This window comes from Pelobates fuscus, chromosome 11 (genome assembly GCF_036172605.1).
Source record: "Pelobates fuscus isolate aPelFus1 chromosome 11, aPelFus1.pri, whole genome shotgun sequence".
NCBI lineage: Eukaryota > Metazoa > Chordata > Amphibia > Anura > Pelobatidae > Pelobates > Pelobates fuscus.
The window spans coordinates 106,238,779-106,310,867 of NC_086327.1; positions in this window are offsets into that span (position 1 = coordinate 106,238,779).

Sequence of the window (72,089 nt, forward strand, 5' to 3'; positions counted from 1 at the left end):
ATAAATAAACAGCACATAGTGAAGTAAATAAAGGTATTTAAAAAATCTGTGCTAATAGACATGCACTCACAGAAATGTGTGAAATTCTTTGCCTTGGGGTGCCTCCCCTTCTTGACCACCTGTTCGCCAATGGTATGGTCCAGTGTCAGCAAAGTGCTGAATAAATTCCTTGCATTCATTTTAAATGATTTATTGCGTATACATTAACATAAAAAAACTAATACAAAAATATATAATATATTAAAATTGGTCCAACACATTTCCTCCACCGTAGTGGACTTCCTCAGGGACACAGTGAAATATGAATAAAATACAAATGCAAACGATAACCTATGGTGAACATGCAGCCTGAATATCCCTCCTTCCCAATATCCTTGAACAGGGCTATTCCCCAGAAGTCATTGGAAGCCCAGTGAGCGTTTTCCCTTACTCCCCTTTCCATAGACTTGATGGTCCTTTCTGGGTTCCACATATTGTTCCAGCTGATCTTCATTGGGCTAAATCATTTAGTTTTCCCAGAATGCCGATATGCCTTCCAACGCCATCTTGAAATGCATTCCACCACTGTCTTCCTGTCTTTGCGATTACCTGATCAGATAGTTCAGGTTCCCATGGGTTCCAGCGGGTTATTCAGGTTCCCATAATACTGTTCACTACTTGAAAAGAAAAATATTGAGCCATCTCTAATCCATTCACACATGGGTTTAAAAGATATTCATTATACATCCATATATAATACATTAATATATGAAATGTTGTAAGGTGTCAAATCCTTTGTTTCATGAAATTTGGTCACTGGTTATGAATGACACACAGGGTGCCTTTGCATGGCAGAGGATATTGTTGACCCAAATCGTCCAGATCGGGAGATCACAAGATCTGACCAGCTGGCCCAGAATTCCCCAGCACCCAGACACCAAGAGAGCCTGTGATGTTCACCTCCAGTAGGTTCAGAACAGCTGCTTTTCAGTGAGTCAGAGCTTTGGAACAGAGTGAGGGGATCTGCACCATAGAAGGTGCAGACTGCAAGTTCACCACCGGACCACCAGGGATTAAAGAGAATCCATGCCCCCTTCCATGGCTAAAGGTAGGAAAGAGGGAAAGGGACAAAAAAATAAGCTTATAAAAAGTTTATTATAGTAAGGAGCCCTCCTTGCACACATTCACACACAACATTCATATGACAATACAGAGAGCCCCTGTCAGGGTACCTGTTGTCTCTACCTCAGAGGAGGTGAGATACTGAGAATTCCGTCCTCTCAGAGGAACTGACTCACTCGTTCCTCGCGGTCATTTCGGCCGTTTACACGCCGGACGCCTCTGATCTGCCCCCTTTTATGACGCGGCTCTAGTAGCTGACGTCATGACGATTAGCCGTTCCGACCTGTCAATCAGTCCTGTGCTCGAATCAGGACGGCGTGATCATCTATTTGGAACCAGGGTATATAATGAGGTTTTGTGTATTGGTTCATTGCCCTGTCGTGGTTCTAGCTAGTCTAGTCACTCAGCGCTCTTACCTCTGTTTTACTCTTTGGTTCTGATCCGGCTTGTTTATTCTACTCTGCTTACCTCTGTTACCCTTTTGACCCGGCTTGTCTCTCGTTTACCTGCTCTCTCCGTCCCTCGACCTCGGCTTGTCTCTAGACCATTCTTTGCTTACTCCTTACGTTAGTCCGGCCATTCTAAGGTCCGGTATACGTACCTACCACCTGTTTGTACTCTGCGTGTTGGATCCCTGTCCCGATCCTGACATTACGACAGGGCCATGGATCCTGCAGGTAAAAACACTCAGGTCGGTTCTCCTGACTCTAGATTTGAGGCTATGGATCATAGAATGGACCAGATGGCTCTAGCATTGCAAGCCTTACTATCTCGTTCTAGTAACCAATCAGAAGAGATGCGTACTGCTTCCGTCTCCCCTGCAAGTTCAGGCCTAGAGGTAGCCACAGTAGGTGCTTCATCTCGTATAACTCCCCCTGTACGTTATGGTGGCTCTCCGGATACGTGTCGAGGTTTTTTAAACCAGATAGGTATTCATTTCGAATTACAACCCCGCTCCTATCCTACAGATAGGGCGAAAGTTGGATTTATAATCACACTACTCATTGATAAAGCTTTGAGATGGGCTAACCCTTTGTGGGAGAATGATAATCCGTTAGTCTATAATTATAATGCCTTTGTTACTGCTTTTAGAAGGACTTTTGATCCTCCAGGTAGAAAGGTTAATGCTGCTAGACTACTGTTACGTCTTAGACAACATAACCAAACCCTTGTTGATTATGCCTTAGAGTTCAGATCCCTGGCAGCAGAAGTCAGGTGGAATGAACAGGTTACATGGACGTATTTCTAAACGGACTATCAGACCAAATTCTAGATGAGGTTGCCACAAGAGAGCTCCCTGAAAATTTGGAAGATTTAATTTCTTTTATTTCACGAATTGATGAACGGTTAAGACAGAGACAGAACACTCGAGATAGAACCCGTAGACCTTCCTTTAGACTAGCTCCCACATTTCAAGGTCCTGAATCTACAACTTTAGCGCTTCCAGAACCTATGCAGATAGGCAATACTCGTCTCTCAGAGGAGGAGAAACAGTACAGGAGAAAGGAGGGGTTGTGCATGTATTGTGGAGCAAGAGGTCACCTACGCCTAAATTGTCCTAACCGCCCGGGAAACGCTCGCACCTAAGTTCCTCCAGAGGACAGGCCTTGGGTGTTTCTATCTTGTCCTCTATACATGACTATAAAGATCATAGGCTTCTACTACCTGTTTCTTTAGTTTGGGAGAAGGGAGTACTTAATACCATGGCGTTGATAGACTCCGGAGCTGCTGAAAGCTACATTGACTGAACCTTTGTCACTAAACACTCTATCCCATCCCAGCTAAGGGATACACCCTTGGCCGTTGAGGCCATAGATGGTAGACCATTATCTGAACCTGTTATTTCTCATGAGACCTTACCTGTTAACTTAACTGTTGGTATCCTACACGAGGAGGGTATATCCCTTATGCTCATTTCATCTCCTTCTGTTCCAATAGTCTTAGGGTATCCTTGGCTTAAGAAACATAACCCCATTATCGATTGGGAATTGGGTGAAATAATCTCTTGGGGCCAGGGTTGCCGAGACAGGTGCTTACAGAAGGTCTCACCGGTTTGCGTAGTTGACACACTGGTTAATTCTACCCAGTCTACTGACTTACAAATACCACCCCTATACCTGGATTTAAGGGCAGTCTTTGACAAGAAGAATGCTGACACTCTACCTTCACACAGGTCCTTTGACTGCAAGATCAGACTCTTGCCCGGTACCATGCCTCCGAGGGGCACGGTATATCCTTTATCTACTAAGGAGAACCTAGTCTTAGAGGAGTATATTCGTGAGAACCTGGACAAGGGATTCATTAGGAGATCCTCCTCTCCTGCCGGGGCCGGGTTCTTTTTTGTGAATAAGAAAGATGGTACATTAAGGCCTTGTATTGATTATCGGGGATTGAATAAAATAACTATTAGAAATGCCTATCCGATTCCTTTGATTACTGAGCTCTTTGATCGTTTAAAGGGTTCCAAAATTTTCACCAAGTTAGATCTCAGAGGGGCGTATAACTTGGTGAGAATCCAACAGGGAGACGAATGGAAAACAGCTTTCAATACCCGTTACGGGCACTATGAGTACACGGTAATGCCTTTTGGTCTCTGTAATGCTCCAGCAGTATTTCAGGATCCGATTAATGAGGTTCTTAGGGAGTTTCAACATGATTGCGTTATTGTATACCTAGATGATATACTTATACATTCTAGTGAGATTGAGACTCATCACAGACAAGTCAGAAGGGTATTGCGCAAACTTCTACAACATGGATTATACTGCAAATTGGAGAAGTGTAGTTTTGACCAGTCTCAGATAAACTTCCTTGGGTACGTTATCTCTGGGGACGGGTTTAAGATGGGTCCGGTTAAACTCCAGTCTATTTTAGATTGGCCTTTGCCCAGGGGACTCAAGGCCATTCAGAGGTTTATTGGATTCTCTAATTATTATAGGCGCTTCATTAAAGGTTACTCGTCTATTATTGCGCCTATTACCAATACGACTAGACAAGGGGCTGACACTAAGACTTGGTCTACTGAAGCTCTCGTTGCTTTCAAAACACTCAAGGATCGTTTCTCTTCAGCACCGATTTTGGTTCACCCTGACACGTCCTTGCCTTTTCTACTTGAGGTAGACGCCTCGGAGACAGGTATAGGTGCTATCTTGTCTCAAAGATTAGGTGTGGATAAACCATTACATCCATGTGGTTTTTTTTCCAAAAAATTGTCTGGGCCTGAAAGCAGATATGACATTGGTGACAGGGAACTATTAGCGGTTATTATGGCCTTAAAGGAGTGGAGACACTTATTGGAGGGGACCTTGCACCCTGTTACTATTCTAACAGATCACAAAAACTTGTCTTATATTGGGGAAGCCAAGCACTTGTCCGCCAGGCAAGCTCGTTGGTCCTTATTTCTCACTCATTTCAATTATGTGCTCACCTATAGACCTGGTTCTAAGAACTCTAAGGCCGATGCTTTGTCTCGCCAACATGAACCCTCTACTATATCTGAGGCGGTTTTGTCATCTGTAGTTCCCAAGTGCAATATTATCGCCAACACGAATCTCAGGATACACTCTCCGTTGCTTGCCGAGATCATGAAAGTACAGCATCTGGCCCCCAGACAGGTTCCCGGGGCAAGGCACTTCGTTCCTCCTGAACTTCAACCGGAACTGCTGCAATGCTTTCACAACAGCAAAGTGGCTGGGCATCCTGGCATACGCAAGACGTGTTCCTTGATTTCTAAAGATTTCTGGTGGCCTTCGTTACGTAAGGATATTAAGGATTTCGTCGGGGCATGTGAGGTCTGTATGAAGACTAAACAAACTCATACGCTTCCTTGTGGGCTCTTGCACCCCTTGGAGATCCCCGAGAGACCATGGTCTTGTCTGGCTATGGATTTCATTGTCGATTTACCTATTTCTAAAAAACAGACTGTTATTCTCACGGTGGTTGACAGGTTTACTAAGATGGCTCATTTCGTACCATTACCTAAACTTCCGTCTTCTCCCGAATTGGCTGAGATATTCGCAAGAGAGATTTTTCGTTTACATGGTATACCCTCCGAAATTGTCTCTGATAGAGGTTCCCAATTTGTTTCCCGTTTTTGGAAGTCCTTTTGTTCTCAATTGGGTATCAAACTGAATTTCTCTACTGCATATCATCCCCAGTCTAACGGAGCTGCTGAACGCACCAACCAAAAGATTGAACAATATTTGCGTTGTTTTGTTTCCGAACACCAGGACGATTGGGTCGGTCTGATTCCTTGGGCGGAGTTTGCACACAACAATCTCGTTTGTGACTCTACTCGTTCTAGCCCCTTCTTCATGAACTATGGCTTTCATCATCCTATTCTTCCCTCGGTTTCCCCTTCCCAAGGCGTACCGTCGGTTGATGTCCATGTTGCCAATTTGAAGAAGTTGTGGGATCAGACTCGACAAATTCTCCTTCATAATTCCACGTTGTTCAAACGACACGCAGACAAGCGCAGAAGGGCGGCTCCGGTTTTTATTCCGGGGGATAGGGTGTGGTTGAGTACCAGAAATATTCGCTTGAAGGTTCCCTCTATGAAATTTGCGCCTCGTTTCATTGGTCCTTACAAGGTTCTGACTCAAATTAATCCCGTTGCGTATCGCCTTGCTCTTCCACCTGGCTTGCGCATTCCCAACTCCTTTCATGTTTCCTTGTTGAAGCCTCTAGTTTGTAACAGGTTTTCCTCCGCTGTACCCTCCCCTCGCTCTGTTCAGGTTGAGGGCCAGGAGGAGTATGAGATCAACTCCATCCTCGATTCTCGAATTTCTCGGGGGAGGTTACAATATCTTGTGGACTGGAAAGGATATGGTCCGGAAGAGAGGTCTTGGGTGGTTCAGGAGGAGGTGCATGCTCCTCGCCTCCGCAGGGCTTTTCATTCCCGGTTTCCGTCTCGTCCCGGTCCCTTCTGCCCGGTGGGCGTTTCTGAGAGGGGGGTACTGTCAGGGTACCTGTTGTCTCTACCTCAGAGGAGGTGAGATACTGAGAATTCCGTCCTCTCAGAGGAACTGACTCACTCGTTCCTCGCGGTCATTTCGGCCGTTTACACGCCGGACGCCTCTGATCCGCCCCCTTTTATGACGCGGCTCTAGTAGCTGACGTCATGACGATTAGCCGTTCCGACCTGTCAATCAGTCCTGTGCTCGAATCAGGACCCGTCGGGGGCGTGATCATCTATTTGGAACCAGGGTATATAATGAGGTTTTGTGTATTGGTTCATTGCCCTGTCGTGGTTCTAGCTAGTCTAGTCACTCAGCGCTCTTACCTCTGTTTTACTCTTTGGTTCTGATCCGGCTTGTTTATTCTACTCTGCTTACCTCTGTTACCCTTTTGACCCGGCTTGTCTCTCGTTTACCTGCTCTCTCGTTCCCTCGACCTCGGCTTGTCTCTAGACCATTCTTTGCTTACTCCTTACGTTAGTCCGGCCATTCTAAGGTCCGGTATACGTACCTACCACCTGTTTGTACTCTGCGTGTTGGATCCCTGTCCCGATCCTGACAGCCCCCCCACAACACCACAGACATCCCACATATACACACATGCCACCACAGATGCACACAAAGCACCACAGACAGCCACAACCACACCCCCAATATCTACAAGCAACCCACAGACACATACTTAACATCACAGATAGCCCACTTATACACGCAATACCACAAGTAGCCATCACACACAACACCACAGATAACCCCTCATACCACACACACACACACAAATATTATAAGCAACCCACATACACACACAACACACACAAAACCCCATGCAGTCCACAACATACATACCATAGATAGCACACACACAAAACCTCAGACAGTCCATACACATACACAAATGCAGTACCACACGCATAATACCAAAGACAGCCACACACATACAGATCACAAAACAGGGCACCCACATACATACCACAAACAATCCTCTCACACATTCAACTACTCAAAGAGCTTCTGCCACACACGCATGCTCACAACACCACAAACAGCTCATATTCACACACAAACCCCTGCAAGCCAACCCTTCCACACACAATACCACAAACGACAATGCATACATAACACTACACACAACTGAAATATACACTCACATAACACCCCAAACATAGCGCATCATTGCTGCTATATCACTGTATTATGTATTGGCGTTATGATTTCCTCTTCTTTCTCATTTATGTTAACCCAGAATCCCATATAGGGCGACTTAAAAGGGAAGTGTATTATTATTCGTCTGTTAACCTGTGTGTTCTGTGAAAGGTTACTTTTCACTATTTACAACTTGCTATTGTAGTTTATACATAAAAGTTATTTTAGAAAACGTGAGCTGCCGTCCTAAGATACTTCAGTATCTAAATTTTACTTTGGCATAGCACTATCAAATGGTTGCTTATCTCTGTCCTATAGTATCATAAAAAATGTGATCCATAAGTATCTGCGGTACCAAAGCTGCCCATCACTACCTTACGTTCCATGAAAAAAGAGCCTCAAATCAGTCTAATTGGCCAGATCATAAAGTCATGTTTAGTAGAAAACTGCTCGTCATGATGTCATAACTTTAGTCTACATTGGACTGTGATTACATGCTTACAATGTCGCACTGCTATTTCCTAATATTGTAAGATTTCATTTAAACCGTTAAAATCCATTACATCTCCCAGCTTAGTGACCTATAAAAACAAATATGTTACAATGTACCAAATGAATTTGACTACCTAGAAGGCATTTATTTTTCTGATGTAAATATTCATTTATTCCGGTCCAATCCTATTTTCCACCGGGCTTCATGATTTTTTGTTTGGTTTGTTTAACATTTTCGCTTTTCCGCAGCAACTTCTATAATGGCATCCTACATCGTTTATTCAGATTGATGGCCTCAGGATACTGAGTAATTTGGGAAAAACCATGAGAAAGCAGCCTACACAATAAAAGGTTACTGGAATTTATATTTGCTTATTAATGGTTTAAATCATAGAGAAGTAAACAGAATTTTTAAATTATGAGTATAATGAGATTTCTAGTTTGTTAATCTTGTTTAACATGAGCAGCACACAGTGACACTATAATATAATAGACATCTTTTCAACGGGCAGGGGTTTACAGAAATTACAAATCAATTTAAAGGGACACTATAGTCACCAAAACAACTTTAGCTTAATGAAGCAGTTTTGGTGTATAGATCTTGCCACTGCAGTCACGCTGCTCAATTCTCTGCCATTTAGGATTGAAATCACTTTGTTTATACACCCTAGTCACACCTCCCTGCATGTGACTTGCACAGCCTTCTTAAACACTTCCTGTAAAGAGTCATCTAATAGTTATCCTTCCTTTATTGCTAATTCTGTTTAATTTAGATATTCTTATCTCCTGCACTGTTAATAGTTTGCTACACCTTGCAGGAGCCTCCTGTATGTAATTAAAGTTCAATTTACAGAACAGGAGATAAAATCTTTGTTACATCTGATTGAAAGTGAAACTAGTTTTTTTTTTTTTTTTTACATGCAGTCTGTGTCAGTCAGAGCCAGGGGAGGTGTGGCTAGGGCTGCATAATCAGAAACAAAGTGATTTAACTCCTAAATGGCAGAGAATTGAGCAGTGAAAATTAAGAGGCAAGATCCATACACTAAAACGCACAGTAGAGTCTATTCAGATTAGATTTTAAAGTGAAATCAGATGGAATGATGACAAGACATAATTTGCATGACTTGATATGATAATATGACATAACGTAACGTAGGTCTCATTCATAGAATGACATTATATAAAACAGAATCATGTAATGACATAACTCGGAACAATCGCTAAATTGCATTGCAATAATGATAACTAACTGCAACAATGAGGTCTCAAAGGATCATATACAGGAGGCACAATGCGATCCACAGTGAAAGGTAAAGAGGAGCACCGTTAATTGGCAGTGACAAAGGCTGACTACGAAAATAATGGAACACAATACATTATGTTAGATAGAGAGACAAACAGACATACTTGCATATACACATAAACACATGGATTTTATATAAGAGTAAAATATTTTTTTCAGTAATTATATTTATTATTTATATTTATTAATTTTAGTAGTTATTACAAGTATAACATCTCACACAGACAAAACATAAACAAAAGGAACTAGAAACAGATTATAACATCAAGTATAGTCAAATTCTTACAACAAGCTTTGGACTAAGTGATCGGGCAGTGAGACACCGTAGTGATAAAATCAATAAAACACTGTTAAAGTTAGTAGAGGGAAAATGATGAGATGAAGAAGGGGAAAAAAAAAGAAAGAAAAAATTAGTCCATCCCAAACTGATGGCAAATGAGTCTCAACAACTTGATTTAAAAAATAGATTAATTTTGATATTCCTTCTCATCAAGATGCGTGGATGGTCTGTTAGCTCATGGCTAGTCTAGTTGTAATGTGGCAATATACATTTTGCATTATTAATATAGTTGAGGAAGAGCTGGTCTCCATGCAATGTGGAGAGAAATGGTTTAAACTGCTCCTAAAAAGTTTGTCCAATGAATGGGTCCCTGAGACCTACATAAGCATATAAAAAACCCTCTAAGTTACATAACTACCAGAAGTGCCCTGCAGATGTCCCACGATAACCATTTTGGCACAGTTTGACACTTTGGCTGAGTCCCGGGGCATAAGCACCACATCTGGCCTTCTCCGGCAGTAAAAGCTGGACATATCTATAGGGTAAGCAATGGCCAATGTAGGACCTCACTCATTGGTTGAGAGTGCTTGGTTGATGCTCTCAGCTAGCGAGTATGGTTCTACGTGGCCCCGTGTCACTCTGAAGAAGATAAAAAGGCATGTAGGATGTGAGGTCACTAATGTCTAGCTTGACACAGGTAAGTTTTCAAAACATTCCAAGACAGCTTCACTACTTACCACGGTACAGAACCAGGGTTCTTCTGGCGCCATAACCACTACAGCATGCTGTAATGATTATGGTGCTTGGTGTGTTCCCTTAATACAATGATGTCGGAACTTGGCCTTTAGGTTCAGTTTTACAGTTTAGCTAATTGGACCACAGTTTCACAAACTGGTTGTCAATTCTTTAAAATGTACTAATTAAAAACATGAATACTAAAGTTATCTGCAAATAAACTCACTATTCTTAAACAAATAACACCTCTCTTGCCAAGTAGGTGCTTGTTTCGAAGCCTTAAAGCACAGAGAGCCGTGAAGCCTTAACATGGCAATCATTCTGACAGAAAATCAGCAACTATGTTGTTTTCGCGTGCGTTCTATTCTGAAGCAGCAATCCTTCTCCTTGTTATTTCATTAATCCAGAGAAAGAAACATAATGTCAAATCACATTTTTCTCAGTGACTGACAGAACCCGTAATACTTAATGCGTTTGGAACAATCTTTATCTCAGTCGTAAGCCTAGAAAGTCTTGGAAAAGAACAATGCAGTTCCTGTCAGCATCTGGGGGAAAATGTGATTTATATAGATATTTCCCATTCGGTATGAATGCAATAAGCAGCTCAAATGATGAGCATTGAAGCCCTCTATTGAGCTCGGCGGAATGTGAGTGATCTGCTTTATTTCTATTATGCTGTTGGCTAGAAAGTGGTCCTAATCTATCTGAAACTAGTTTTGCTTTTGCTGAGAGTGGTTTATGGCGTTGCTGATACAGCTGTTGATGGCTCTTGCTGCAGGTCATAAATTACACCTAATGTTGCTGACGTGCATTCTGATGCAGAGGAAGAGCTTACTGACTGCGCTGTTAAAGTCCGATTTCTTCAGCAGAAGTGACTTAATCACCCTCTCAGACATTTTGATAGATCTATCGGATTTCTGTGTGTAATGTGATACAGCTAGCTAGCAAGTAGAAAAACGGGCAGATCGGCAGGATCCAAAATGCCGAAGCGTTAAAAATTATTATTTTATGGACTTAGATATTCATACATGTTTTGAGAGGTTTTAATATATCAAGATATTTTAAGAACGGTTCTCTGGAACACCTACAGGGTTATCTGCTATAGAGTTAATTCATGGGATTTTAACGTGAATTCACAGTATATTTCAAATCATAAGACAAAATAGACAAACTGCAATCATTCCCTGTTTCAGTTTGAACGTCATCCTTTAGTGATTAACTCTGGGTGTGTTTTCATTGTTATGAAATCCATATTTTACACCTCTACCTAATGATTAAATGGGCAATCTAAGCACCATAACAACAGCAAGCTAGGTGTGATTTCTTAAATTGTGCAGCACATATAATGTAAGATATTGTAAAACTACAACTCCCATGATGCTTTGCATGACTTTAGAATGCCTTTAGAACGACAAAACAGCATGGAAATTGCAGTTCTGCAACATCTGGGGATCTACCTTTTGGGCACCCCTGGTGTATATGGTGCCAGGAGTCCAAGCTGAATTCTGTCCAAAGTTGGACAAAATTAGTATTGCTAAAGCAGACAGAAAGGTGTGAGAAGATCGCTAGGTCACGTAGAGCAGGAACAACAACGTAAGATTAAAACCATCTGCTTATTCTTAACCGCAGGATGACACAAGGGGACTCCTAGAGCACTAACCGTTACAGCAAACTCTAGTAGTTATGGTGCCTAGAATGCCCTTTTAAATACCAGCAACGTGACTCTGACAATAATAACGGAGTTAGTTAATAGCCATTCTGTTTCATGTATTAGATTGCTTGTATTGTATACTAAACAATGACTTGACAATGAAAGTCTTAGACCAAGTTTACCAAACTGGAATCGAATCTGAGATGGAATAGCAGTCTGAGATGGAATCTCAGATGGAAGAGCAGTAAAATGTCCCAGTTTGGCCATTTTGTCCATTAATTTTGCCCTTTCCAATTGGCTGTTTAGCCCAAAAGCCCCTATGTTTCTAGTATTTCATGATTGCTCCTTTCTAGGTACGTCATATTAACTGTAATAGATTCATGAAATAAGAGAGTAAGAGTTACCCTAGGGGTGTCCTATTTGTTTTAATGCAGCCTTATATTTTAAGTCCTTTCTTATGATTATAACTGAGTACTTATATTCTACTTTGTTTAAACCACAGTAAGACTGTAGCCTTAGGATAAACAAACTACAAACCAACAATGCAGTGTATCGATAATACACAGTGGTTAATTAAAAACAAAAAAAAACTGTAGTAAACCAAAAATGGATTTTCAAATGTTAGGCAAAATTAGCTGAAAAAATATTTCTACTTCTATTATCACAGTTTGACTTAAAGGGCTACTAAAAGCACTCAGACCACTTAAACTCAGTGAAGGGTTTAGACTTGAGTCAAACGAGGCATGGCTTATAACATACATGCGCACTAGACTCCCAATGTTTCCTTTATGGGGAATCATTGGATTGGCTCGTGAATTTAGGGAGGCCTAAATAGCGTTATGATTCATAGGGTTCCTTAAATTAGCCTACATTTTGCAATTTGTTTGTTAGTACACAATAATTCAGTGTTTAGTTAAAAAAAAAAAAAATCCCACTCTCAGAAAAAGTTAAATTACATTTCAAAACAAGAACCGAAGATTAATTATTTGGTAAATATATATATAGCTCCCCTGTCTTCATTCATTCATTGAATACATCTTGGCAAAATGCTGCTAAGGGGCGTCTTCTCTCCCTTTGTCATTATCTACTGAAATCACCCTCTGATGATAAATACAGTGAGATATAAACATCAATTATTTTAGTGATGATCAAAGTGTTGCATTTACTGGCACTTATGTGTAATCACACATTGTAACGTGTGAACACAATTAGCGAGTGCAGTTATCTGGGAAAAAATGAAGTCTGCTACAAAAAGCAGAGTATTGGCTCTATTCTGTTTTTATTTTGGTAGTTGTATTTCCTTCTTATACCGTGTAATATGTATTAGAGCTGTAGGCAGAGGCGGCTCTAGACTTTATGAGGCCTTAGGCGAAACTCAAACATAAGGCCCCACTAACAAAAAAGTGTCACATATACACATTGATGCACAGTTTACCTGTGTATGTGCCTGAGAGTGTGTCTGACAGAGTATCCTTGTGTGTGAATGTATGTCTCTGTGAGCATGTTTGCGTTTTTGTCTGAGACCCTATGTGTATGGGGTAGCTGCTTAAAGTGTGTTGTGTGTCGGGGGGGTGGGGGGGTGATGGTGAGAAGGAGAGGCGGGTGATGGTGAGAGGGGGTGATGGTGACAGGGAGGTGATGGTGTGGGGGTGATGGTAATGTGAGAGAGGTGATGGTAATGTGAGAGTGAGGGGGGGTAATGTGAGAGTGAGGGGGTAATGTGAGAGTGAGGGGGGAAATGTGAGAAGGAGGGTGGTAATGTGAAAAGGAGGGGGGTTAATGTGAGAAGGAGGGGGGGTAATGTGAGAAGGAGGGGGTGTGATGTGAGAAGGAGGGGGGGTTGATGGTGAGGGGGGTTATTGGTGAGGGTGGTGGGGGGTGATGGTGAGGTTGGTGGGGGATGGTGATGCTGAGGATGGTGGCGGATGGTGAGGCTGAGGGTGGTGAGGCTGAGGGTGGTGGGGGGGTGGTGAGGCTGAGGGTGGTGGGGATGGTGATGCTGATGGTGGTGGGGGATGGTGATGCTGAGGGTGGTGGGAGGTGGTGAGCTGAGGGTGGTGGGGGGTGGTGATGCTGAGGGTGGTGGGGGGGTGGTGAGGCTGAGGGTGGTGGAGGGTGATGCTGAGGGTGGTGGGGGTGATGCTGAGGGTGGTGGGGGTGGTGAGGCTGAGGGTGGTGGGGGGTGATGCTGAGGGTGGTGGGGGTGGTGATGCTGAGGGTTGTGGAGGGGGGTGATGCTGAGGGTGGTGGGGGTGATGCTGAGGGTGGGGGTGAGGCTGAGGGTCTTGTGGGGGTAGTGAGGCTAAGGGTGGTTGGGGGTGGTGAGGCTGAGGGTGGTGTGGGGGGTGGTGAGGCTGAGGGTGGTGTGGGGGGTTGTGAGGCTAAGGGTGGTGTTGGGGGTGGTGAGGCTGAGGGTGGTGTGGTGGGTAGTGAGGCTGAGGGTGGTTGGGGTGGTGATGCTGAGGGTGGTGTGGGGGGTAGTGAGGCTGAGGGTGGTGTGGGGGGGGTAGTGAGGATGAGGTTGGTGTGGGGGGTAGTGAGGCTGAGGGTGGTGGGGGTGGTGAGGCTGAGGGTGGTGGGGGTGATGATGAGGGTGGTGTGGGGGTAGTGAGGCTGAGGGTGGTGGGGGTGATGCTGAGGGTGGTGTTGGGGTAGTGAGGCTGAGGGTGGTTAGGGGTGGTGATGCTGAGAGTGGTGTGGGGGTAGTGAGGCTGAGGGTGGTTAGGGGTGGTGATGCTGAGGGTGGTGTAGGGGGGGTAGTGAGGCTGAGGGTGTTTGGGGTGGTGAAGCTGGGAGTGGTGGGGGTGAGGATGAGGGTGGTGGGGGTGGTGAGGGTGGTTGGGGGTGGTGATGCTGAGGGTGGTGGGGTGGTGATGCTGAGGGTGGTGAGGGGAATGAGACTGATGGTAGTGGGGGATGATGCAGAGGGAGGTTGGGGGTGGTGATGCTGAGGGTGGTGGGGGGTGAAACTGAGGGTAGTGGGCGGTGAGGCTGAGGGTGGTGTGGCGGGTAGTGAGGCTGAGGGTGGTGTGGTGGGTAGTGAGGCTGAGGGTGGTTGGGGTGGTGATGCTGAGGGTGGTGTGGGGGGTAGTGAGGCTGAGGGTGGTGTGGGGGGGTAGTGAGGATGAGGTTGGTGTGGGGGGTAGTGAGGCTGAGGGTGGTGGGGGTGGTGAGGCTGAGGGTGGTGGGGGTGATGATGAGGGTGGTGTGGGGGTAGTGATGCTGAGGGTGGTGGGGGTGATGCTGAGGGTGGTGTGGGGGTAGTGAGGCTGAGGGTGGTTAGGGGTGGTGATGCTGAGAGTGGTGTGGGGGTAGTGAGGCTGAGGGTGGTTAGGGGTGGTGATGCTGAGGGTGGTGTAGGGGGGGTAGTGAGGCTGAGGGTGGTTGGGGGTGGTGAAGCTGGGAGTGGTGGGGGTGAGGATGAGGGTGGTGGGGGTGGTGAGGGTGGTTGGGGGTGGTGATGCTGAGGGTGGTGGGGTGGTGATGCTGAGGGTGGTGAGGGGAATGAGACTGAGGGTAGTGGGGGGTGATGCAGAGGGAGGTTGGGGGTGGTGATGCTGAGGGTTGTGGGGGGTGAAACTGAGGGTAGTGGGCGGTGAGGCTGAGGGTGGTGTGGCGGGTAGTGAGGCTGAGGGTGGTGTGGGGGGGTAGTGAGGCTGGGGGTGGTTGGAGGGTGAGACTGAGGGTAGTGGGGGGGTGAGGCTGAGTCTGCCCACAGGTGGTTTTGGCGGCCGCGAGGCCCCGGCCAGCGCGAGGCCTTAGGCGGCCGCCTAAACCGCCTTATTAGAGAGCCGCCTCTGGCTGTAGGAGTAGACTGCAGACAGTTGCAACAGAATCATGTATTTAGAAAGACTACATGTACCGTATAATATTTAATATTTTGGTGAGTTATACTTACCTGATATTTTTCTTTGCTGGTGCCACCATTATTTCAGTTGCCGATGCTTCATCTCCGAGGAATGATGGAGTCTTGCATCTATGGAGGATCCTCAATAAGCCAACTCAAGCAATGTGGTGGGATGGCTGTGGGAAGTGGCACAACTTGTTGGTGGGACTTCACCTTTTTTGTCAAATTTTGCCATGTTCAGCCTTGAATAACAATGCATTTGGATCCAGAAGTATAAAGCTGCAGCCTACACAGTTCAGGGGGAAGAATAAGGTATATTTAATTATGGTCCAGGAGACAAACCGAAAAGATATGATGTTTCGGCCGTGAGGCCTTAATCATGTATCAATACATTTGGATTTCATTGAAAGCTACTGTGATGATAGAGAACCTTTAAAGGTAACTCAGATTTTACAAATGTTTCACGGCAAAGATCATGACCCTGTAAAAACACATGTTTTAAGATAATTGTGTATATTTTCTTAACAAGGATGATTTGACAACAATTTGAGCCTTCGGGCAAAATCAGAATCCCGACTGAAGATAGGAATCAAAAAGGAAATGGAAATATTAGCAATTAGAACTTGACATTTTTATTGGAAGAGATTTAACTTAAACGGAGAATCCTTCCAGAATCATTTTTGGAAGATGTTAAGATGATATAATTCCCCTTTAACCTTAGACCTCCCCCTCCTCGTCTTCATAGGAACGAAGGGGATAGAGATTGACAATCTGCTTCTTAAAGTCCCTTAACATGATCAATGGAGACAAAGGCCTAAGGGATCAATTGCTTTCTTACCAACTTTAAGTCCCGATACATCAGGGAAACCAAATCTGTACAAACACATCAATACCACTTGGGATCATTAGAGAAAGTCTAGCTCATATAATCTATAGTATTGACATATCCCTTCCACCTTTAACTCTGTCTGTCTGCTAGCCACACAATTTGCCTTCATATACATTGGGTCTTCTCTTCATATCCTCCAGTAAACAATGTATTTTCTTCATATTATCTGTAATAAACTAAATCCAACAGTACAATGCAATCATCTTAGATATCGAATATTACCAGAACCAGACATAACTCCCAGTGCAAAATTAGTCACATTATCCGATCACAGTGTAAATTATTAGTAAAGGGATCCTATAGTGTCAGGAAAACAAAGCCTTTATCCTGGCACTACAGGGTTAATAGGTCCCCCCCCTCCCTTGTGCCCCCCCCTCCTGCAGGGCTGAAGGGGTTAAAACCCATTAGACCTTCCCATAGGAAAGCATTATTCACTGCTTTACTATGGGGAATATCTGATGCTGGAGGTCCGTGACGACGTAGAGCGTCAGATAACGGACCAAAAGTCAGTTTGGATTCCAGAAGCTCTCTAGTTGCTGTCTGTTAGTTTCTCTGGAACTGTAATGTTTAACATTGAAGCACTAAGTACAAAAGGGTCACAGCACCCCGACTACTTCAATTAGCTGAAGTGGTCTGGGTGCCTACAGTGTCCCTTTAAGAGTCAACCTTAAATTTTGCCTAGGACCATTCTATTTTAATGTATGGCTTTTATCCTGGTAAATAGAATTTAAGCTTCTATACTGTTAAATAGAATTTAAATTAACCGTAAAGTTGTGGTATACTTTGTTAGTGCATAGTATTTTTTATGTTTGTTGATATGTTTTTTGGTTAGCTGTAGTGATGTCCCGAACGGTTCGCTGGCGAATAGTTCCTGGCGAACATAGCTTGTTCGCGTTTGCCACGGACGGCGAACATATGCGATGTTCGGTCCGCCCCCTATTCGTCATCATTGAGGAAACTTTGACCCTGTACCTTACAGTCAGCAGACACATTCCAGCCAATCAGCAGACCCTCCCTCCCAGACCCTCCCACCTCCTGGACAGCACCCATTTTAGATTCATTCTGAAGCTACATTCTTAGTGCTTTTTAGGGCCTGCCATGGCACAGTGTCACACCAGTGCAACTCATATCTGGTAGTGTACATTTAAAAAAAAATAAAATACAATTTTGACTGTAATAAATTGAATAGCAGTTAGTTGTCTGCCAGCGTGTGTGTCAGGCTCACAGCGTATACTCTGCCAACTTCTGCCAGTGCACAGTGCCACTCATATCTGTTGTCACAGTAGCTTGCACGCATAGTACCACTAATCGAAAAAAAAATGACAGGCAGAGGCAGGCCACCCCGCAGGGGCCGTCGTGGTCGTGGTGCTGTGATTCCCTTTGGCCCTAGAATAATGCCCAGTGTTCAGAGGCCACGTACCCTGAACTCGAAAAGTTCTGAGGACATAGTTGACTGGCTAACACAGGACACCCAATCTTCTACAGCTTCCACTCGGAACCTTGACACACCATCCTCCACCAGCTTAGCTTCGGGCACCTCTCAAGTTACCACTCGCCCGCCTGCCGCCACCACCAACACTAGCACCACAGCCGCTTCACTTTATCTGTCAGAGGAGTTATTTACACATCAGTTGGTAGAAATGAGTGATGCGCAAGCATTATTGCCAGAGGATGTAGATAACAGGGATATGTCTCAGTCAGGCAGCATTACACACATGGACGTACGGTGTGATGATGATGATGTTGTACCCACTGCTGCTTCCTTTGCTGAGTTGTCAGATACAAGTGAAGCGGTTGATGATGACGATGCGTCCGTGGATGTCACGTGGGTGCCCGCTACAAGAGAAGAAGAACAGGGGGAAAGTTCAGATGGGGAGACAGAGGGGAGGAGGAGACGAGTTGGAAGCAGGGGGAGGTCGTCGCAAGGAGCTAGTGGCACAGTCATACAGCATGCATCGGCACCCAGGGTCAGCCAGACAGCACGCCAATCAACACATGCTGTTGCCACCACCAGAATGCCGTCATTGCAGAGCTCAGTAGTGTGGCATTTTTTTTGTGTGTCTACCTCTGACAACAGCGATGCCATTTGCAACCTGTGCCAAAAGAAACTGAGTCGTGGGAAGTCCAACACCCACCTAGGTACAACTGCTTTGCGAAGGCACATGATCGCACATCACAAACGCCTATGGGATCAACACATGAGTACAAGCAGCACACAAACTCAAAGCTGCCATCCTCCTCCTGGTCCAGCATCTTCAGCCACGTCAACCACTGCTGTCCTCCTTGCCCCCTCTCAACCATCCGCCACTCCGTCTCTCGCCTTGAGCAGTTCCTGCTCATCTGCCCACAGTCTGGTGTCTGTCAAGGACATGTTTGAGCGTAAGAAGCCAATGTCACAAAGTCACCCCCTTGCCCCGCATCTGACAGCTGTCTTGTCTGAACTCTTAGCCCACCAGCTTTTACCATACAAGCTGGTGGAGTCTGAGGCGTTCAAAAAATTTGTAGCTATTGGGACACCGCAGTGGAAGGTACCCGGCCGAAATTTCTTTGCACAAAAGGCAATCCCCAACCTGTACTCGATTGTGCAAAAGGAAGTAATGGCATGTCTGGCACACAGTGTTGGGGCAAGAGTCCATCTGACCACTGATACCTGGTCTGCAAAGCATGGTCAGGGCAGGTATATCACCTACACTGCGCATTGGGTAAACCTGCTGACGGCTGCCAAGCATGGAATGCGTGGCTCTGCAGAGGAGTTGGTGACACCGCCACGACTTGCAGGCAGGCCCGCTGCCACCTCCTCTACTCCTCCTACTCCATCCTCTTCCATAACCTCCTCGGCTGAGTCCTCTTCTGCTGCTGCGTCTTGCTCCACATCAACGGCACCCCCCAGCTCCCCAGGTACTATTCCACATCCCGGATACGGAAGTGTCACGCCGTCTTGGGGTTGACTTGCCTGAAAGCAGAGAGTCACACCGGACCAGCACTCCTGTCCGCCCTGAACGCACAGGTAAATCAGCGGCTGACTCCGCACCAACTGGAGATCAGCAAAGTGGTTTGTGACAACGGAAGAAATTTTTGGCGGCATTGAATTTGGGCAAGTTGACACATGTGCCGTGCATGGCACATGTGTGTAATCTGATCGTACAACGCTTTGTGCTTAAGTACCCAGGCTTACAGGATGTCCTGAAGCAGGCCAGGAAGGTGTGTGGTCATTTCAAGCGTTCCTACACGGCCATGGCGCACTTTTCAGATATCCAGCAGCGAAACAACATGCCAGTGAGGCGCTTGATTTGCGACAGCCCGACACGTTGGAATTCAACACTCCTAATGTTCGACCGCCTGCTCCAACAAGAAAAAGCCGTTAACGACTATTTGTATGACCGGGGTGCTAGGACAGCTTCTGCGGAGCTAGGATTTTTTTGCCACGTTACTGGATGCTCATGCGCAATGCCTGTAGGCTCATGCATCCTTCTGAGGAGGTGACAAACCTAGTCAGTCGCACCAAAGGCACCATCAGCAACATCATACCATTTGTTTTCCTCCTGGAGCGTGCCCTGCGAAGAGTGCTGGATCAGGCCGTAGTTGAGCGTGAAGAGGAAGAGGAAGAGTTGTGGTACCATCACCACCAGAAACAGCCTTATCAGCATCGCTTGCTGGACCTGCGGCAACGCTGGAAGAGGATTGTGAGGAAGAGGAGTCAGAGGAGGAATGTGGCTTTGAAGAGGAGGAGGAAGACCAACCACAACAGGCATCCCAGGGTGCTCGTTGTCACCTATCTGGTACCCGTGTTGTTGTACGTGGCTGGGGGGAAGAACATACCTTCAGTGAGATCACTGAGGACGAGGAACGGGACATGAGTAGCTCGGCATCCAACCTTGTGCACATGGGGTCTTTCATGCTGTTGTGCCTGTTGAGGGACCCTCGTATAAAAAAGCTGAAGGAGAACGACCTGTACTGGGTGTCCACGCTACTAGACCCCCGGTATAAGCAGAAAGTGCCTGAAATTTTACCAAATTACCGCAAGTTGGAAAGGATGCAGCAGTTCCAAAATAAATTAACACAAATTAACACAAGGTAGAGGGAACACCTTGTTGGTGAACTTCTGCTCACCCTTGAGAAGAGAGCGCTTATTACCCTTTTCCAAAATAAATTAAAAAGTATGCTTTACACAGTGTATAAGGGTGATGTCACAGCACAACGGGAATCTAACAAGGGAAGAGGTGAAAGTAATCCTCCTCCTCCCACGACCACGCCGGCAAGGACAGGACGCTTTACAGATGTGTTGTTGATGGAGGACATGCGGAGCTTTTTAAGTTCTACGCATCGCCACAGCCCTTCAGGGTCCACCCTCAGAGAACGACTCGACCGACAGATAGCAGACTACCTTGCCTTAACTGCAGATATCGACACTCTGAGGAGCGATGAACCCCTTGACTACTGGGTGTGCAGGCTTGACCTGTGGCCTGAGCTATCCCAATTTGCGATAGAACTTCTGGCCTGCCCCGCTTCAAGTGTCCTGTCAGAAAGGACCTTCAGTGCAGCAGGAGGTATTGTCACTGAGGAGAGAAGTCACCTAGGTCAAAAAAGTCTAGATTACCTCACCTTTATTAAGATGAATGAGGGATGGATCCCGAAGGGACTGACAGTGGGCAATACATTCGACTAAAAAAGGCCTGATGAGGGGGACTACTTAAAACACCACTCCAATCTGGTGGCACATTAGATTACACGTGCAGTGCCCCAAATTTGAAGTAGGAGGAGCAACTAATAGGAATAGTACTACTTAACACACCTTATAATAACGCAGAGAGAGGCAACGCAGAGAGAGGAGTCTGAAGAAGAGGAGTCAGAGGAGGAAGGTGGCTTTGAGGAGGTGGAAGACCAAACACCGCAGGCGTCCCAAGGGGCTTGTTGTCACCTTTCGGGGACCCTTGGTGTTGTACGTGGCTGGGTGGAGGAAGAGACCTTCAATGACATCAGTGAGGACAAGGAACGGGACATGGCTAGCTTGGTATTCAACCTTGTGCAAATAGGGAGTTTGCGGTTGTGCAAATGGACTGTTTGCGGTGCGTTAAACCGGGAGTTTGGTCTGTCACTGTGAAGCGGGTGTAACCCTTACCCTACCTGATCGATACAACATCATACCTGATGTTTTAAAGCACGTTATTCCAAACAATTTAGGAATGTTAGGTGATTTATGCCCTTTATGGATTAAAACCAGACTCTGCATCAACTATTTAATTTTCCATGGGAGTTTTGCCATGGATCCCCCTCCGGCATGCCACAGTCCAGGTGTTAGTCCCCTTGAAACAACTTTTCCATCACTATTGTGGCCAGAAAGAGTCCCTGTGGGTTTTAAAATTCGCCTGCCCATTCAAGTCTATGGCGGTTTGGCCGGATTCGCCCGTTCGCGAACATTTGCGGAAATTCGCGTTCGCTGTTCGCGAACGGAAAATTTTAGGTTTGCGACATCACTAGTTAGCTGTTAAAATGAATCTATCTTTGTTAGTTGTTATAGGAACACTTACATGAACACACCCAGTAAAGCCCATGGTAGAAACTAAAATAAATATAATAATCTAAGTAAATATGCTTCACTTATTTGAATGCATTGGCATTTCAAATGAGCTAAATACTCTCCAATGGAGGTAACTATAAAAATGGCACCATAGAAGCAGAACTTTTATTATAATTGACAGCTGTCTACCTTAAAGTTTGATACAACTGATTTGGAATAACCAGATTTCCAGACAGACAGTTGCTGATTCTCTCATATTATCATAGTATTTTGCATTTGTCTTTCCATAATCCATACATGCATTCGCATATGAATGCCTTCAGATGGTACCTGATAATTTTTGATAATCTGAGGATATTCTGATGTTAGTGATCACACTGTCCGGATAATTTGTTGTCATAAATTAGTGTAATAGAAGAAGCAACATCTGAAAACACCTGGAGGTTTCTTATGAAAACAGTGCATAAGTAAAGACTACTTTTCGGCCCTACAGCGAGTCTTTGTCAAGTCAGGCATGAAAAAAAGCTCACTGTAGGGCCAAAACTTTTTTTTCACTGCTTCACTTCAAATAAAGTCTGCCTTCATAAGAAACCTCCAGTTGTGCCCACATATTGATTTTTCCTCTGAATTCGCTGGGATTATGGCCCTCCTAATTTGAAGCACCATGGTGGGATTAGCCCTTTTTGGTGTGTGTGTTACCTGTGGCGAAACCAACCTCGCCACTGGGCCCTGGAGAAGCCTGTTTGCTAGCCTCCTACCTGCTGACTATGGCCCCTGGGTTATTTGGGGCATATTGTACTTTATATTGCTGCTACTGGCCCTTTAAAATCAGCGATGGACATATTGGGACTTTTGGGACTACTGTCCCTTTAAGACTGTGGAGCATATTCCAGTATACTGCCTTTAATATTACATATGTATTTATGTGTTGAGTTTAACCTGGGATATGTATGCAGCATTCAACTGATTGTTCGGTAGAATCACTCCATTCATTATATTGAGTGAAACTACCGAACAACCAGACCACCCAGGAATAAGTGTGCCTCCAATTACAGTTTGCAACAATGTTGCAAACGGGTAATTGACAATCAGTGTAATGTATTCTTTGTCCTCTGGGTGGCCGCCATTCGGGAAACAAACACGTGGCGGCGGCCATCTTAAACTACCGAACAGCGGTGTTTTGCCGTTGAGTGTCTGGAACTAAAATCGGACACTTGACTAGGCAAACACCGCTGAGACCTCCATACTTCCAGAAATTCGTATAGAAACTACCGAATGACCCGCCGTTCGGTAGAAAGAACCCCACAAACAAGGGAATTCATTCAAACCCTCTCCAGGCTCTATAACACAGGCAATTCGTCTGTTTTCATTCCCTTGTTTGTGACCGACCGCAGGGCCAAAATGCATGGAACTGTTTTCGGATACTTTACCCATGCGGTCAGTCAAATCTTTGGAACCCCATATCTCACGAACCGTTCATCCGAATGACTTGAATTTTGAATATGTTGTCCCCCTGAATAAGGGCTATCCAGCGATGCTGGATTTAAAGGTGTACCCCCGGGTTTTGGGGTACATCCAGAACTTGGCTGAAAAGGTGTACCGGATAATTGGGTTTAATGTTATCTGAGGGGAGGGGATGTGTGGGCTGAACCATGTATGTGATTGGATATTTTATGCCTCCCCCTGGGTGTGGACTGTATGTGTATTATTGTAATAAAAGCCGGGCTGGATGAGCCAGTCCAGAGTTCCTGTTTTACCCTCAAGTGATGTGTCGTCTCATTATTGGGGGAAGGATTTACTGTATGCTGTTCCAGTTGACTGCTAGGAGTACAAGCCTATTCGTATGGTTCCTATTCAATGGTCTACAGCATTCATATGCTTGGGAGAATTTAAAAGGTTTCTCGGATTCGGTGATTGTGGTGTCTGCCAGAGTGCTTGGAGTCCTCAGGAAGCACTAGGAGCATCCATTAACGGAGGTACCAAGTCGGGGTGCCAGGTGATCCGTTACATTGGTGGCAAGCGGTGGGATGGCGTCCTAGTGTGAGGTAAAGCAGCTCGGAGACACAGTTCGTTTGGATTACAAAGGGAGGACAACGCTAGTACCCGTACAGCGTCCCTATCCACAAAAGAAGCAACTGCAGCAGAGCAAGCATGGCGCCTGGCTACACTCAGGAGCGGTTGGACAGAGAGATTGCCATACGGCTGGCTTTCTTTGGACCCAACCCCTCTGAGAAAATTGTGCAGTTCATAAGGGAATCAACGGCAGATTTCCTGCAGCGCCTAGCAGATTTAAACAAAAAGGGAGCTGAAGGGGCCGTCCTTCCTCCCCAGCGGCAGTTTACGGTTCAGGGAGAGGAACCTGTTATCCCCTCTCCCCAGCGGCTGAAGGTGTGTAAGGGAGAGGAGTTTGTTACCCCCTCTCCCCACCGACAACCTAACCCACCAAGGGGAGACAGTAAACCCCTCACCAGCGCAGATGGGACCGTGGTCTCTGCGCCCTGCCTACAGGGAGTACAGAGGGTCAGCCCTGCTCCCCAGCTGCTGAAAGTGTGTAAGGGAGAGGAGTTTGTTACCCCCTCTCCCCAGCGGCAGCTTAGCGCACCAAGGGGAGACAGTAAGCCCCACACCAGCGCAGATGGGACCGTGGTCTCTGCGCCCAAGTTACCGGGAGCTGAAGGGGCCGTCCTCCCTCCCCAGCGGCAGTGTGATTTGTTGGGAATTGGGAGCCCAGTCTCCATTCCCCAGCGGCAGTGTGAATTGCAGGGAAATGGGAGCCCAGTCTCCATTCCCCAGCGGCAGGCTGAGTTACAGGGGGCAGAGGTAGTTGGTCCTACCCCCCAGCAGCAGAGTGATATGCCGGGAAGGCAGTGTGAAGTGCAGGGAGAGGAGAGCAGCGTCCTCCCTCCCAGCGGAAGGCTGAGTTACAGGGGGCAGAGGTAGTTGGTCCTACCCCCCAGCAGCAGCGTGATTTTTTGGGAATAGAGAGCCCAGTCTCTATTCCCCAGCAGCAGGACACTGAATTGGGAGGAGAGACAGTCGGTCTCCCTCCACAAAGACTGAAAGTAGGCATGGGAGAGGAGATTGTTACCTCCTCTCCCCAGCGGCAGATCATCAATGGGCAGAGTGTTCTAATGGGAGAGGAGATTGTTACCACCTCTCCCCAGCGGCGGATCATCAATGGGCAGAGTGTTCTAATGGGAGAGGAGCTGGTTACCACCTCTCCCCAGCGGCAGCTTAATGTACCAGGGGGAGACTGTAAGCCCCACACCTGTACAGATGGGACCGTGGTCTCTGCACTTCCAGCACAGGGGGTAGGGACGGTCGGTCCTGCCCCCCCACAACAGGGCTGTTTAGCCAAAGGGGAGACAGTCTGTCTCCAGCAGCAGAGCTGTGTAACTAAAGGGGAGACAGTCGGTCTCCAGCCGCAGAGCTGTGTAACTCAAGGGGAGACAGTCGGTCTCCAGCAGCAGAGCGGTGTAACTCAAGGGGAGACAGTCGGTCTCCAGCAGCAGAGCTGCGCAGCTAAAGGGGAGACAGTCGGTCTCCAGCAACCAGGCTCCAACCAGACTACACCTGTAGTAGTGCTGGCACCAGGGCAGAGTACCGCTGGTCTCTGCCCACTCAGCAACCCACCAAAACAGCCTACCAGTCCCCCACACAGCCGGGGTGAGGCACCTGGACCTGGACAAGTTTTTCCATTACTCAGGTGTAGTAACCATTTATTGTGGGTGGGCTGTACTGCTGTTTCTGTTTTGTGGGTGGGCTGCTGGACTAACAAGGGCACTGACCGGCAAGAGGTCAGGTACCCTGTTAGTCTGTTTGGAAAAGGGGAGAAATGTGGCGAAACCAACCTCGCCACTGGGCCCTGGAGAAGCCTGTTTGCTAGCCTCCTACCTGCTGACTATGGCCCCTGGGTTATTTGGGGCATATTGTACTTTATATTGCTGCTACTGGCCCTTTAAAATCAGCGATGGACATATTGGGACTTTTGGGACTACTGTCCCTTTAAGACTGTGGAGCATATTCCAGTATACTGCCTTTAATATTACATATGTATTTATGTGTTGAGTTTAACCTGGGATATGTATGCAGCATTCAACTGATTGTTCGGTAGAATCACTCCATTCATTATATTGAGTGAAACTACCGAACAACCAGACCACCCAGGAATAAGTGTGCCTCCAATTACAGTTTGCAACAATGTTGCAAACGGGTAATTGACAATCAGTGTAATGTATTCTTTGTCCTCTGGGTGGCCGCCATTCGGGAAACAAACACGTGGCGGCGGCCATCTTAAACTACCGAACAGCGGTGTTTTGCCGTTGAGTGTCTGGAACTAAAATCGGACACTTGACTAGGCAAACACCGCTGAGACCTCCATACTTCCAGAAATTCGTATAGAAACTACCGAATGACCCGCCGTTCGGTAGAAAGAACCCCACAAACAAGGGAATTCATTCAAACCCTCTCCAGGCTCTATAACACAGGCAATTCGTCTGTTTTCATTCCCTTGTTTGTGACCGACCGCAGGGCCAAAATGCATGGAACTGTTTTCGGATACTTTACCCATGCGGTCAGTCAAATCTTTGGAACCCCATATCTCACGAACCGTTCATCCGAATGACTTGAATTTTGAATATGTTGTCCCCCTGAATAAGGGCTATCCAGCGATGCTGGATTTAAAGGTGTACCCCCGGGTTTTGGGGTACATCCAGAACTTGGCTGAAAAGGTGTACCGGATAATTGGGTTTAATGTTATCTGAGGGGAGGGGATGTGTGGGCTGAACCATGTATGTGATTGGATATTTTATGCCTCCCCCTGGGTGTGGACTGTATGTGTATTATTGTAATAAAAGCCGGGCTGGATGAGCCAGTCCAGAGTTCCTGTTTTACCCTCAAGTGATGTGTCGTCTCATTATTGGGGGAAGGATTTACTGTATGCTGTTCCAGTTGACTGCTAGGAGTACAAGCCTATTCGTATGGTTCCTATTCAATGGTCTACAGCATTCATATGCTTGGGAGAATTTAAAAGGTTTCTCGGATTCGGTGATTGTGGTGTCTGCCAGAGTGCTTGGAGTCCTCAGGAAGCACTAGGAGCATCCATTAACGGAGGTACCAAGTCGGGGTGCCAGGTGATCCGTTACATTACCGTCTCCCATTTGTGAATAAATTAGTAAAACGTCAGGCCAAAACATCAGTAGTAATAAAAATAAATAAAAAATCTTGGTATATTTATTGTATAGTTATGGGTTCCCGAAAGGGAAGATTTGCTAAGGTTCTCTGTGTCTTCACTTATCAAACTTACCGGAGAATGTGTTGTATTATGTATGTAGTTGGATATTGGATACATATAACACGTGAGAAGGATATTGCTTTCTGGATTTAATAGCAGAGGGCTTAGTACACTAGTATAAATAATAAATGTATTTCATCTGAAAGACCCCTTTGTGCCTTGGTGAAAAATGTGTACTTTTATTTAATCCTTGTTGCCGTCTCAGTTAGTACTATTATCAAGACAAGGAAGTAGATCAACATAAAAATTGTTAGATCTCCTAAAAAGTTGCTATAGAAACTACAGTAATGGTTTATGATAAATAAAATACATCATGCTATTATTTTATAGCACATAGAAAAAGGGAAAAATCAGAGGGATCTATGTTAAATGATAAGCGTGTAAGGAGGGGTGAGTCGAGGGTCACCCACACCTGTGTGCAGGAGTATTCCATGGCGTTTATGGATTTAGCTAGTTTTCTCATTTCTTTCCAAAGCTCATTTCCCTCCCTTTACATATCTGCTCCTTTTACACACACCACCCCTTTCACAATAAAGAGTATCATCGGAAACATAGGATTTAATTTAAAGGCACACTCCAGACCCCTACAGCAATTTAGCTTGCTGAAAAGCTTTACGTTTGAAGAGTGTGTCCTCGTTTTTCATTTTGCAAAAAGTGCAGATTTCAATAGGAATTGACACTTTTATAAATTAACAGGGTCACACCCCTTTGGCTTTCAAGCAGTCAACAGGTCAAATTACTTCCTGGTTTGGTTAGCTCAGTGGAGCTAAACTCAATTGTCCAGAGCACATGTCTTGCAAAAACATCTCATTGAGCTGCATATATTTAATTAAATGTAAAACTAGTGAAAAGGGTGAATGTTTCTTAAAACCAATCTATTTGGGCTTTGATGTTTCAACAGATATTTTAAGGTGTAGACCTTCTGCATTTTACTGCCAAGTCTTTCATAAATCTATAATTTTACACATAATCAGGCTTATTTACTACAGGGAGAATTTAAAGGGAATTTGAATTCAGATATGCATACGTTTCAGCCACACTGGCCTTAAATTAGAAATTTACTTGGAATTCTCACTTTATAAAATATACCCTGAATTATGTCATCTGTCTGTTTCCATTAGACAAACTTTCTATTTTTATTTATTTTTTCGTACCAATAATATTATTTTCTTCTCTAGTAAATATTATTGACTTATAAAGCCAAGAATAATAGCCTAGCTATCACGGTGAATCAATCAAGTGGGTCAAGTTAAATTGCACATTTTAGACCTATAAAGCCTAATAAAAAAATAGATTTGGAAGATTTGTTTTTCAGTTTGGCATTTCTTTTTTAACCTAAAATTTTAAATTCTCTTTGGAATTGCAATTTCCACTTACGGTAAGTGAATAACCCTCCAAGTGTGTCCGAGTGTTTTTTATTTTATGCATGAAATGGCATGAAAAATGTTTCTGAATTTGAAAATGTATTTCAACGCTTATACATTTCCCTGCAGTCTATCAGCACTACAAATGCAAGAATAAAATCATAGAACTGCTTAGTAAATGTAGGCCTTTGTCTTTGCTTGCCATCAGCAAGACATTGCAGATATACCAATTACTCTCCAAGCTCTAACCCATTTAGCCCATCTAGTCATAATGGAATTTAACATTATAATCTGGACACTGACAGATTGGGTATAGAACACTACCCTTCAGCTACAAATGAATTAAGAATATATTATCTCCCTCTGTCTAACTCTCTCCACAACCTGACATTCAATGCCATACAGTTTAAAAATTGTAACAATCACATCCAAAATAGATATTTTAGTTAGTAAGACTAGAGATAATTACTGACTTCTGGAACTGCTGAATATGGTACTTAACCCCGTAAGGACACATGACGTGTGTGACACGTCATGATTCCCTTTTATTCCAGAAGTTTGGTCCTTAAGGGGTTAAAGGAACACTATAGTCACCTAAATTACTCTAGCTAAATAAAGCAGTTTTAGTGTATAGATCATTCCCCATGCAATTTCACTGCTCAATTCACTGTCATTTAGGAGTTAAATTCCTTTGTTTCTGTTTATGCAGCCCTAGCCACACCTCCCCTGGCTATGATTGACAGAGCCTGCATGAAAAAAAAAAATGGTTTCACTTTCAAACAGATGTAATTTACCTTAAATAATTGTATCTCAATCTCTAAATTGAACTTGAATCACATACAGGAGGCTCTTGCAGGGTCTAGCAAGCTATTAACATAGCAGGGGATAAGAAAATCTTAATTAAACAGAACTTGCAATAAAGAAAGCCTAAATAGGGCTCTCTTTACAGGAAGTGTTTATGGAAGGCTGTGCAAGTCACATGCAGGGAGGTGTGACTAGGGTTCATAAACAAAGGGATTTAACTCCTAAATGGCAGAGGATTGAACAGTGAGGCTGCTGGGGCATGTTCTATACACCAAAACTGCTTCATTAAGCTAAAGTTGTTCAGGTGACTATAGTGTCCCTTGGAGCAGGGCCGCCATCAGGGGGTGACAACCGTGACAGTTGTCACGGGCCCGGCGGCCCTGGGGGGCCCGGACTGCTCTGGCAGTCCTGGGCCCCACTTTCCCTCCCTGCACACATAGATCGCGAATATCGCGATCTATGTGTGCAGCCGCGGGCCCCCGGCTCCCTGTTACCGCAGAGGGGGCCCAGGCCTCCAGCCTCTTCTCTTCTCCTCCCTGCTAATAACTCTCGCGAGACCCGGTTGCCATGGCAACGCTCCGCGGGTCTCGCGAGAGTTATTGGTGGAGAGAAGAGGAGAAGCTGGAGGCCTGGGCCCCCTCTGCGGTAACAGGGAGCCGGGGGGCCCCACCATGCCACCGGACCACCGGGGATGGAATCTCCCCCCTCCCTAGACACAGGTAAGCAGGGAGGGGGGAGAAACAATTTAATTAATTACATTTTTATTTTTTATTTTTTTTAAATAATGTTAAAATGACCCCCCCTCTCCCTCCTCATTGCAAATTTACACACACACACTACATACACTGACACAACACACACACACACTACATACACTAACACACACTACATACACTGACACAACACACACACTGCACATACCAACACAACACACACTGCATGCACTGACACAACACACTCTGCATGCACTGACACAACACACACTGCATACACTTACACAACCCACACTTTGCATACATTGACACAACACACTCACCGCATACACTAACACAACACACTCTGCATACACTGACACAACACACACACCGCATACACTAACACAACACACCGCATACACTGACACAACACACACCGCATACACTAACACAACACACACACACCGCATACACTAACACAACACACACACTGCATACACTGACACAACACACACACACTGCATACACTGACACAACACACACTCTGCATACACTGACACAACACACTGCATACACTAACACAACACACACTGCATACACTAACACAACACACTCTGCATACACTGACACAACACACACTGCATACACAAACACACACACTGCATACACTAATACAACACACACTGCATACACTAACACACACAGTGCATACACTAATACAATACACACACTGCATTCACTAATACAACATGCACTCTGCATACACTACACACAACACACTCACTGCATCCACTATACTGACACACACTCTGCATTCGCTACACATTACCACACTCTGCATTCACTACACTAACACACACTCTGCATCCGCTACACACTAACACACTCTGCATTCACTACACTAACACACACTGTGCATCCGCTACACACTAACACACTCTCTGCATTCACTACACTAACACAGACTCTGCATCCGCTACACACTAACACACTCTCTGCATTCACTACACATTAACACACTCTCTGCATTCACTACACATTAACACACTCTCTGCATTCACTACACATTAACACACTCTCTGCATTCACTACACATTAACACACTCTCTGCATTCACTACACATTAACACACTCTCTGCATTCACTACACTAACACACTCTCTGCATTCACTACACTAACACACTCTCTGCATTCACTACACTAACACACTCTCTGCATTCACTACACATTAACACACTCTCTGCATTCACTACACTAACACACTCTCTGCATTCACTACACTAACACACTCTCTGCATTCACTACACTAACACACTCTCTGCATTCACTACACTAACACACTCTCTGCATTCACTACACTAACACACTCTCTGCATTCACTACACTAACACACTCTCTGCATTCACTACACTAACACACTCTCTGCATTCACTACACTAAGACACTCTCTGCATTCACTACACTAAGACACTCTCTGCATTCACTACACATTAACACACACTCTGCATTCACTACAAATTTACACACACACTACATTCATTACACTGACACACTCTGCATTCACTACACCCTAACACACACTCTGCATTTATTACACACTAACACACACTCTGCATTCACTAAACTATGCACACACTCTGGATTCACTATACTGACACACACTCTGCATTCACTACACTAACATACACTCTGCATCACCTGTACACACAGCATCCACTACACAAACATCCTGTATTCACAGTACACACACTACATCCACCACAAATTGAAACATTCTGCATTCACTATACACAGACACTGTGTCTAATACACACACTACATCCACTACATACACTGCATCCACTAAACACATTTCATCTAGTACATACAAACACTACATCCACTACACAAACACACACTACATCACTGTACACACACTACATCCACTACTCAAACACTCTCTGCATTCACTACACATTAACACTCTGCATTCACTACACTAACACACACTCTGCATCCGCTACACACTAACACACCCTCTGCATTCACTACACATTAACACACCCTCTGCATTCACTACACATTTACAAACACTCTGCATTCGCTGCACTAACACACACACACTACATTCATTACACTGACACACTCTGCATTCACTACACACTAACACACACTCTGCATTCATTACACACTAACACACACTCTGCATTCATTACACACTAACACACACTCTGCATTCATTACACACTAACACACACTCTGCATTCATTACACACTAACACACACTCTGCATTCACTAAACTATGCACACACTCTGCATTCACTAAACTATGCACACACTCTGCATTCACTATACGACACACACTCTGCATTAACTGTACACACAGCATCCACTACACAAACATCCTGTATTCACAGTACACACACTACATCCACCACAAATTGAAACACTCTGCATTCACTATACACAGACACTGCGTCTAATACACACACTACATCAACTACAGACACTGCATCCACTAAACACATTTCATCTAGAACATACAAACACTACATCCACTATACAAACACACACTACATCACTGTACACACACTACATCCACTACTCAAACACACTCTGCGTTCACTATACACACTGCATCTGCTACACTAACACACTCTGCATTCACTGCACAAACAGTATCTAATACACATAAACACTACATCCATTACACACATTCTAATTCACTTACACTATACACACCACATTCAGTCCCGCATCATTGTCAGCGGACTAGGTAGGGCGTGGGCGGGCCCGGGAGGGAGGGGTCGGGTGGGGGGGGCCCAGACCTTGTGCTTTGTCAGGGGCCCCAAAATTTCTGATGGCAGCCCTGCCTTGGAGATCGTCACATGACATCAGTTTAAATGTGCCCAATTTGCATTCTATCCATGAAAATAATTATCCTTAACTCAGTGGTTTAGTGAAAACGCTCCCTCGTTTAACACAGGTTATTTACAGCCATCATATTTTCATTCTACTAAATATTGCATGTATCTGTTACTTAAACCAGTTGGGAATGCATCATCTAATGACCAACAACACTGAGACTAAGGAGATTAAAGTTAAGGTTAGGTGTACGTCTGTTTTGCTCACACATGACATATGCACCGTCGTTATTCGGCAGGTGCCATTTTAGTTTACCTTAAATAAAACACTGACACCGAATTTATCTGTTGGATTATAACGTCCACAGCTTTATTAATTATTAAATATGTAAATAAATAAATTAACAATTTAGGGTCATTGTCCATCTAACATTATATTACTATCCCCCCGTACAATACCCCTGACAATGACCCTATCTTTTGAACAATAATTAACATTCACTTAACATATAACCAGAAACACACGGCCTACCAGAGAGGCCCCAAAACCATCTGTTAACTGTAGGGGTGTACCCAGACACCCCTACCCCCTAGGTTCGTAGCCACCGAAGAGCTTGAACCTACCAACATCTAATCCATCTGGCCTACTCCAGCCTAGGCCTTGGCCTGTCCATTCCCAATTCCATCTAACTCCTGGCTTTAACACGCCCTGTTCCCGCCGCTGTGACCAAACGGGATCAAACTCAACTATAGGGAGGGAGGGTGGGACAAGTGACAGGTCAGTGCAATTCAGATTAACTGGCTCCTCACTTAAGATGGCCGCCTATTTACACTACCTGACTCCTCCCCTACTTAGCCCCGCCCTGAACATCCCAAACCTTTCCACCTGCCTACTTCCTGGCCTTGTCAAGGCCCACTCCCCTGTTTCACTGTTCCATGGGCTTCAGTTTACTCGTTGCACGGCAGATGCACACACTTTATATTCTGAGCGTGCCCATTAACGATGCTCTACCATCTACCACTGAAGACTCATGTCTGCATCTGGAGCACGCTGCATATTAAGATTAATTTATCCACATTAACTAGATGACTTTATTACTATTCCTACAGCAGATAATAAATTTCCTTTCACGACTCCGCTGCCTCTGGCCGAGAAAAAGAAATATGATTGTCATTGTCTACTTAGCTTTCCTAATCTATTGAGCCCTGAAAGTCCATGTGAGGGATTATTAAAGGAAGGAGTTAAGGTTGTGAACATTAATCTACTTGAGATACACTTTATGTTTTTTTAAGGATGTTTATGTCACATAAAATGGTCAACGGAGATATTTGAAGGGGATCTGTTGCCTGACCTCTGTGGCTCCAAAGGCACAATAATGGTCCTTTTAGTATCCCTATTAGAAGACAACTGGAAAATGCCTCAATCATGGAGTGTTAATGTGCCTGGAAGAATGGTTTGGGAAACACTACAGCCTTTATAAAAATGCTTACATCATTGGGGATAGCAATTATAGGATGGTTCAGAGGATGGACAATTGCTTTTGTGCTTAAAGGAACTTTATAGCATTAGTAATACAAACTTGTATTCCTAACACTGTAGTGTCCCTGTCCCTAACTTAAAGGACCACTATAGGCACCCAGACCACTTCAGCTTAATGAAGTGGTCTGGGTGCCAGGTCCCTCTAGGGTTAACCCTGCCTGCTGTAAACATAGCAGTTTCAGAGAAACTGCAATGTTTACATATGGGTTAATCCAGCCTCTAGTGGCTGTCTCATTGACAGCCGCTAGTGGCGCTTCCGCGCTTCTCACTGTGAAAATCACAGTGAGAAGACACCAGCGTCCATAGGAAAGCATTGAGAATGCTTTCCTATGGACTGACTGAATGCGCGCACGGCTCCTGCCGCGCATGCGCATTCAGCCGATGACGTCGGAGGAGGAGGAGAGTCCCCAGCGCCGAGGGAGCCCGGCGCTGGAGAAAGGTGAGTGTTTAACCCCCTTCCTCCCCCTTTAGCCCGGCGGGAGTGGGACCCTGAGGGTAGGGGGCACCCTGAGGGCACTATAGTGCCAGGAAAACGAGTTTGTTTTCCTGGCACTATAGTGGTCCTTTAATAGATCCCCCCCCCGTCCAGTGAATGGAGCATTACCATTTTCTCACTTACCTCCCTTGGCATAAAGATGTTTTTTCCTGTTTGCATGGACCAAATTTATACTAACTGAAATGCCCTATGAACGAATTTCAGACCACCCAAACAAATTTTTTTTAATAATTTTTTTTCCAGATTAATAATTTTCCACAAACAAAATGTATACACTGTGCTGTATTTTTCTTAAAGTAGTTTTAGAAAAAAAATGGAGGTAGGATTTAAAATCAGCGTAATAAATTGGCGATTATTGGAAAAAAAAATTAATTTTGTTAGTGTTTTTATGCTCCTTCTATTCTGCTCCTGCAATAACAAGAGGTTATTTGCATAATTAGAATAACAATTATAGTTCTGAAAATATATGTAAAATGTCTTTTAAGTGCCGGTTAGCAAACATGATATAAAATACTGTGGCATAAACAACTCCATATTGCAACGTTTATTGGCATCATTTTGTATGTTTTTGTTTAGTTTTGTTTTCTGCAGTGATTTAATAAATACTCTTTTAGGTTTCTAATTTGGCATCCTAGAATATCCTTTTACTGCTACTATCTCAGTGAAGCCAAGATGAATTCGAGCTCTGGTAGATATTAATCGGAGGATGTAGAATACAAATCAGATTGCTAGCTCACGTGACTAAGACTCTGCCCAGATTCTCATCAGTTTGTATCTAACCTAGCCAAGTGGTGCGTACATTTATTGCAGTTCTTAGTTGAAAATTGTATAGTGCTTTAAAATTCCTTGGAATTTTATTAATAGCTAATAGCTCGCAGGAAACCCTATCGGCTCTGCACAATGCATTAGATACAATCTTTCATCTTCTTTCAAGGAGTCACAGTGATTTGTATTTTGATACATTGGGTTCGTCTACATCCATATATTCATATAGTCTTACATACATTCCTGTATATTTCCTACAGGTCAAAACGCACAGAGATATTTCAATTCCAACACACTTGCAGAATGCTATGTAATTATAAACCAATGAATATTAAATTGTAGTGCAAAATACAGGCCAAAATAGCCGATCTGGAAAGAATTCCATAATTAAACTCTAGTCACAGTTTGACTATTTTAGCCTGAATTTTGTAATGTAGTTTTTATTTCACTACAAATCTGTGTTTAGTGAATAAATCCTACACTGATAAACATTTACCGTCTTGTGGAGTTGTCACTGAACAGGAAGGCTGACCTCTTTCAAGCCTATGGAACTATTTAACTTTAGTGTTTATTTATTAAAGGACCACTATAGTGCCAGGAAAACATACTATAGTGCCCTGAGGGTGCCCCCACCCTCAGGGTCCCCCTCCCGCCGGGCTCTGGGGGGAGGAAGGGGTTAAACCTACCTCTTTTACCAGCGCCGGGCGGGGAACTCTCCTCCTCCTCCTCCTCCTCGGCTGAATGCGCATGCGCGGCAGGAGCCGCGCGCATTCAGCCAGTCTCATAGGAAAGCATTTATAATGCTTTCCTATGGACGCTGGCGTCTTCTCACTGTGATTTTCACAGTGAGAAACACGCAAGCGCCTCTAGCGGCTGTCAATGAGACAGCCACTAGAGGCTGGCTTAACCCTAATATAAACATAGCAGTTTCTCTGAAACTGCTATGTTTATAGAAAAAAGGGTTAAACCTAGCTGGACCTGGCACCCAGACCACCTCATTAAGCTGAAGTGGTCTGGGTGCCTAGAGTGGTCCTTTAAACAGTGAATTGTGGTAAAAATGGAAGAATTTCGGCTGAAATGGCCAAATAAGAAACAATCTCAAATTCAGCTTTTTTCCAAATCTGTTTTTTTTTTATGTATTAAAATTAATTAATAAAAATTAATTAAATAAATTACAATTAATAACTCTAGAAAGTGTAATTCACTAAACACTGGATTTATTCTGGATGTACAAAATCCGGTAAACAATTTATAATTTCCAATTCTGACTGGAATTACATTTGAAGTACTATTTCACTACTTGTAGTGCTCTTAGCTTAAATAACAGATATTTTTAAAAGCGCAAGTTTTTTTTCCACAAGTATTAGATTTTGTGGCCTCCTCAGTATTATTAGGGTTAAATTGGTAGGTAGACTTATTTTAATTGGGGGGAAACAGAGAGGGGGGTGGGGGAGAGCATTGCTGTTTACGTGGTTGTAAAAAGCCATTTTAGAGCATAGTCATGTGCCTAGTAGGACCAGGTGCAATGCCCCACTAGATGTACAGCGCCCGTTAGGCAGCTTTACAGAGCCTAGTGGCTACGTGTGCCATTATGCTAATTAAAGCTTTCAGTGCCATACCAGAAAGCAATCGGATGGGTTGTTCGTTTTTTATGCTGCTGAAATGGAAATAAACTGCAGCTGAATCCCTCTTATTTAACCACACATAAAAAAGACATAGAGGGACTTCATGTTAAAATAATACTCTGCAAAAAAATATGATTAGATTCCCATTTATTAACAGTAGTAGGACCTTCTTCTTTGGCTGTATACCTGCTATTATGGAGTCTTACAGAGCGATTAATTTATTTAAAGGGAGACTCCACTGCTCAAATACAAAATTTAAAAAATCACTGTTTAGTAGATATACACCCAAATTAAAAACTTGCATGCATTTCATAATGCATTTTTTCATTGGAGTTATATCTAAAAACAGTTTGAAAAAGCTGCAGTCCTCTTTTCCGTAGCCTTTGCAAGCCCTCCTCTTCTAACCACGCCCAGACTTTCTGTTGTTGTCCAATCACTGACTTCCCAATGCAGCTCAATGAGAAGTCTTTGCAAGGCAGGTGCTATGGGCAACTGCTGCCTCTTGAGTTGAGGGCAAATAAGTTAACTAAGGAAGTAACAGAACCTGTTGTCTGATTGAAAAGCCAGGGGGTGTAATCAGTATAATTTATAAAAAGTGTCAATTTCTGTGTGAATAGGACACACTCTTTACACATAAAGCTTTTCAACAACCTAAAGTGCTTTAGGGGTCCGGAGTGTCCCTTTAAGAGCTGATCCATTTTAGCTCCTCTCTCTAATATGAGAGCCCTAGTCACCCCAATATCTTTTTTTTTTTTTACATAAAACATATTACATATCTATGTGTCTGTGTTACAGGCCTTTGTTTAGTAGCCAAATGGATTGCACTCATTGTAAAATTATAGATGAAAAGCACAATCAGGCAATAAGGCAAATTTAATGACAAGCAAATCTCAAAGGTGCCAAATCTGCTTTAATGGACCTTGCTTCTAATACAGATTAACAGAATAACACTGTGCTTAAAATAGATCCTTCATTTATAATCCTAATGAACCTGCTTCCTGACGGGACTCAAAATTACACGCATTCAGTTTTAAATTAGCAGTTATTATTTATATGGTAAAACAGGGAGTTCATATTATCATGAAAGCAATTAGGTGTAAATGAATATAAATACAGTGGGGGATGGAGGATGGGGAACAAACCGCTCAATATAATTCGGAAGCTTATATACAGTTAATACATGATACGAGTTCTAAAATATCTGAAGAACAGCAGTCTGGTGTCTGATAGTTGTTTAAGCTTAAAGGAACACTCCAAGCACACTTTGGTCACCAACAATACTTAAAGGAACACTTGAAGCACCATAACCACTACAAAGTGCTGTAGAGGTTATGGTACCAGAAATGTCCGGTACCACAAGAAGGTAAATCCTTATCAGTGTAGGATTTATTCACTAAACACAGATTTGTAGTGAAATAAAAACTACATACTGGGTCCAGATGGGTGCCCCAGCTGCAGCCCTGAAGGAGAATTTAGTTAGTGCTATAGTGCTAATCAGGACCATGTAAGACTGCACTTTTTGGCTGAAAGCATTGACAGAATGCTCTTAGCCTCTTGTCTTAGGACTCTCCTGACACCATAACCACTGTGCTTGGCTGAAGTGGTCATGTTGATTTAATTAAGTGCATATGGTTTTGGCCTCATATTCACTCTGTATTTTTTCTCAAATTCCCATTTCTTCAGCATTGGTAAAAAAAATAAAAAATATTAATATACGTTTAAAATAAAACCCCATGATTTATAATGTTTTATTCAATAGTGTGGTCTTCCCCTTTAAATACACGTGAATTAATGAAAGCCAGGCTGCTATTTATCTTTGAGTTGCAGGATTCTGCAATTGATGCCGCAAGCTTGAGATCACTCTGCATATAACATTGTAGCTATTATGAATAATGAATTGAAATGCTGATAGCTTGAGCAGCAGACTAAAGCAAAGCAGGTTTTGTTTTTTTTTGTCTTTTGTCTCCTTGGGGCAACATACAAATCTTCATCTCTCTAACAATTGCATTATGAAAATGAAATGAAGCTGCCTTTCCTAATAATTGTGTTTTGTGATACTGAGTAGATAGGTGTAAGGTATTATAAGATATGATCTTGCAGCCATTATTTAGGTATTCATTTCTGAGTATTATTGCTACTGTTTGTCAGGTCGAAGAACCCGTGACAGATACATATTACTGGAAGACCTGATTTATAATCGGTTCTTAGTCTCTTGTGATTCTGAGATAGGGGATAGGGGAATTTTTTGTTAGCACAGAAACCTTGAAGAAAATTAAACATACATTACGTGTCATCATCAGACAGGACAAAAAGGGATCTAGGACATTTAGTATTTGGTTTTCATTAGCCTGCAACTCTTATGACGCTCAGCCAGGATCCTCAACAATAGCTGGACTGATTCTAGAGAAGCATCATAAGAGCTTCTTTGCACTTCTGTAGTAGTTATATTTTATCATTCTGAGTTGACTGGATTTTATAATGTACATTACAATTGCGTACGAAATAAAAGGAAAAACAAAAGGTATTATAATGCAGGTGGGAACGCTCCACAAAGGAGAATAATAGAAACAGAAACGGAGTAAGATAGCAGCCGCAAACGCTACCTAGTTACATATTATACCAAGCTGAAAAATAGAATTCTAGTGAGGAAGGGCACAAAATTGAGTAACCAGAACAAGGTCCCCAAAATAATCCTTTACACACACACTCTCCCCTCATACACCCACACAGCTCCATATTCATACACACTGCCCCCTATACACACACACTGTACCACACACACACACACTGCACCCCTCACACACACTTAACCACAGTATCCAAAGTAAGCGGAAACAAACAATAATCAATATGTATTGTGTTGGCACTCAATTACGGAATGGTGCAGGTATTGGAGGTATTCCCCATAAGGACCTCAATTTATGTATACAAAAAAATTCATTAATACTGCACTCAAATATTTAAAGAATCAATGTATAAATCTTCAAAAATTCATTTATTATACACTAAGTAGACCAAATTTACAAAATAGAAAAAAATAGAAAAAAAGGACCACTCTTGCCAAATATACAGACTGATGATCCCTCTGAATTCATATATAGTGAATACAACAAAATGTCATAATATGTACACCTGAATTATTTACAACTATCTACAGTCCATAAGCATAATATCAATACAGCTTGAAAGTTCATGTATACTCTGGTGGATCCACCACTAATTGATAATCTGTTAAAATAGATAAATCTGTAAAAAAAAAAAAAAAGGCAAAGTGAAGAAACTGAAAAAAGGGGAAAAAAGATAAAACAGGAAAAAAGGAAAAATGGAAAACCGAAAAGTTCAAAAGACTGCAAAAATGCATTGCTCGTAATGTGAAATCGGTTGGATCTCACCACAGCTGATGGAGGTTGTAGGTATGGACTGTAAATTTAAATCTAGGCACTTGTAGGTAAATGTCCAATAGAATGATGGGAAAACGATTCAAAAGTGTCACTTTATCCGATGAATCATGAGTCATTGAAAGTAATCCCCATCTGATCCGGTGTCCTGTTGCACGTGTCTCGTGTGGAGCTGGGCTGCGCGCTTGGGACGAAAATGCCCCTTCAAACAACCTAACGCAGAGGACTGAATAGTCACGAGGAAACAGATCGAAAAGGTAGTATAAAAAAAAAAAAGAAAAAGTGGAAGGTGAGATAAGTTATGAAAGTAGAGGAGGAGAGAGAAGCTCCATATTTTGTTTTATCAGCTCCTATTATCATAGATTTTATTAAAGACACAGAGGCTCATATTATGCATAACTCTTTCTTTATTTCCTCAGCAGCAAAGATAGAGGAATATAAATATTATCAAAATGAAAGAAAAAACTGTATAGGCACAACAGGCAACCAATCACATAACAGAGGGAGTAACTATATAAGTCCTGTGTCTCCCACAATCCCCCTCTTTCTTTGCTGCTTCCTCAGACAGATAAGTGTTTTTACTCTTGTCTTGAATCTATATTCTGTTTTTTGTTTGCATTTTATTTGTATGTGCTTGATTTTATATTGTTTTGATTGCATTGTTGTGCAGTTTCATCCGTTTGATTTGCCTACCGTTAGTGTTCCCTCAGGGACCCCTGGGGGTTTTTTTTCTCCCCGGCCGGGAGGTCCTTTTCCCTGCCCTCCCCTGCTTCCACGTGCTTCTGCACGGGACCCGGCGCTGTATCTCTGCCGCGGCCGTTCTTCTTCCACGGCCGCGGCTGCGTGAACTCCTCTCCCCGCTCGCGGGCTGCCCGCGTGGGTATGGTGCACGCGCCCCTTCCCCCGCCGGGTACCCGGCCGCGAGCGCTTCCTTCACGTGCGGCGGCCATTTTGGGCGGACCTCGCTCTGCTTCTTGTGCTGCAGTGCCGTCAGTCACCTCGTTGCCTCTCTGGGTCCCCTGGGAACGCTAACGGTCTGATCATTTTTCTACACACACTGTTATTCTGTGAGTTACTCAACCCTGCTTCCCTTAGTGCTCTTTTCAGTTAGTTTTTTTGTTTCATCATCCTTCACTGTAATATATTTTTTGCAATATGCAGGATAGGGAGGATGGGCCTGCAGGTCCCTCTGGGGACTTTCACATAGATACTGCTGAGGGTGCTATGGCCTCTCAAGAGTTTCAGGCCCTGCTAGAGGTCACTATGGCTTCTTCCATACAAAAGGCTATTGCCTCAGCCATGGGGGCTGTCTCTTCCTCTTTTTCACAGTCCCTGCATTCTATGGTTTTGCCTGCTCTGGCCACCCCTACCCCCCTGGGTGTGGTGTCCCCTTCCCCTGCACAGACTGTGCCTGGAGCCCGTAAGGCAAGGGCCAAGTCTAGACATGTCCGCTCCCACTCCTCGATGCAGGTGCTACCTGCCATGCAGACACGCTGGAGGCGGTCACAGATAGCGCGCACCCCACACGCAAAAGAGCCCCTGGCCTTAAAAGGCTAGGTTGTGGAAACGGGCTAGAGCCATTGATGATGGGTCGGATACCGACCGGAGTGTGGAGGACGAATCCGACATTATGGAGTACGACTCCTTTGAAGAAGGTTAATCTGGCGAGGATTTGCCCCTTACGGGCGTGACCCCCTCGGGGTCCTCTGCTAAGGCCCGGGGTCAAGTATTAGGCCCCTCTGGGGATGACAAAATGCTTCTTGACCCACAGGGTAACCCCCTATTTGACCCGGACGACCTACGTCACCCCCAGTCCGCTGAATGGGTCCCTCCAGATCATATTGCCTAGTATGTGGCTAAGCGCATTCGCACGCCCCTTTCTAAAGAAGGCCACAATAAACTGCGCGCCGAATGCCAACAACTTCCCTCCCAGGCGCTGCTTGTAAGACCCCAGACATTGACCCCCAGATTGCCCAGTTCCTGAATAAGTCGGGCTGGAAGCCCAAGAAGGGTCTTGATCATTCCCTGAAGGGATGCCAGGACAAGATCCTGGATACTCTGGGGCCCCTATCGATGCTTTACGAGTTTCTCGATGCTGCCAGAACTGAGGACTCAGTTTTGGATGTGGACGTGGCCATTGGTTGGGTCCAACAGGCTATCTGCTTGCTGGGAAACGCCAATACGGCTATGTCTACGGAGAGGCGTAAATCGATCCTCCTAAAGATCGACCCTAAACTGGCCGCTATGACTGTGGCGGAACCTGATCCGACCGATGAGGGCTTGCTATTCGGCACCTCCTTTGTTAAAGAAATGAACTCGTATGTCAAGACCTTTACGGCAATTGATAAGGCGCAGGCGAACATGAAACGCGTGTTCGCGCCCAAGGTTTTCGGAGGGGCCAGGCGTAGCAGGAACCGTCCACCTGGCCGTGGATTTCGAGGCGCATTCCGTGCAACCAGAGGTTCCTTTTTTCCCTCGATTTCAGGACCCGAGAACCCCTCCCTTCTTTCCAGCCAGGGGACGGGCTTGGGGCTCCAGATACCCCCGCGGTGCCATACAATTCCAGTGGATCAAATAATAAAATTTGCAATAAGAAAGATGGGCATCAAGAACAGTTTTCACTTTGTACTTCTCTTGGCACTCCACTAAGACCTGAGGCTAGTAAACCTGTTACATCAGAGAGGCTTTAGCAGGGAGGTTTGGAGAACATCAAGTAAATGTATTCATTTAGCCAATCCAGACCATATCTATTGTAGAATTCTATAGGGACCAATGAATCAAGGTGCTAGCTTCATAGAAGATACCCGGATTTGGATATTATGGGTAGAGAGCCACACCCGATGTCCTATCCAATAAAAAGAAGACTTGTGAGAAGCATTATTATGAGTAAATTATGCCCAAGGCAGCAGGTCAGCTCAATCATTTTGATGCTTAAACATGAAACAGCAAAGGTACTGCTCTAGGGAGTGGATTTCCCGCTCGGCCAACTCTGTTGGTCTTGGGGTGGTAGACAGAAGAAAAGGATAATGCAATCCCCATCTCTATCTCAGGTATAGGTAAGCGATTAAGTAACTTGCAAGTGTGGATTTAGACTGTACACACACACGCACACATCACAGGCCTGTATATTATCTCTCATCTTTACGTACAGAAGGCCACTGAAAATTATGGGAGAGAGTAGATAAAGTTTGAACTATTTCCAGATGCCCTGCTGCCTTGTTGTCACGAAATAAAGACAACAGAACACGTCTTTCCTCAGGAAAGACATACAATTTGTCTTGAGGTTAATCACTCGGGGCTTCATTATGTTTGGACTGTATTTTTCATAGCATGGAAGAGGAAATGGTAAGTATAGTTGTGGCAATGATTCTTGTTCAGATGAAACAACAGACGTTACATTGCATTCATTTGTCGTGTGACTATCTATTTATGGAACATCCAAGACCAATTTAAAGGGAAGTGAGATATTGGGGTGTCTGAGAATAGGAGCAGTGTTTTGAGACAGTAAAAGCATTGATGGCTTCAGGAGTCCAATGATGCCTCCAGATGTCCTTCATAATCATGTTAGTAATGGGGGCAAATGATCGAAGAGAAATTTCTTCGGAATGTTTGGCAGTAATTGGCAAAGCCAATAAACCTTTATATATTGAGGTAAAGATCAGTCTAGAATCGTTCTGCACTGTTTGTCCCTTTGAGCAAATTCACCATATGTTCAAAATATGTTTGTTTACAAGACGCATGACAATGAATAACTGCTTCTGATTAATGATGTGATTACGTTAACGAGAAAGATAGGGAAATTAAGCAATGTTTGGATTGGACTGACTGCTAGAGTGATTGCTTTATATTAAATATTATCCAAACCTCTGTATATCCCTCTGTTTGTTGTGGAAGCTCATGCTGCAGCACTACGGACGCTCAGACGGATCTTTTATAAGCGTGCAATCTGTTCGGACTCTGTTGAACATATCACCAAACAGGTGGAATTGGCAGCAGGTGGGGAAGAGATTCTGTGTTTGTAAGAGTTCGTGCTCGCCTAAGAATGATTTGTTATGTTTGAAAATCACTGCTGTGCTCTCTCCAGCGAAGTTATACGCAGCTGTGTGAATAATGCTGATTCATTACACTCGAAGAACTAAAGCACTTCACAACCAATCTTTAACTTTTTTATTTCATAATCATATCTCTCTTTTTTTTTTTAACAGCATTCTTTATACTTATAGGGTACTTTCTGGGGGGTGAGGTGGGGAGGGGAGTTTATATCATATTTACTTATTCCTCCATCTAACCAATGTATATTGTGAAGTGTATGAAAAAAAATGAAGTGTAGAAACAAATCAACACATTTTTAAATCCTGCAATTGGATGCCTTCATCTTAGCTCCCTGTCAATCATTTTTATAAACTCTGTCATGTGCATCTGGTAGTTAGCAACTCTTTTGCATTATGCGGCCTGGTTGTTCAAGGACTGAACTGAATCGTGATATAATTTGTTTAATGTTTAATATTCATTTTTAAAGAAAATGGAGCATCACATGAAAAAGGTTTCACAATTTAATGTAAACACTCCAGACCCCTAAAGCACTGTAAGTCCCCTCTTATTTTATAAAAGTGCAGATTTCGAAATAAATCAATGCTTTTATTAAAGCTCTTAGGTTGTTCATTTCTATCAATAAGGCAGCCAGAAGCACTGGTTGTCGCTTTTGGATCCGGGCACTGTATTCCACCTGTTAAGGGGAGCCCAGACTAGTAAGGGCCCCCTTCCACCCGCAAAATCTTTATTTAATACATTACTATTCTGGCACTATGTTAAATAACTAGTAATGTTCACTGGCGCTCTGAGAACGAGTCAGAGCTCTGCCGCCAGGTTACCATGGCAACTCTCTGACACAATCAATGAGCGCTTGACAGGGTAGTGACAACACTCTCCCCCAAGTATACAGACATCAGCACCCCTAGATTATACCTCCATTGGACCACCAGTGATTATGTAGGAAGGGTATAAAAAACAAGCTAATTTCAATTTTTTTAAAATATTACACACACTTTCATGACGAAGGGGCCCTTCTTTGATTCTATCCCCTGGAGCCCAGGGTTTCTTGCAACAACACTGACCAAGAGGGTGCTTCCTCGCTAGTGCTTGCTCAAAGTGATGGTTCCCTTTAAATATCAATTTGAGAGTGTTTTACGTGTAATATGTTTTAGTATTTAACCTGTGGATATGCAGACAGATTAACCAGTGCTCGGCACATATCTGGTTCTTTACTAAATGGCTGATATGCATGCTTGGCCGACATCATCATTAAAGGAAGCTTTGCATCTCTCTGTACATCCTTAATTATTGGGACGTATGATTATGTGGCCAGCCTTTCATCATGTTCTCTGGAATATTCACACACTTTGAGAACAGATATATGTTCGATATGAAGAGCTACTATTATTAGGTACTAGCAGAAAATCTACCACCATTTACTAAGTTGTACAGGTACTTTCTTGATGAGGATCTACTTGTATAAAGTATATTTCTCTATTTTTAATAACATCATCTTCATTAGTTCTCTCTGACACTCTACATAGTTTTGTCTAAAATCCCCAAGTAATTTTTTTCCTCTGGTTATTATTTTGCATACAGTTTGTTGTTAGTAAAAACATGTTCCCATAATAGCCCACATAATCTTCAGGTTAATTATAATTACTTCTTTAGCTTGTTTATGCTTATAAATTGATACAATATCTATGCAGTCATTGGTTCAAAAAGACATTTACCACTCCAAATATTTTTGCCAGTACTCCCTTGCTCCTGCCATGTCAAAGTCCATTGCGGTGGTAGAGGTCTACAGTATTGGACTTTATCGACATCAACACAATTGGATCAAGAATTCTTATGATTACGAGTTAATTAGATACATTGCCGTTTCCACTGACTTTTCTCCCCAGCATCATCAGCTGTTTCACAGTCTCCACTGATTTATAGAGAAAGAGTTAAATATATTAGTAATTTGACAGCTGACGTGGGTTGTCCTTGCTTTAATAGACTCTAGGTGAGAATCGTCCTTGCTTATTTTCGAGTCAGGTTGCATAAATGTCAGTGGGAGTAAAGATCAACAAGCTTTTGAGCTTCTCCCCTCTAATTACATCTTTTGTAATTGATGAATAGTGACCAACTTACCCCGTGTTCCCAAGAAATCTAGATGTGCATTTGAAAGCTTCATAGCAAGCCTTCTCCAGTTTTAAAGGGACACAGTATATAACAATGGATTCCCCTACAGCAGCGGTAGGCAACTTTCAGCACTCCAAATGTTGTGTAGTACATTTCCCGTAATGCTATTACAGCCATAATGCTGGCAAAGCAACAGGGGATATTTAATCCACAACATCTAGCACGGTGAAAGTTGCCTACCCCTGTCCTTTAGTTTACGTCATTATATATATATATATATATATATACTTACATTTTTTTTTAAGTTCAAGATTAGAATTCTACTGCACTTACACTGCAGGAACACACATATTAGAATGACCCAGCATCTTCTCCTGTTGGGTTACCACAGGATCTGGAGTAAAGGCTGCAAAGGTCAGTTCAAGTCCATATCGAGCAAAATATCCATAGACTTTGGGCAAGAGTCTACTTTCCAAGTCTCTATGCATTCCATACAGTCTTTCTCTGGTGTGAATGGCTATCTCTGTGACCCTGACACAGGAAGCTATATGAGCATCTCACAGGAGCTTCGGTCACAGGGTTACTAAATGTTCCTAACATCCCAGAAAAAAACTAATCTCTACCACTGGGAGAGCCTGTTTGTGGTTTGTACAGACACAGAGTTGAAGACAGTCACGAAATTCTCGAAGTCTTTTTCTTGGCTTCTCTTACTGATTGAGACTTGAGTAGAAGGTATCAAGTGTGAATGGCAAATATAACTTAGTGACTGAAGTGAAAATTGATAGTTGAACCAGGGTTCAGACAAAATTGATTGAAAGACATAACGGACTTTGACTCTGAAATCAATAATCTGATTTCAAAATTTCAACAAATGGTAAGAAAAATTACCTAAAAACTATACATGTAAGATACTTCCTGAAAAATGCCTGCAGTGAATTATTCCTGTAATAAAACTTCATAAAAATACATTTCTTTAATAAATTAGATTGCAAACTAAACCTCAGAGAACTGATAATAAATAACAAATGAAAATAGCTTTTACTGCTCTCGATTCCGAACTTTGAATTTTTATTACGGTGAGAATCAAAGAGAAGGCATTATCTTGGGATTTGTGGAAGTTGAATGAATTTCAAATATACATTAAGCCTAATGAGTTAGCAGCAAATACTATATTTAGACAGTGCTGTGATAGTGTAAATAGAGATTTATATGTTTAACACACAATATATATGTGTTGTGATATCCAGCGAATTGCTTTTAATAATGATCCTACAATGTATTAATTCCCGAGGGATCAGGGATGCATTTTTAAAAGCTCTTTAAGGAATCAGAGAGTTAGTATCTTTAGTTTGCATTTTACTATGTCAATTGAGCTGTGCGTGTTTATTTCCCATATTTTAAGGGGTCTGCAAGGTCACTAGTAGAAAATTAAATTAATAAAATCATGATAGTCAAATAAATAAAGTAAGAGAAAGAACTCATACATGAACATTTTGGCGTCTTCCAGCACAAAAATAGAAATAAATAAGGATTAATCAGCAGAACTCATTTAAAGAGAAAAATGGCAGATACTCAGCAAATACTGCTGGAGACCAGGTAGAAGAGAAAGGTCTCTGGACCAAGTCTTCCTAGTCTTCCAACCATATTTCTATACCTCACAGCATTTGGAGGTAGGGAGCAGGGACTAGCAGTGGAGGAGCCAAAAAACAGGTGTTGATGAAAGACTGGACAGTCCAGAATGTGGGTGAGTCACCTGATAAGGGTCGTGTTGCTGCCAGGCTAACATGAAGATGCTTTGCCTTCTGAGCACTTTGCAAATCATGCTTAATTGGGATTGTACTCTGGAAGCAACCGAAGATGCTGGAACAGGAGCCAAAACCGTGACTTTCCAGCTGAACCCGGGACTGTTGAGAGACATGTATTTCTGTCCAATTCCAAACTTATTAACAGCAAATAGTTTATGAATATATAGCATTTAAACATATCTATCTATCTATCTATCTATCTATCTATCTATCTGTCTATCTATTTATAACGTTAGCAATGCAGCTTTGCATTCCAATATAATGCTATAATGTTCCTATATTCCTATATAGTGTATAGTGTTGAAGATAAACTACAGAAATAAAAAAATAAAACTCATATTACATGCCATCAACAGCACCATGTAGAAGGCAATGGGGTGGAAATATAATTGTTATAAAGTATTGGACTGTGTCCATCACATAATTCTTGGAGAGAGTCCATGTAGCAAATTAATGTAAATACCTAGAATCTGATTGTTAAAAAAAAAAAAAAAAAAACTCAGAAAAGTAATACATGCTAAATGAATAAATGGAAGGTAAACAATGGCTCGCTACTTTGGTGTACTCTGGGTTGCATCTCAAGATTTTCACTACATTGTTAGGCTGCTGAACTGGCCAGAAAGAGACATATGTCTTATTTAAAGTAACAATAATTTGCAGGTAATTACATTGTTCCAGCAAGGTTTAGGTAGCTAAAGACTAATTAACAAGAGCTCAGTACTTAGTCACAGACACTAATAATTATATATGACTCTGGCTTACTGTATGACATTTAGTCCTAACAACTGCAGCTAACTCGAAATTTATTGTCTGGCACCGAGCCCCACAATTCAAAAGGTAATGGGTTATTGTCCGCTTCCTAGTCTCAGAAATCAGAGCTGGGTTTATCACTCGACATTTTTGTCCCCATAATTATCATTCTTGTTTGGTTTCGGTACCATTCACAGGGCAGGGTTTTGAACTCCAAAAGGGATTGTGTGAAAGGGTAATTTACTAAAATGAGAATTGTCGGGAAGTGAAAGATAACGCAAAGTAAATGTAAAATTTAAGGTCGAAGTAGCCAAACGGGAAGCACAGTTGACTGAGGATTTGTTTTTTTGTCGTTTGGCTACTTTGACTTTAAATTTGAAATCTACTTTGAATTCTCACTTTGAATTCCAACAAGTCTCAATTTAGTATATAACCGTGAGAGTTGAATTATATGTTTCCCAGCATACATAATTTCATGTTGATTGGAATAAATAAAGCCAACATTATTATTCCAGTTCTTCGTTATTTAATCAGAATAATTACTTTTAGTAATTATCTCCCCTGCGCGCCCCAATAGGTTATCTCTTTATTTTAATTAGTTTCCATCCCCAGGCCAGAATCCTGGCAAGTTTGTTTGTCTCAATTATCCATTTGGAAATATAATAATTTTCTATGCATTTGCAATTCATCAGAATATACATGTATTTCTCTTCGTGGCGATGTTTGGCTCATTACTCTCTGTAACAGTGTTCCCTGCTTCACTCTCTCACTGCAGTCCGAGGACAGAAAGTTCGTTAGGAAATGGTCCTTGTCAAAGCAAAAAATAAATATATAAAAAATCATTATGTGATAAGATATCAGAAGGCAAAACCTATATAGCTGATTGTATGTCTTTCTGAATTGTGTTTGTTCTATTCCAATTTGCTTGTGTCAGCCTGAATAATGTCAGACATAAGCACAATTTTCCGTAAAGGGCACCTGTCATGCCCCGAATAACTTATGCTCATTAGTTTGAGCTTAAGATTTTATCTATGCATTGTGCCAGCAAATGTATTGATTAGGGAAAAAAATATATAAAAATAGATTTTTCTTCCAGCCGTCAGTCAATGCCTTGGTGTTCGGACCATTGACTGACAAGGGAGAGCAGAAAATACCTTTTACAGGGAATTTCCACCATCTCCCTGATGCCAACTGGACTGACCTAAGTATGCCTCAGAGCACCAACGAACAACACAACACCCAAAGTAAACATGAGCCATTTACTGTATAACATCCTTATCCTGTATGATATCACATCTCTACACTGTGAAAGCATAATTTGCAGCATAATTTTGGACGTTATTATGTTTGTTAAATGTGTCACCGAGCATACACTATTCTACTCTCAGAAAGCCCATTAAGGTTTTACGCGCTAATGAAGATGGATGGCAAATGTAAGGGGATTGACATAAAACCTTAAAAAAACAATACATAATACATTACTTGGAAATTATCTACTTTTTACACTAATTAATGTTAAAATTGTAACATTTTTACAAAACAACATACCATGGCTGTAATGTGACAGGGGTAGGATTTTTTTTGTAATTTTAAAAATGTTTTTTACTGTTTAGTTTCATGATGCAGACATCATTCTTGTTTATGTCTTTTACCCTACTAAAGCTGCCTTTTAACGTTATTATTAAGCTTTCATAAATTGGGTAATAGTAACAACCCCTGGATGTTGGGCTAAGGTAACATTCCCAGGACGTACTTGAAAACCAGAGTAATCTGAATGTAGCTTTACTGGTGAAATATTTTGTTATTATTTATCACACTGGGCTAAACTTATATGGGCACTGGGCTTTTGGTAAAGACCACCAATAAAATATGGAGTACTTTAAATTCTGTTTTAGTAACGAATAGGCAAACCTCCAAATGTCTCTAAGATGATATCAACAATCCCCAGTTCGGTCCTAGATACAGCCAGACTTGGCATTGCAACTTCAACTCCAAAAATGTTCCCCATGCCATTCATTTGCCACTGGTACCAAGGAGGTTTTTTGTTGGGTTATCCACTAAATAGTTTGGCAATTTTCTAGGGTATTGCAAACATTAGGGCAAAGTAGGCAATTACTACTCACTAATACTACTACTCACTTACTAATTCACTAGATCCACACAGGTAGATGTGATAACACAATGTCATCAAATACAGGGGTACCTTAGACGTTAAAGGAACACTATAGCGTTAGCAATACAAACCTGTGTCCCTAACATTTCCTTGGTGAGTAAAGGGTTAAAAGCTATTTTTTTGCTTAACCTGCACCAGGGTTCCCATGCATATATTATGCTTCACCATAGGAAAGCACTGAATTCCTATGGGGAATTTGAAGACGCTAGACATGCTTAGGCAAAACGTCAAAGTGAAAAAAGTGGATAAAAAAAAGGCAAAAAATAGCCAAAGTGAAACCTTAGTTGACTTTGCTGACATCACTTTTCTGCATATTCCTGGTTGCACATCATTTCTTTAGGTTGATAAACAGTGCAGATCAAACAAATGTACACAGATCAAAAGATCTCCCTGCTTGGCCCAATGCCCCCTCACTACAAATCTCAAAACACATAAAAAGACAATCATGGTATAATATTGTTTCATGAAATCTAGGTTAAATTATATCTGTCAAACTAATTGAAACTTCCTGTTTTTCCGGCTGCTACATTTCCACCAATTAAATAGTCCTGCTCATTAATGTAATAACCTACAACAGACTTATTAACCAAGTAACAGAGCCACATATCCTACATCACACTGCCTTTTAATTTCCTGATTAAATCTAACATGAGTTTGCTGTTTAGTAATTATGGGCAGCCTAAGTGCTCATTATTTCAGAGACACATGGTTCTAAGCCCTTCTGTGCGCTCCACAAGGCTCCAGTTGCAAGACACTTAGTGGGGTGCAGAGAGGGAGAACGTAATTAACCCGGCAAGCTTCCACTTTCAGCATCGAAAACTTCGACATGGAGAACATACAGCAGGAGCGAAGCTGTGAAATGGCTTTCACTGACTTATGTAACTTTTAACAGGCTTAATGAGACGTTAAAGGGACACATTAGATACCAACATAACTTGCATTCGTATTACATAGCAGCTGGCCTAAATAATTTGTTGCATTTTTTGTTTGCATGTTAAATCTTTTATAGTTTTTGCAAAACAAAGTAAATGTTTTGTAGAATGTTAATCACCACCTACCCTACTCAGAAATGTCCTCCTTTTTGGTTACAGGACATGCGTTCAGCTCCCTTTCGTTCCCTCCCATCTAGCATGTAGCAAAACCCAATTGTTCCTTAATAACAGGCAGTCTTTTATTTGGAGTTCAGAAGAAAAGACAACAAGTCAGACTTGACAAAGGCACAGGATAGTGCCGAAACTTTGTCTTTTCTTCTGAACTCCGAATAAAAGACTGCCTGTTATTAAGAAATGATTGGATGTGCCCAGATGTATGTTTTTGTTCCATCTGGATTGTTTGGGAATTGGCCCTCCTGGTTTGGAGTATCTCGATGGGACTTTTTCTCCTAGTGTGTTTGGGCTCTGCCTCTTACACAATGCATCTACCGTGTAGTGTCAAATAACACAATTCTAATTGTCATTAGGAACTGCAGTCATGTTTTATGGGAGTTTTCATAAGTAGATAGCTGATAAGTAAACTACAAGACAGAAACACCTATAGAGCTGAGTCTGTACACAACAAGATAGCCAGATGCTCCTACCTCCTACCCTACCCTTTAGCCCTTGCAGTGTTGAATTTAAAATGTCCAGAAGTTCAGAATCCATAGACCAGAATGAAAGGCTTCTGATTGGCCAAGCGACTTCCTGGAGCAGGCTGACAATATACTTTTTGGAGTCTTGCCCATGCGAAAGAACTTTTAAAGTATCTTTGTCATCAGAACCCCACATGTATCAGTTCTGGAAGGTAGAAGTTCTAGTGGGAGTTGCTATATAGGGAGTGTTTCCGCCAAGACAAGGCCTACAAATGTGATCTTGAATAGGTTAAAAGCCTTGGAATGGTCTTGCTAAGAGCCAATACATCATCACCAATATCTATGTTTGCCATTGTTCATGTTTTATATAATAAGTAAACGCATAGAATACAGCGGGAATTCAGTGCTAATCAACACACCATATATGCAGAATGGGCAGCAACCCAAGCGAAGGAAACCCCTCAAGTCCTTCAATGGATCAAATACAACACAAAAAAGATGGAGTAGGGCTGCGTCAATACGAATAAAATAGTCGTAGGAGGTCTCGCTAGAGTAGCAGTATATAATCAGGGAAACTTGAAAAGACGTATTCTCTTCACTGGTAGTGGATACGTCTCAGGGTGTTAGTCCGTATATATGAAACAGAGAAGAGGCAGAAAGCAACCAATAGTACAGTACGTTTTTTTTTCCCATTTTGAGAAACATGTATTCGGTTGTTTTATATTTACTTTTACTACTGAATAAAGGAATTCTTTTGAACAAATAGACCTGGTTTGTGCCAATTTCCTTTGAATTTTATTTACCACTTTAAAATATATTTGATAATATATTTCCTTTGCTACTTGGCTTTTTACTACTAATCAAATGAAATCCATGGTAGGGATTATACCACCAGAGCTGATACCATCGAGCTGCCCTACGCTGTTACTCCAAGAAAATCCGAGGTGGGGATCATACTACCAACGCTATATCAATAGAGCAGTGTTTCTGCTCTACACTTGTGAGTATTACTCTTATCACTCTTTTATACTCTATTTTATCACAATTGAGATCACTATTGCTGCCTTTTATCTTTTTTTATCTGCCTTTGGAGCTTTGGATTTCCAGACGGTGCTGACGGATACATCTTCCCACATCCCATAAGCAGGGATTATACCGCTGTATGCTCTTCATACCAGAGCTGGCCATAGCTCTTTTAAATGTGAGTACTCTACCTCTTGTTACTTACTGCACTTTTGGACTCTAGACGTACTGCACTATTGGTTGCTTTCTGCCTCTTCTCTGTTTCATATATACGAACTAACACCCTGAGACGTCTCCACTCCCATTGAAGAGAATACGTCTTTTCAAGTTTCCCTAATTATCTACTGCTACTCTAGCGAGACCTCCTACCCTCTCTAAAACTATTTTATCCGTATTGGCGCAGCCCTACTCCATCTTTTTTTGTTTTATATAATAAGTGCAAGCTTTGCTATTTCCTACACCTCAAGAACACAGTTTGAATTTTGTCATGCTGTTTAACATCTGCATCATGCGAATGCTACTCTAACTGTTTTATAGATCTAAAGGAAACTAGGCTGAGGTGTGGCCTGCTGCTCTAGTGTCACATTTGCCCTACGTCTCTGTCCCCAAACATAATGGATTAACCTATTAGAGTATTCCCTTTTGTCTACCCTGGTCACAGCCATGGAAGAGCTTCCTAATCTGTCTATACCAGAAGACCTTCAAATTTGGTTAGCCATCGCTCTAATAAATGGTGCAATGTTTATCCAGCCAAACAACAACTCTAAAAATGGCCCTAGTCTGCCTGGTGATTAATATTTTGCCATCCGGAGTCTGGTGACCCATAAGGTAGTTAATCTCTAACCTAGATAAGTGGTGTTCTTATATTCACTCCAAACTCTTATAAAAAGCTGCATCGACTTGAAACTGACTTTTAAATTAACTTTCCAGAGACACACCAATTTTTACTCTTCTTCTATTAAGTGTTAATGAATAATAAACATGAATAAATATTTAAAACAAATCTCGGTAGTCAGCTTTGTTTTGCCCGATCATTCTAGAACATTAAATTGAACTTTTAACCTTTGATAACCACTGCAAAACCACGCATTGTATGTGTAGAAGAAATCTGTATATATTTAATCAAAAACGGGCAAAATATAATGATTTAGCAAATGCCAGACCAATAATCTTAAAAAAAATAAATGAAACTGTGTATTTTTTTCCGATACAGAAAACACAGCGGGAACTTGTTTTACCCGCTCTCTAGATTTACAATCACTTATCTGTATTGTGTTGCAGGAAATGTTGATTTCAATTTGCATATTGATTAAATTGCCTTGATCTGAATTAATTATTTTTTATATTTCATTGCATGTACATAGAATAATATTGCTGAGATATGATAAGCATTCATGTGAGGATGGTAGCTCTCTTTTTGCAATGGTCTGCGGAAAGATGTCATCCATTGACTATGGAATAATTAGAATGGGGAAGATATTATAAATGAAACACTACAAGAACCATAACCACTATAGGCTGCTGTAGTGGTCATGGTGTCACCAATGCTCTGGTTCACCCCCCTCCCCCCAATGTCATGAGTCAACACGTTTAGTTACATTTTGACTTCATACCTGGGGTCTGCCAGGTGCCACTTCACATCTACTTAATTCCAAAAACTTTGATCATTGAAATGAGCCAGGTGGCACGAGGCTTAACTGATTGGCTGAGAGTGATTAGCTGACGCAGGACTTAGCTCCACAATGCCAATATAAGCTTATGCTTAGGAGCTTCTGGGTCTCCTTCCGGCAGAGAGTAGTTAAGGAGGGGGCCAGGCAGACCTACACTGAGGGGCACTCATGCCACCATAACCACTACAGTGCCATGCAGTGGTTATAGTACTCATAGTATTCCTATTAGACTGATTTCTCCTCCTGTGATAGGGCCATAAAACGCTGTTGGAAGTACGATAGTTGTTGACAATACCTTTTGCAGGGCTTATATATTTTGTTAAAAGAGCTCTCTTTTAGTCTGTTGGCCAAAGAAAAAAAACATCTGTTTTTTTAATTTTTTCCCCAACCATCGCCTTTTTTGATGTTGATATTCCTGTGCCGTACGGTTTATAAAGGAAGAAGATGGAATGGAAAGTCTTCTCGGATCCTATGGCTCTGCGAGATTTGGAATGATGTTAGTGTTACCATATGCTGAGAATTATTTATGTTGTAACACACAGCAGCCAATGCTTGTTGCCCATCTGCTATACCTCCAGAAGTCAGTGAAATACATCTTTTATAGAAATCTGCCAGGTTTTTTTCTGTGATTTTAGGTAAACAAAAAGATGGGTAAAACTAGAAAACTTCAAAGAACCCCTTCCTACTCACCCATTCTTTGTCCCTGGGAACCACAATCCCATAATAATAATAATAATAATAATAATAATAATAATAATAATATATCCAACAGAGAAGAGACGGGCTACATGTTTGTATTGCTAACGTTAGACTGTTCCTTTAAAATCAGAGGCTCACAAGGACAGCGTGAAGGTCATATCAACACTTTGTAATGTGGTCATTAGCAGCCTGTTTTGCAAGTTATGCACTAAAAGGGCAACATAGTCACTAAAGTTCACAAAGTTCTTCTTTAATATGAAAACCTCAAAAACGAGAAATACTTTGGGTTTCTTTTATTTATTTATAGCCTGGAAAACATGGCATAGAATGAGAAATCACAAGTATCTTTCTCGTAAAATATTCATCCCAGTGGTGGCATACGAGTGAATAATTAATGCACTTACAGTAATATTATCCACCTGACTCAATATTTAATATACAGGTGCAAATCCATGGCATCAAAAGATCTAGATTTTAGATATTAAGACAGTCCATCAAAGCCGCAATGTAAGTACATTATCCAGCGTGAGATAATACCCTGGGTTTTCATTTTTAACTGTGTATTGACATTATGTCAAATAGCTAAGAATTAAAATCTAAAGCACAAACAAAAATCATTTTGCTATGATCCTTAATCAAAAAGTTTCTTATGTGAGTCTTATGAGTCAGACTCAAGGCAGGCCTTTTGGGTAAAGTGAGATGAGAAAGAATTCTAGTAATAATGTTTTGTATTTTGCAACAACAGTATTCAGTATACTCCAGTAACAAAGATAGCATCCTCTAGAGCAGTAAGGATTACTGTTCATATATTGTCACTGCATCTCTTGTTCGGTGCGTTCCGGCATTAGCTTGTGCACATCCCGGAGAAGTCGCACTTGGTCTCATATCCTCTGGCTGCACGGTGCTCCGGTGTTCTGAATGACGCTGAAAGTCTTTTCTCTGATTCTTGACGCTAATATGTGTACGTCGTAATTCAGAGATAGTGCACACACACTTTCCGATGTCACATGCAGGGATGTATTTACCACAAGGCAAACAAGGCATTTGCCTAGGGCGGCACTTTTTAGGGGGGGCGCCAAAAAATGCCACCCCAAGCTCCCAGAAAAATGCCTTGTTTGCCAAGTGTTCTCGGCCTGTCCACCTTACTGTGAGTGAATGAGTGAATGTAGCTGTCAGTGCGTGTCTGTGAATGAGAATGGGTGTGCCTGTGAGTGTGTATCAGTGTGTGTATGTCATTTTATGTGTATCTGAGAGTGTGTGCCTGTCAGTGAGTGGGTGTGTCAGTGTGTGTCTGTCAGTGAAAGTGTGTGTTGGTTAAACAGTGTGTGCCAATGACTGTGTATCTGTCAGCGAGTGTATATCAGTGCATGTATCAATGAGGGCATGTGTCTGTCAGTCAAAAATATGGCCTTGACACGAATTGGGGGGGCAAATTTTGATTTTGGGGGTGCCCGAATTTAGTCGTGCCTAGGGCAGCACAATCCAAAATACACCACTGGTCACATGACAGCCGAGAACCTATCCCAGTCCACTTAGTTCTATTTAAGCTTATTTGAATAGTGCTCTATCTTCATTTCCTTTGTGGTTATCCAAGAGGGCGTTATATTGATAGATTCTATTGTATTTTGACTCTGGCTTGTACCTTGACCATTCTTCCTTCTGTGCTCCTTGATTCTGACTTTGGTCACCATTTAACATTAAATCCAGCCATTCTAATATCCAGTAATACACTTTAATGTTCTGGTTATATGTTATTTTGTTAAAGGATCACTATAGGGTCAGGAACACAAACATTGACCCAATATTCCTGACCACATAGTGCTAAACCCACCATTTAGGTGGCTTGCCCTCCCTTAGCCCCCCATACAAGTTTAAAACTCACCTTAATTCCAGCGACACGCGGGTCAGCCGGCACTGGCTCTGCCCCCTTTGTGACATCATCAAAATGGCAGATTTTTAACCAATCCAATGCTTTCCCATAGGGAAAATCCATCGTCTCCATGCAGAGCGTGGGGACGCTGAATGTCAGGGCTGCTTACTGTGCAGCCCTGAGCCAGGAAGCACCTCCAGTGGCCATCTAAGGAGTGCCCCTAGGGACAATGTAAACACTGCCTTTTCTCTGAAGGGAGCTATTATACTCACCAGAACAACTAGAATAAGCTGTAGTTGTTCTGGTGACTATAGTGTCCCTTTAACTCAAGTTATTTGTCTAGGGTATTAGTTAAAGGTACACTCCACTGCCCAAATACAAAATAAATAAAAATCACTGTTTGGTAGATATACCCAATTTAAAACTTCCATATATTTAATTATACATTTTTTCCTTGGGGGTATATCTAAAAAACAGCTTGCAAAAGGTCCAGATCTCTTGTCTGCTGCCTTTGTAAGCCCTCCCCTTCTAACTGAGCAAAACATCCAGGAAGTAAATGGACTGGCAGTGGCGGCTCTAGACTTGGCGAGGCCTTAGGCGAAATTCATACATGAGGCCCCCACTAACACCATTATTGGAAAAAAATTGCAGTTGACTTGTGTGTGTATAAGAAGCTGTAGATATATATTGAAGGGGAAGCTTGCAGTACTGGATATAGAGAACTAGTCTTTGTATACATTGTTGCATTGTCTACCTGTGTGTGCCTGAGAGTGTGTGTCTGGCAGTGAGTATCTTTGTATATGTATGTATGTTTCCCTGAGCATGTGTATGTTTGTGTACTGCCTGTGGCCTTTGGCATTAAGTTCATGGCAACGCTATGTTTTATGACAGTGTGTAGAATGATTGCCTTTAGGGATTACAGGGTGTGTAAAGGAGTAACTGTGGCAGGGTGAGTGTAAAAGAGCAGGAGGGTGCCAGAGTGGTGCCCGTGTGTTTAGAGGGAGCGATAGTGTGTATGGAGGTAGGTGACAGTGTGTATGGAGGTAGGTGACAGTGTGTGGAGAGAGGTGACAGAGTGTGTGGGGAAAATGACATAGTGTAGGGAGGTGGCATAGTGTAAGGGGGTGGCATAGTGTGAGGGGGTGACAGAGTAAGAAGGGGGTGGCATTAGTGTGAGAGTGTTACATTAGTGTAAGGGGTGTGACAGAGTAAGAGGGGGTGACATTAGTGTGAGGGGATGACATTAGTGTGAGAGGGTTACATTCGTGTAAGGGGTGTAACAGAGTAAGAGGGGAGAGACAGAGGGGGGTGACAGAGTGAGAGGGAGGGTGACAGAGAGAGAGGGGATGGCAGAGTAAGAGGGGGCGACAGAGTAAGAGGGGGCGACAGAGTAAGAGGGGGCGACAGAGTAAGAGGGGGCGACAGAGTAAGAGGGGGTGACAGGGTAAGAGGGGGGAGACCTAATGTGTGAGGGGGGAGACCTAATGTGTGAGGGGGGAGACCTAATGTGTGAGGGGGGAGACCTAATGTGTGACGGGGGAGACATAATGTGTGACGGGGGAGACCTAATGTGTGACGGGGGAGACCTAGTGTGTGAGGGGGAGACCTAGTGTGTGAGGGGGCAGACCTAGTGTGTGAGGGGGGAGACCTAGTGTGTGAGGGGGCAGACCTAGTGTGTGAGGGGGGAGACCTAGTGTGTGAGGGGGGAGACCTAGTGTGTGAGGGGGGAGACCTAGTGTGAGGGGGGAGACCTAGTGTGTGAGGGGGGAGACCTAGTGTGAGGGGGGAGACCTAGTGTGAGGGGGAAACCCTAGTGTGAGGGGGAAACCCTAGTGTGAGGGGGGACACCCTAGGGTGAGAGGGGGTGACAGGGTGAGAGGAGGGTGACAGAGTGAGAGGAGGGTGACATGGTGAGAGGAGGGTGACAGGGTGAGAGGAGGGTGACAGAGTGAGAGAGGGTGACAGAGTGAGAGAGGGTGACAGAGTGAGAGAGGGTGACAGAGTGAGAGAGGGTGACAGGGTGAGAGAGGGTGACAGGGTGAGAGGGGGGAGACCTAATGTGTGAGGGGGAAACCTAGTGTTAGAGGGGGAAACCTAGTGTTAGAGGGGGTGACATAGTGTTAGAGGGGGTGACATAGTGTTAGAGGGGGTGACAGTGTTAGAGGGGGTGACAGTGTTAGAGGGGGTGACAGTGTTAGAGGGGGTGACAGTGTTAGAGGGGGTGACAGTGTTAGAGGGGGGTGACAGAGTGAGAGAGGGTGATGGTGTGTGGGGAGTGACAGGGTAAGGTGACAGAGTAAGGTGGGTGACAGTGTGGGGGGTCACAGGGTGGGTGACAGAGTAAGAGGTGGGGTGACAGGTGAGGTGGCAGAGTGAGAGGGGGTGACAGGTGAGGTGGCAGGGTGAGAGGGGGTGACAGGTGGGGTGGCAGGGTGAGTGACAGGGTCAGATGTGGGGTGAGAGGGGAGGCAGGGTGAGGGGGGTGACAGGTGGGGTGGCAGGGTGAGAGGGGGCGACAGTATTAGGGGGTGACAGGTGGGGTGGCAGGGTGACAGGTGGGGTGGCAGGGTGAGTGACAGGTTCAGATGTGGGGTGAGAGGGGAGGAAGGGTAAGGGTGGGGTGGCAGGGTGAGAGGGGGTGACAGTATGAGGTGGGGTGACAGTGTGTGGGGAGTGACAGGGTGGGCGACAGTGTGGGAGTCACAGGGTAGGTGACAGAGTAAGAGGTGGGGTGACAGGATTAGAGGGGGGACAGGTGGGGTGGCAGGGTGAGAGGTGGGGTGGCAGCGTGAGAGGGGGTGACATGGTGAAAGGGGGTGACAGGTGGGGTGGCAGGGTGAGATGGGGTGACAGGTGGGGTGGCAGGGTGACGTGGTGACAGGTGGGGTGGCAGCATGAGAGGGGGTGACAGGTGGGGTGGCAGGGTGAGATGGGGTGACAGGTGGGTGGCGGGGTGACAGGTGGGGTAGCAGTGTGAGAGAGGGGTGACAGGGTGAAGTGGCAGGGTGAGGGGGGTGACAGGGTGAAGTGGCAGGGTGAGGGGGTGACAGGGTGAAGTGGCAGGGTGAGGGGGTGACAGGTGGGGTGGCAGGGTGAGGGGGTGACAGGTGGGGTGGCAGGGTGAGAAGGTGGTGAGAAGTGGGGTGGCAGGGTGAGGGGGGGTGACAGCGTGAGGGGGTGACAGCGTGAGAGGGGGTGACAGCGTGAGGGGGGGTGACAGGGTAAGATGGGGTGAGGGGGGTTACAGGGTGAGATGGGGTGAGGGGGGGTAACAGGGTGAGATGGGGTGGGGGTGACAGGGTGAGATGGGGTGAGGGGGGGTGACAGGGTGAGATGGGGTGAGGGGGGGCGACAGGGTGAGATAGGGTGAGGGGGGGCGACAGGGTGAGATAGGGTGAGGGGGCGACAGGGTGAGATGGGGGGCGACAGGGTGAGATGGGGGGCGACAGGGTGAGATGGGGGGCGACAGGGTGAGATGGGGCGACAGGGTGAGATGGGGCGACAGGGTGAGATGGGGCGACAGGGTGAGATGGGGTGACAGGGTAAGATGGGGTGAGGGGGGTGACAGGGTGAGATGGGGTGAGGGGGGGTGACAGGGTGAGATGGGGTGACAGGGTGAGATAGGGTGAGGGGGGGTGACAGGGTGAGGGGGGGTGACAGGGTGAGGGGGGGTGACAGGGTGAGATGGGGTGGGGGGGTGACAGGGTGAGATGGGGTGAGGGGGGGTGACAGGGTGAGATGGGGTGAGGGGGGTGACAGGGTGAGTTGGGGTGAGGGGGGGTGACAGGGTGAGATGGGGTGAGGGGGGGTGACAGGGTGAGGGGGGGTGACAGGGTGAGGGGGTGAGATGGGGTGAGGGGGGGTGACAGGGTGAGGGGGGGTGAGGGGGGTGACAGGGTGAGATGGGGTGAGGGGGGTGCAGGGTGAGATGGGGTGGGGGGGTGAGATGGGCTGAGGGGGGGTGACAGGGTGAGATGGGGTGAGGGGGGGGTCAAAATTTACCTTTTTCCCTGGTGGTCCGTGGGGTCAATCTGTCCTGGATGGCTCCCTGGTGGTCCAGTGGGCTTTCCGGTCTGCAGCTCCGCCGGATGCAGAGCTGCAGACCACATGGGCAAAGTCTCGCGATCTCCATTCAGAGCGTTGCCGTGGTAACCCACGGCAACGCTCTGATTGGCTGGAGATCGCGAGACCTCAGTCTGCAGCTCACACCCGGCGGAGCTGCAGACTGAGGCTGGCTCTCTACCCGGGCGGCCTGACAGGAGGGGCCTCGCACCCGGCGGCATACCGGGCAAGCCGCCGGGCCCCCTCCTGTGTCGGGTCCTCGGTCATAGACCGAGAACCCGACATGTCAGTCTGCCCTCAGGCGATTTAGGCGGCCGCGAGGCCCCTGACTGCGCGAGGCCTTAGGCGGTCGCCTAAATCGCCTAATTAGAGAGCCGCCTCTGTGGACTGGTAATCTGACTAAAACCCAGGGGTGTGTACCCAGTATAATTTATAAAAGTGTCAGTTTCGATTAAAATCTGCACTTTTTGTAAAATGGAAAAAAGCTAACGTGCTTTAGGGATCTGGAGTGCCCCTTTAAATCATGACATATATGTTTTCTGTTGATCTTTTCATCAATTTCCTTTTCAGCATAGGTCACTGGATGACCAAGACTAGCTCTAGCCAAATTTGTAATGCAATAACATGTATATACATGAGAAAGGTCATGTGGCAGTGTTGAAGCTTGCAATGCGAGGCATTTTTCAGGCACTTAAAGTATGAAAAGTCCCATACTGAATAGAGCAAAACCATCCAACTGCATGCACTGCCATTTGGATTGGAAAATTCAGACATTGTTCACACTTTCTAACAGGGTCTGGATTTTGCAAAACAGGCTCCAAATGAGCCAGAATTTGGTTTGGACTTCAGCCAGTGGTGGAAGTACCGCTGTCGCAGGGGTCAGAAGCTGCGACTGGCCCATCACTCGAGGGGGCCCAGCTGCCTCGCGGACCCCTGCGACTGCGGTGCCCGCCAACGAAATAATGCGGCCCGGCCCGTGCGGTAGAACCACCGGGGCCGCATTGAAGGGGCCCATCGGGTATCCCATGCTGGTAGGGCCACCTGATGGCAATAAATATCCAGGGGGCCCAGTCAGCGCTGCGGTGCTTTAACAGCGCGACTGGGCTCCCTGTGATGACAAAAGAGCTGGGAGGAAGTGACAGCCCCAGTCACTTCCTCCCAGCAACCACCGGGAGCCGAGCGTGGAGGAAGAAAGGAGGGAGTCAGAGTGGGAACTCTGACTCCCATCAGCCTGAGCCACCACTGGACCACAGGGAAATCACCTTGCACCTAAAAGGCAGGAAACAGGAGAGTGACTAAAATATTTTGTATATGTGTCTTTTTGTATGTGTCTGTATAAGTGTGTGTTTGTATGTATGTATGTGTGTGTGTGTGTGTCTGTATGAATGTTTTTCTGTATGTGTGTCTGTCTGTGTGTGCGTCTGTGTGTGTGTCTGTGTGTGTGTATGTTTGTATGTGTGTGTGTCTGTATGTATGTGTGTGTATGTCTCTGTATGTGTGTGTGTGTTTGTATGCATGTGTGTATGTCTGTATATGTGTGTCTGTGTGTTTGTCTGCATGTGTATCTGTTTGTCTGCATGTGTGGGGGGGGGGGGGATGTATGGGAGGGGGAGGATAAATGTATGAGGTTTCTGGTTTCTTGGTTTCTAGTTACGCCTCTGACTTAAGCCGTACCAAACACTGCAGGACAGTTGAAATCTGGTGTGAACAAGTGTTATACAAGTATTAAATTAAAACCTATATATATATATATATATATATATATTAGTGGTGCACTTGTGGAAAATAATAAAACCTGCAAATTGCTCACCCTTGTAACATACAGGTTATGTAGGGGTATACATCAATAGGATACTTACTTATAGATAGTGCACATCAGCTGGTTTTCTTAACACACCAATCAAATCGCTAAACCTCTCCTCACCTGAGTTTATTTTAACACACTGCATCCTTACATTGGTTTAACCACTCATTGATATTTGTGTGTTTGTATATATGATCTACATATCTATATAATACACATTTTTTCTAATGTTCTCCCTTCTATTTTTCACTTTAACACTAACTTCTCTCATCACTAAAATATCTCTATCCTTTCACTCACCTGTTCCTAGCAACACCATAATTATTACTTCCACCTTACTCCCCTCCCCTCTCTATTCATCCCATGCACTCTACACATACCTTTCCAGCCTATCTCCACCAACTCCTCCCAAATCCTCTACATACATACCCTCCTACAAAACTTTCAAATCCTACTCCCACCTTCACTTCCTTTCTATCCTTCTGCTCCTAGCTGCTGGTGATGTCTCTCCTAACCCCGGCCCCCTCGCAACAAACTCAGCACATACTAATCTCATACCCATCTCATGTTCCTCTAAATCCTCCTTCAATACTGCCCTCTGGAACACACGCTCTGTTTGCAATATAACTAAATCCACTGCTGTCCATGACTTCTTCATCTCTCGTTCTATAGATTTACTAGCCATAACAGAAACCTGGCTCTCCCCCTCTGACACTGCCACCCCTGCATCTTTGTCCTTCGGTGGTCTCCAACTTACCCACAACCCAAGAAACTCTGAATGTAAAGGTGGTGGTGTTGGGTTTCTCCTCTCCCATCACTGCTCTTTTAAACCTCTTCCCACCCCCCCTTCTCTCTCTTTCCCGTCATTTGAAATACACTCAATTCGCCTTTTCAAACCCTTCTCTGCTAACATTGCTGTTATTTACCGTCCCCCTGGTTCCCCTCTTCTCTTCCTTGACCACTTTGCTGCCTGGCTACCCTATTTCCTCTCTTCTAACATTCCATCCCTAATTCTCGGGGACTTCAATATTCCTATAAACCCACCTTTGACCTCTGCAGCCACTAAACTACTTTCAATTACTTCCTCCCTCGGGCTATCGCAGTGGGCAAATTCTCCCACCCATGTAGCTGGCAATACCCTTGACCTAATCTTCACTTATGCATGTACAGTACATGTACAGTATCTAATATCTGCAACACTCCATATCCACTCTCTGATCACCACCTCTTATCATTTGCTCTCACATACCCCCTCCCCCAAAAACCTAAGCCTAACCCCCCTCAACTCAGGAGGGACCTTAATTCTCTTGATCTCCAACAGTTGTCAGCTGACATTGATTCTCAACTGCTGTCCATCCTCTTCCCTCTCCTGTCCTTCACGGGCCATCTCCATATATAATTCTACTCTTACATCTGCCTTGAACACTGCAGCACCACTCCAAACAAGCACCTCGAGGAGGACCCGCCCCCAACCATACTAAATCAACGCGCTACCTGCAAAGATGCTCCCGTTGTGCTGAACGCTCCTGGAGGAAGTCCCGCACCCAGGCAGACTTTCTCCATTATAGATTCATATTGTGTTCATACAGTGCAGCCCTTGCCCTTGCCAAACAGTCCTATTTTTCCGCTCTCATTAGTTCATGTTCCCGCAACCCCAGGCGTCTCTTTCACACCTTTAATTCTCTTCTTCGCCCTGCTGTGGCCACCCCCAAAACTAACCTTACTGCTGATAACTTTGCATGTTACTTCACTGACAAGATTGAACAGCTAAGGAAAGAATTCTCCCCTCCTTGCCTTTCTGTTTCTCAATCACACATAGATCATGCCTTTCCTACCCTTCAGACATTCTCCCCAGCTACTGACCAAGAGGTGGCTGCTCTTCTTTGCTCCTCTCGCCCCACCACTTGCCCGCTCGATCCTGTCCCATCTCACCTTATTAGATCTCTCTCCACTTGTCTCGTGCCTTCTCTAACACACATCTTCAACTGCTCGCTCTCTTCTGGCATCGTCCCTGCTGACCTTAAACATGCCACTGTAGTACCTATACTAAAAAAACCATCCCTCGACCCATCCACCCCCTCTAACTACCGTCCCATATCTCTGCTCCCTTTTTCCTCAAAGCTTCTGGAAAGACTTGTCTTTACCCGTGTGTCTCATTTCCTCAATTCCAACTCTCTCCTTGACCCCCTTCAATCTGGCTTCCGCCCTCTCCACTCTACAGAGACTGCCCTTATCAAAGTTACTAACGACCTAATCGCAGCTAAATCCAAAGGCCACTACTCCATACTAATTCTTCTTGACCTCTCAGTGGCCTTTGACACCGTTGATCATGCTCTCCTTCTTCAAACTCTTCAATCGCTTGGTCTCTGTGACTCTGTCCTCTCGTGGTTTTCCTCTTATCTCTCCCAACGCTCATTCAGTGTCTCTTTTTCTAATGATACCTCCTCCCCTTGCCCTGTCTCAGTTGGAGTTCCCCAAGGCTCCGTCCTTGGTCCCCTTCTATTTTCTCTTTATACTGCCTCTCTTGGCAAACTTATTACCTCTTTTGGATTTCACTACCACCTGTACGCTGATGACACCCAGCTATATCTCTCCTCCCCGGACCTCTCCCCTGCCGTCCTGCAACGTGTCACTGCTTGCCTTTCTTCCATCTCTGACTGGATGTCATCCCGCTTTCTGAAACTCAATCTCTCAAAAACTGAGCTCCTTGTCTTTCCTCCTCCTAATACTGATCCTCCTCTTTCCCTCTCCCTCCAAGTTTGTGGTACCAACATCAGTCCATCCTTGCAAGCGCGCTGTCTTGGCGTCATACTTGACTCTGGTCTCACCTTTGAGCCTCACATCCAGCATGTTGCCAAATCCTGTAGATTCCATCTTAAAAACATAGCCCGCATCCGCCCCTTTCTTGCACCAGATACTACCAAGGAGCTTGTCCATGCTCTAGTAATTTCCCGCATGGATTATTGTAACCCTCTCCTGATTGGTCTTCCCAATAGCCGTACTGCACCCTTACAGTCTGTAATGAATGCTGCTGCTAGATTGATTTTCCTCTCTAGTCGTTTCTCTCAAACCTCACCCCTCTGCCAGTCCTTACATTGGCTTCCTGTATGCTATAGGAGTCAATTCAAGGTACTAACTCACACCTATAAAGCACTGAACAACTCTAGCCCCTCTTATATCTCCTCACAGATCCATAGGTATGTCCCTTCTCGGTCTCTCCGCTCTGCCCGTGACCACCTCCTGTCCGTTGTCCGCACTCGTACGGCCAACTCGCGCTTGCAGGACTTCTCACGGGCGGCTCCCTTCCTATGGAATAGCCTGCCTACCGCCATCAGACTCTCCCCTAGTCTTGCATCTTTTAAGAAGTGCCTTAAAACCCATCTCTTTAGGAAAGCTTATGGCCTCCAAGACTAACCCTTACCTCACATACCTGTCTCTTGCCCTCTCCTAAAGGGCAGCCCACCTTATTTGATTGTAAATTCCTGTCCTAATGTGTTTTACACCCCACCTCCTATAGAATGTAAGCTCGTTTGAGCAGGGTCCTCTTCAACCTATTGTTCCTGTAAGTTTATTTGTAATTGTCCTATTTATAGTTAAATCCCCCTCTCATAATATTGTAAAGTGCTACGGAATCTGTTGGCGCTATATAAATGGCAATAATAAATAAATAAATATATAAATAGGATATATGTAAAATACAAATATAGACGCAAATTAAGTGCGATGGTACTTAATAATCTGATTTATGAGTAATAATTTGAACCAGTCACAGAGCCTGATAATACTGGCTCAATAGGTTGCACGTTTATGTTTTTTAGGCAGTATCACACCTCCCCTTTCGTAGGAATGCAGATCTCAGGATACAAAAATAAAAAAGAAACAAACAATAGTGTAGTATCTACTTAACACTTTTTTTTAATGTTAAGCTCACTTTGAATAGAGCCTTAAAATACCGGCTTTAAGTTTGGAGGCTTGGAGTCACTTTATGGGGTGACACATTCCCTATAGATGAATTGGAAGCTGTAGAACCAGGCTGGACACAAAGTGAATCTCTTAAAAGAATTGAAAATCTGGAGCCAAATGCTACAAACATGAACCCAGATTTAAAAAAATGCAAACTATTTGCCCGCTGGCAATGCTTTCAGCAAGCAGGTTTTGAGTTGAAAAACCCTCAGAGCTGTAAGAGTTAATAATGTGGTTCTCAATGTAATAAAAAACTAGCAACTGGGCAGCCATTGTTGCCCAGTCCTTAGAAAGGTCCTATCCCCAGGGGATGGGGCCAGGATGTATCTAGTACCCCTCGTGTCCCCAACCATGGGCATCAGTTAAGGGACTTTAAATTTACTGTGTGGTCAGTTGGTGGAGACAATTAAACAAAAAAAAACCTAAACAAAACAGGTTGGGGCATTCTTGAGAATTCACACTTTATTGATTAATCCTGCATATTTTTTGTAGAGCGGTTGCCAGCAGTATTCACCTTATATTTCACTGAGGTTCTTTAGTGTCAAACATGCAAACATTCCATTTATAAATAATTAATTGGGCTTGGGCTCATTAATCAGGGACATTGTATAAATCAATAATGAAAGGTGAGCACAATTAAAAGGATCAAGCCTTCCATATAAATCAATCAGACTTATTTTTAATTCAGGATCTTCAATGATCTTACACACTCAAAAAAAATCTGAATTGGCCACCAGAATATATTTATGACAGTGTTGGCAACAGACCTTGGTGAGATTTAAATGTTTTCATTAGCACAGTGTTTTTCTGGCTTACTAAGTGTTAATGCTTTGGTTTAACCGAGTTAACTCTCTATGGTAAAAAGGTTAAGGGTTAAAGTGGCAAATTCTATCTTGCGACAACCTATTCTGCGGAGTACAAAATAGTGTTTGATAGAACCAACATCAAAGGAAAGACACATTTAACAAGCTAGTTTATTCGTTTTTTGTTTCTATATACGGTAAGTATTAGTTCCAGGATGCTTATCTTGACATTGCCAGGTAATATTAAAATCGGAGGGTAAGGGCAATGAATATTGACTTCTAAGTCGCTTGTCTTACCTGTGAGACAAGCTCTGCTTTGTATCTATTTTATTTGGGAATTAAACTGGCATTGTAAGGACCATAACCACTACATCTCATTGTGGAGGGTATGGTGCTCCTCTGTCCCACAGTTTTTCACCAAACTATTTTGGAGGGGTTTAACAGACACCAGGGGTTCCTCTGGCACCCAGAGCCTGCCCCTTCTTTAGGTACACTGATTCTAGAACCTACACTTCTGAATTACGACGTGCGATTCTGTCCAACCTGGAATGCAGTGAGAGACCACTCTTAAACATGTACACTACAAGGGCATCCTGTCTGGTGTCTCAATGATCTTTTTAACGTCTTGTGTTTATGAAAAGTTTGATGTGTTCTTCACAGTAGTGCGTCATTTGCAGTGTTCTGTAAAATTCGAGTTACCCACTGGCTTTCTGCCCAAATTTCTGTTGCCCTGTTATATAGGTCTCTAGATGACACACAACAGCATGCTGTTCCATTCATTGTTCCGTGTTAATAGCACTCAGACTGTGCCAGTGGTGGCAGTCTGGCAGATATTATTACACAGCTGGTGTGCCTCTGTTTAAAATGTCACTATGATTCACTGGTATTGTATTTGTTTCTTGAGTGTTGCTGTGCGAGTTTAGATTCTGATATTGTGTTCCTATTTTGATATTGTATGACCCAGGTTCTAGATTGCAATTTTCCTTTGCTACTTTGGCTAGTCCACTCATTTCACTTGTTGATTTGCTGCCTAAAACAACCTTTTGACTTGTGCCTGATGTTCCTAACATTTTTTTCTCTTGACTTAGGTCTATTAAGTAGTGTGATTTTGTACTACTTAAAGGGACACTATAGGCACCCAGATCACTTCAGCTCATTGAAGTGGTCTTGGTGCAGTGTCCCAGGCCCCTTAACCCTGTAATTGTAATTATTGCAGTTTCCGATAAACTGAAATAATTACCTTGGAGGTTTAACTCCACATCTAGTGGCTGTCTACCAGACAGCCACTCGAGTGACTTCCAGTTGGTTATGAGACTTTTGGACGCCTAACTGACACTGGACATCCTCACACAATGCATGAGGACATCCAGCATCCCCCAAAATCCCATACAAAGCTTTCCTATGGGGGAAGTTCTAATGCAAGCGCATGCGCAGTAGGTGCCCCCCACTGGCTGATGTCGGCAGAGGAGGAGTGGAGGCGGAGCCTGAACCAGCACTGAGGGACATTATTGCTGGAATCAGGTAAGTGATGTAGGGGTTTTTAACCCATTCAGCACAAATAAGGAGGTGGGGCCCTAGGGAGGGAATACTATAAGGAAGTATAGTGCTAGGAAAGCAACTTTGTTCCCTTTAACATGATTCACATGAAACCTGAATATCGTTTTTCCGTACACACTGCTATTTTTATATTTAGGTTCTCTTTTTTCCTGACTATTCCTGTCGCCCACCTACATATGTAAGTAATGCCATTTACAATGAGAAAACACTAACTATGCACCAAGAAACGTTTAGTTGACCCTAGATTAAATGCCTCCAGATATTTGTACCCAATTAGTCTCTTGCTACAAAACTGCTCATTTATTAAAGATAGGAAAGAGCTCTTAGCTATCCATGCTCTGTGGGCCGTTACATTTGATCAAGTATGTTTGGATCATTATATTGACAGTTTTATATATACCATGTTATATTGAGATCAAATGGAGGTTGTTTAATCCGAATGATTTAGAAAACCACTTTAACTGGAACACCCTAACCCTTAAAGGCAGGTTTGGCCTCGGGAAAAGATCTAATGCTTGGGATCTTAATACTGTGTGTAATAAGGTTATAACACATGAGCAATTATTGGGCAATGTGGTAAGTTATATTTTACAGGTCATCATGTCTGGACGAAAAAGCACCCCTGGGGGAATGCCATCGTCCATTTCCCGAAGATCCAAGCAGTAATAATTTGATTGAACAATTTATTATTTATTCGCTGGATTTCAAAGAACTGTATTAGGCATACATTTAATAATATCAGTTTACAAAAATCCGTTTTCAGATTCTTCAAGTGATGCATTTAATGCAATTCAATGAATATTATTGTGTGGTATCGTTCAAATAACTGAAAAGTGCATCTCTCCACAACTATGAAAGTAGGGTACAGCTAAAAATAATGATAAAAGCTCTAGCTAAATAATTACTAAGCAGTTACAAACCCTGTATCCCAAAGATTAGGATCATATAACTACTTCTTCTAATGGACAACAGTGAAACATTGGCATTCTATGTCAACCAGGGTACGAGGAGTGGAGAGATGCAGATCAGAATTCTGAATTAATCTGACCCGACAAAAATCAGAAAATCACATGATTTAAAGGGACACGCCAGAACCGAACACAATATTTACATGGTTAATAGAGTTTAAATTAAATAATCAATAGCATGTTTTTTTTTTTTTAATGTTAACATTAAAAAAATGTTTCACAGCATTCCGCATCTGAATCCTGTCCCCAGAGCCCTTCCCCCATTCCAAAATACTTATTCTTGCTTGTTTCTATAGCTTCAGTAAGATGGTTGTCCATTTCATCATGAAGCAAAGCAACACTTTTTGTGACTTGGATTGTAACTCAGTGGTTCCCAAACTTTTGAGGTTTAAGGCGCCCTTAATATTTCTAATTTTTTCCAAGGCGCCCCAAGTCAAACTCTCTAGGTTGTATATCTGTACAGCGCTGCGGCATTTA